The sequence below is a fragment of the Vanessa tameamea genome, chromosome 9, assembly GCF_037043105.1.
Source record: "Vanessa tameamea isolate UH-Manoa-2023 chromosome 9, ilVanTame1 primary haplotype, whole genome shotgun sequence".
NCBI lineage: Eukaryota > Metazoa > Arthropoda > Insecta > Lepidoptera > Nymphalidae > Vanessa > Vanessa tameamea.
This window is the reverse complement of record NC_087317.1, coordinates 8,790,086-8,862,174: the sequence shown is the minus strand read 5'-3', so window position 1 is coordinate 8,862,174 and position 72,089 is coordinate 8,790,086. Positions and strand designations below refer to the sequence as shown.

The 72,089-nt window shown below is 30.9% G+C and overlaps 1 protein-coding gene across 1 annotated transcript; it reads right to left on the bottom strand.

The window, feature by feature from the left end:
• Window positions 1–36,334: 36,334 nt before the first annotated feature.
• On the bottom strand, window positions 36,335–64,508 carry LOC113395063 (chaoptin-like). Its single transcript, XM_026632607.2, has 6 exons — window positions 64,289–64,508; window positions 42,461–42,631; window positions 40,622–40,766; window positions 40,429–40,539; window positions 37,358–40,350; window positions 36,335–36,907 (listed from the first exon to the last, which is right to left on the bottom strand). The coding sequence occupies exons 2-6, from the start codon at window positions 42,627–42,629 to the stop codon at window positions 36,621–36,623; spliced, it is 3,705 nt and encodes a 1,234-aa protein (XP_026488392.1). The 5' UTR covers window positions 42,630–42,631; window positions 64,289–64,508; the 3' UTR covers window positions 36,335–36,620.
• Between the last annotated feature and the right edge of the window lie 7,581 nt (window positions 64,509–72,089).

Sequence of the window (72,089 nt, the reverse complement as noted above, 5' to 3'; positions counted from 1 at the left end):
TATTCATAGTTTTTTTAAATTTCTTTTCTTTAAATTTCTTTGTATAAAATCTTAAATCCAATTAATGTAAACGTACAATATCTTTATATTAATAATGTAATAGTAAAAATCTATTAAATTAAATATATTTTTTTAGTAAACAAAGTTTTGTGTCTATGCTGAAAATTTTCCTGAACATTGAAGAGTTTCTTCGTCTGGAGCCACTCCAGGTTGAGGAATCAAGTTACCCTTAGCTTAAAAATGCATTGTCATCGTTAATCACCGTAGAACAAAAGGAAGTAATTCCGCTACCAAGATTTGATCTAAATAGACAAATATTGCAAGTTCAATAAACGATTGTAATAAAGTATGATCCTCTTCAAAAACTCCATAAATTGACATACCCGGTTATTCTTGATAGGTAACAAGTATGCTGAATTCTAAAATTAAACATTAAATGCATACCAAAAGCAAATTCAAGACTTAACGTGCCTGTCACATGGCTCTTATATACCATTTGTCTTGTAAGATTAATACAACGCTGGTAAGTCTTTGTCTTTATGATGTAGATAATTTGAATAGTCATTTAAACTCTCTCTCTCGTGTGCATTTATTAATCCCATCTGATGGTGGGGTCTGCTTTCCTAGTATTTTGCTTCCACTTCGTTCTATTTGAGGTATCGTTTTCAGTAACATTGCAGGAACTAAGATCTTTTCTGACCACATCTATCCATTTGGTTCTAGGTCGCCCTCTGGGTCTTGACCCTGTAACGTTAAGATTGGTTACTAAATTTCCTATTTACTCTGGAGATCTTCTGATGTGCCCAAACCAACGCAGCCTGCTTTCTTGGAGCTTGTCGGCGATGTCACGTACTCCCAGGCTACCGCGAACGTACTCGTTCCGAATTTTATCATTTAAACTATTTCAAAATCTACTTACTAATTTATTGGGCTCAATAATATTTCTGTCAATTTTGTTTAAAATCAACTCGCCTTGGCATTGCGAGGACAGTACTCAATTGTTAGACATATTAGCTAAATTAACAATTCTTAGAACCGTTTGAGGGAATTGGTTCAACCATTTTTTATTTCCATATAACTTTGTGAATTTACTTTGATCACGCTATGGAAGCTAATGCGGTGCTCGTTAATTCCTACTTAATACACAAATATCATAATATGTAAGATTAGATTAACATACATGCAGGTTTCCTCCCTATGTTTTTCTTCGCCGCCGAGCATGAGATTATTTATAAACACAAATTAAGCACATTGAAATTCATCGAAATCATCTATTAAGATGCACGTGTTCTTACCACTGAGCCATCTCAGCTCCAATGTTAGATTACTTGTAAAAAAACATATTTTAAATAACTCAATTATATCTCAGATAAGCGTACATAGATAAAGACAGACGCGGCTTGCGACTTAAAACTATAACAAACTAGCAAGCGTTGGCCTGCCTGAGTATATCAATTGTTATGGCAATCGGTTGAACGAAATAGAAGTTTATTTGCTGCAGTGCTATCTAGTTGCGAGTTCCAGGAAAAAATGTATTTCAGTCACATTTTATAGCAATCGTTTAAGGTGTTCAAGGTATTAACCCCAAACAAATTTACCAAAATACCTATAAGATATTATATGAATATATTATATAATGGAACGTTATTGAAGTATGCATTTTATTAAAGATTTCAATGATGATTTTATTTTATCATTGTATGTATTATTAATTGAGAGTTGTTATAACGTTTGACATCGAGAGCGGATAATTCCGAATGGATTTATGTGTGACCTAGCAACAGTCGTGATGACATGCCATTAAAATAGAGGCTCTAAATTTAATTATATTAATATAATTTTGTATTTGTTATCTTAAAATATATGTTTTCAGTACTTTTAACAATATATTAAATGTAGAATATTCTAAGGTATTTTTTTCAAGATGACCAAGAGATTGACTTGATTATTATTATAAGAAACGTTAATTTGAAATTGAAATATTATTAATAGTTTAAGTAAAGCTTTAAGAGAATGTCTTGGAAAGTTTTATTGAAGACTTTTAGATCATGAACCAAATAATTAGTTATACTTTTTGAACTATATTTAGTATTTAGAAAGCTATTTGCTCTAGAATCGGATAAAAGGAATAAACGATTACACGAAATTATCTAAGTAATAATTTTAACTAGACTCTTCTAACTATTTACATTTTTCCTTAGTTTCGTGCTGTTTTTGCGAATTTTTTGCCAAACATATTTCTGATTAAATTCTCAGTTAGTAGAATGGTAAAAAAAGTAGTTTGTGGCTTCCGTCGATTATTTCCGAGCGCGCGCTCAATAGAGCTATTTCGTCTTTCCCTACGTGAAGTAATTACATCACTGATATTTTAAAATTCGTCCAATATGAAATATTTTTTAAGCCGTTACTTATCTTTTTAATTAACATTAATTTGTAGCTGTGTAAATTATGAAGTGTGAACTCAGTGGCGTACTGCTGGAGATGCCTACGTCCAGCAGTGGACATACACCATAGGATGATAATGATAATGATGAATATTGGGCCTCCTCTTCTGCAATATTATAATATTCTTTATATAGGTTAGCAGAATGAAAAATTGGTCACCTGATGTTAAGTAATCATCACTGCCCATCGACATTTGTACTGTAAAAAATATGAATCACTCCTCACATTTTTATCGTTATTACAACATTATGATTCTGAGTGGAGTACTAGTGGTAGTGGATGCTCAAATATACGTTGGTGATATTGAGCAATGTGTCACAATATCATTGGATCCAAGCAGATTTCCACCACGATGTTTTTCTTCACCATTAAGAATTATTAAAATAAACACATGAAAATTTAATTTCACTTGCTTAACTACCTAATTTTGGTTCTATGTTCTGATGTTCTATCCACTTGGTCATATTCACTCCTTAATTTATATTCTGTTCCTTAACGATCACTTTGTACTATGTTTTGAGAACTAATCAATTACTGCTTTGTTATTGTACATTTCGATCGGATTTCTGAACGAAGAATTTCTTTAATCTCTAAGATAACGTTTGAATAGTTCACTTTGTCAAAGTAGACTTGGTGACCCGGTATCGAAGACAATAACCTCGAAATACTGACATGAGAATTTAATTAACCTAATTTCTTCCATTTAACTTAACAGTGTCGAATCGTTTACCATAGCATTTCCAACAATAAAATGTTTACTGGCGTTTTAAATAAAACGTAGTGAGATTGCATTAGCCTCATTATCGAATTCTTTTTTTTTAAATGTTTTAGAAGTTATTTTATTAAGATTGGGTATATAGACAATATTAAGCTGTATTCTTTTTGTCAAGTTTTTGGGCATTGTTCAAATTTTAAACCTAGATAAATAAACAAAAAGTATCGGTGTACCTTTTAAGGTAGTGTAGTAATATATTCGAAACAAAAAAATATGCTCTCATTACATGACACTAATTTATAAATATTTTAGATATATATATATATCATGTAAAAGATTTCAGCAAAAATCAGAGACACCACTAATTAAATTTACATTACCCGGAATTAAATAACACTATAAGTCCATTGGCAGATATCCACAAAAGCCTTGGCACACAGTGGACGCCATACCAGATTTGGCACAGCCGAGTCGACGAGTGTATTTAATAGACAAAAGTTTTAGCGGAAAATTAAGCAATATAATACGAATGTAATTGAAATAAAGTTTTGACGTAATCTTTCAGAATAAAATAATGATACCGATAGTACAGTTTGTTAACTATATCATAGAAATTCAATTGAAGTAGACTAAACAATAGCAAATTATAGTTTTTTTTTCCTTTATTCTATGTAGAAACTTTACACATACGGTTTCGTGTTTAATGCCTAATTAAATTTTTAATGTTTAATTAAATTTTTAATGTTACATGTATGATAAATATTATGTACCTTCTATATAAAATCATTGATTATTTATTTAAATTTTTCTAGGCCAAAAATGTAAGCCTACAATAACGGGCCTTAACAAGGAATCAGGTGCGTAATCAAATCAAAAATAATAATATCTACAATAAAATAAATAATTTTAATATTAATGAAACATATTTCTTATGACATTTTATATTTTATAAAACGCTAAGAATTCAGAATACAAAAAGTATATTGTTTGTTTAAATAAAAATCCAACTCTTTATTTAATGTCATGTATTTCTTTGTTGAGACGGAACAATAAACTTCCAAACAATAAGTCGCGATCAAACCGGAGTGTGAAGGTCACTATTGAATGTTATTTTTATATGAAATAATATTAAAAAGAAATAACAAAATGGTTTGAAAACATATTTGTACCATTTATATTTATTTTTTATTTCGTTTCGGAATAAAAGGCGCCGTATGTGTTAAAATCAATTATCAGACGTGTTTATATCAGCATTTGAATAGTGTCAGAATGACTTAAGAGTTATTTTCCTAGTCTTTTTTTATATGAGGTTGACGATCTGACAAAAGTGCCGCTCGATCATGAATGGTTACCATGGCTCATAGACATTGGTGCTATATTAAACATGAGGAATGTTATGGACTATAAGTGGTATACAATTTTAAATTGTTTCAAACAAATTTTTACTTTAATGTTTTTCAAGATCATCTTTAAAATATTCAAGGTCAAACTGAGATATTACAACATACTGAATTTATAATAATAAAAGCAACTATGTAGTCACGCAGATGGCAGGTCTCAGTGGTTATGCATATTACATTGAACAAATTTATTTGTGCGGCCATCTTGAATATTACTTAAACACAACTTTATAGTAAACTGATACACTTTGTCTATCAAGTTTGTTAGCAGGATATTATCGAAATAATATATTATTTAAGTTATTAAATTATATTCGAAATATTAGTTTATATGTATTTCTAAATTTGAAAATAAGGAGTGATTTTGAATATTAAAAAAAAAAACATGGCTCAATTACCTTACACAAAAACATATTTTATATTCGTACTAAAATTAGTGCTTTAAGTGGATAATTTTTCATAGGGTTAGGTCCAAAATTATTATAATATTTTCACAGTCGAGCATACGTAACAATGTATATGTATACACATATATTGTTGTGGGATCTATTTATTTTTATTCGACGTAATGTGAGTATTCCGGAAGAAAGACGGTTAAGAAAATAAATGTTACATTGTTATCCTTATTATCCGAGGAGAAAGTGTCGGAATATTTTTTATTAAGTTGACTCACAAGGCCACTTAGAATTCAATTATGTCGGCAAGTCTTATTATGGAACGCAAAACAGAGTCTACTACGCAATTGAACTTATCAATCTCCCAAACATAAAACATAAACTATTCTCTTTGATCAATTCTATAATGCTGAAAGGTGGCGCTGACTTCACGAATCAACTAATCAGAATAAACACCCGTCTAAAATTAATCGACAATGCTCTCGATTACGAGTATTCCGACAAATTTAGCTTAATTGTTGGACAAAGTTATTTAAATATATTTATTATAACGATATTATATAAACTCTCTTTATTGCAAAACTCAGGCGACAATTTTTTTTTTCTAATTGCTTGTTAAAATCTTTCGCTTGACAATAAATAAGATATGATTGTCAACAATTATTTACATTTAAACGTAGAAAAATATTGAAGATTTTTGTCCTTATTTTTTTTTAGATTTAGATTTAATGTTATTATAAATTAAATTATATACTAAATTGAATTCACGTTGTAGGCATAATTACTGTTATTCATTTAGTCAATAATGAAAACTAGGCCACATTTTCGAAATAATTCTATCCTATTTCATTCTATTTCATCAACATCCGTTTTGCGGTTAAATCGTGAAAATATAACAGACACATTGTCAGGGGTACGTAAAAGGACATTGGGTAACTAACACCTGATCACCCCTTATGCGTGGGCGAAACGATTGGCGGAAACTAAAACTATTTATATAAAATACTGCATTTACTGTTTTACAGGAATTAGTAATATTACTATTCTGTAACTATTAAACATAATCTTTATATTAAGAGTGTGGAAAACGACATACTAGACAATATGATCAACTATAATGTTGCAGATTTTTAATACTTCTCTTTATTCAAAATATTTAAAAAAAACGTTTGTATTTGATGCCGTATTTTGTATTTATTGTTGTACGTGATTTGAAATGAGTAACATCTGAGTTTTTTTCCGCTTCCTGGTATAATCTACTTTCTTTCCGTACCGGTGGTAGCTTTACATTCTGCGTTCAAATTTCAGATCAGGCCGATAAAAAAAATTTAGTTTTTCTGTCGAAAAGTTCTCAGTAGCCGCCCGGAGTCTGGACGTTGAAACACTTTCCTGCCTCGGAAAGTATGTAAATACGTTGGTCCTGTCTAAAATTTCTCAGGCCGTATTAGATTTGGCATCCTATCGGATTATGAGAGTGTACCTGTATTTGCACACACACTTGTGCATTATTATGTGTCCTGCTGTTGGCTTGGCTCCACTTAGTTTTGCCACCTGACCGAAATCGGTCAGGATGACATACTTAGACTACATATTTATTTATAATCTCTTGTATCTGAACCATTCCAAGTAACGTGTTATTAATTTAATGCAAATACATTACGGTCTTTGAGCCATTTCACTATATCTACTTAAATAGTCACATTATCGTGAGTGTCGTCGATTTATGAAGCGGTTCATTTTTGCTCTCACTTATGTCCAAGACTAATGTACGCTTGTGAATCAGACTTTTGATAAATTAAGCGTTAGTAATAGGTAAGTTCTTTAACTCGCAAGCGTTATGAATTAGCTCAGCTTTGAATTTTTTAATTTGTATACGATTTTCATAAATACTTTATATTGATCAATAATAATGTTATACCCTGTATCAACTTCCGATTGCCTTATTAGATTTATTTGGCATCGACGCCGATATCATAAAGAAATATATTTGAATGTCTGATCCCCTGTCTCCCTCTTAGATAATGTTTTTGGCGGTGGGTGGACCACCACACACCTACCTGAATCTACCAAGATTAATATTAATTTTATAAAAAAAAATATTGGACAACATCACGTACATTACTCTAATCCCAATGTAAGTAGCTAAAGCCCTTGTGTTATGGAAAATCAGAAGTAACGACGGAACCACAAACACCCAAATCCAAGACAACATAGAAATTTTTTTTTACATCGACTCGGCCGAGAATCGTACTCGAGACCTCGGAGTGGCATACCCATGAAAACCGGTGTACACACTAGTCGACCACGGAGATCGTCAATAATAATATTCATACTGGTAATTGTGTTTACAAAATTTATTGATACGAGTAGATGATCAAGACGAATTTTCTTTGTTCGCTCGTACGACACCTGGATCAATTATATTATTAATCACAAATGATGTTCTAATAATATTTTTAAATTTATATTCATGGTAACAATCATTCTCAAAGGAGACTAGAAATCTGCACGAGATTATAGTGCAAAAATATAGTTCACTCTTTATTTCGACACGATAGTTCTCTCTGACGATACCCGAAGTTATTTTTTAATTAATGGCAAACAGTATTATTTGAATATATGAAATCATGATATAATGATTAAGTACACTCTGTAACTGACACAAGCAAGCCCCCCGGTGCAGATGTCCATGGGCGGTGGTAGTCACTTTCCATCAGGTGAGCTTCCTGCTCGTTTGCCACACATAATATATTAAAAAAAAAAATGACTCTTAGGAAATCGCTATTAAACAAAGTCATTTTTTTTTACTTAATATAGAAATGTTACACTTGCTTATTGATAGTCAAAAATCCACCAATCCAAATCCGGAAATTAATACCTCGGATTTTCTTTTATTTATTTTTTTTAAATTTCATCTTTTACAACTATTGATTTCACGTGTAACCGATTCGGCGGTATCATTATTCAAACGTGTGCAATGTGTATTGTGATAAGTTGTTATTTATAATAAATTTTATGTGTATCGTGTACAATATAAGGACATCTATCTATCCATCCCTAGGTTTATAATCTAATATATTAATGAAATAATATTTAATGTACCTATATGATGGTTCATTCATCTCTTTTGTAACGGCTGTGAATATCTGCATTTAGCGGATATACAAATGGCTTTCTAATGAATGCACTGTCAGATAGAAACTTAGTTAGTCTGTTGGATAACAGATCACTTTACAAAATTTTGCTTGGATGAATCGGTTCTAACCTACTAGAATTATATTTTCGTATAGATTTTTTTCAGTCATTTATAATTCGTAGTATAATACCATAAAATCAATGTTTTTTAAGTATTTCTAGCGGAATTGATTTGAAATTCGAATAAGATGACAAAGCAATGTATATATAACATTGAAGGTAAAGCCAGCGACGTTATTCAGACTGTAATTTACTCAAAGTAACATAACGTGTACACACCGAGTGCTATGTGACAGAAGTAAAATGCTGATTCGGGAACGTTACTTATAAAAATATTGTAAGCAAATTATACCTTTATATCTCATTGCGCCCAGAATAGTTTAAAAAGGTTTATTCTTTTTAAAAGTACAATCTATATTATTTAATAACAGTGCACTTCGAATAACATCGAATTCTTATTCACATTTGGAGATAGTATCATTTAATTCAATCCTATATAACATTAAATAGCGATACAAATGTCTTGGCTTAAATCCATAAAAGTTTTTGGCACAAAAGCGCTACCAGACTTGGCTGAGCTTAGTGTGCTTAATGGAAGCCAAAGGTTTCACGGTACATTATGAAATATATTTAAGATATGAGAAATGATACGAAATAATCCTCCAAGAATTTAATATATCATGAGCAATAAGTAGCGTATTATCTTTTAGGCATGTGTCGCTCGCGTCGGTCGCGTAAATTCATATCTGTGGTTGGGCCAGCCAGGTGTTCGTAAACGACGCGTCTAATCCGCCTCTGACGCGTGCGTATGAACAGACGTTGAATAATACAACACTCATGTTTTCAACACGAGCCTTATTTGCACTTTTATTTCAGAACAGCCCCGCGTACTGTATCATGATTTATGTTACTTTTGAAATTGTATTCAAGTTGGAAAATTCTAATTAATTATTAGGAGTCTTGGATTCATTTCTCAAAATTTATTTTCTTTCTCTAATATACAACTCAGATCCTATAACTCGATAGTAACATTATGATTAAGAGAAATCGATTCAAGAAGGTGTGATTCGCAGAATTGTGAACGTTTTCTGAAACGATACATTCAAATTATGGTATGTTAAATTAATAATGGTAATTACATCGACGCTCTAAGCGCGTTTAGAAAATATTTGATAAACACATTCCTTGTTAAAGCAGTAATACATATAAATACAAATTTGACATTTATGTCATCCTAATAAAAAGTTTGAAAAAAGTGATATATTTGTATTTCATGATTCTAAAGAATGGCTGGTGAATATTTTATTGCATGGCAACGACCAATAAAAAGAAGTTTTGGAGCTTACTCTACTGTGCTGATTCACTGCGGGTTGGTGGACACGCGTGTTTAAAATATATCACGCAGGCTTCCGCGCAATATTTTCCTTTACCGTTGAGCAAAAGAGAGCAATTCAGTGGCACTAGCTTGATACGTCTGCCTTAACAAAATATTATATTATATTATAACGAAATTAATTAATTATTGTAAAAAGAATAAATGACTTTTCATTTGCATAAATAATAATTTGAGTTTATAATTAGTCGTGAATACAGTTGTTTTAGTTTTAGGTAGGTATTATATACATTTTATTTCAACTTATTATCGATAAAATAATCATTCTGTCACCATTTGCATAAATTTAGGCTATCTACGTCAAAGAGAAAACCACGCGTGTAGGTGGTCTGAAGTTTGCTAATTAAGCTTTGTAAAACACACCGACTGCATGTTATAATAATATTATTTTAGAGTCATAGTTTCAGAAGTACACTTACATAAGGTACGCTTGCGGTTTCGCGCGTTAGATTGGTTTATACAAGTCTGTTAAGAAATTGTTATATTGGTTGACGTTTAAGATAATATTTCTCAGTAAATGTTATGTGGTTGGTTCTTCTGTGCCGTCTTGGTATTTGCCCGGCTCGGTACCACCCACTTATCATGTATTCTACCGCTAAGCAGTATTGTTGTGTTCCGGTTTGAAGGGTTAGTGAGCCAGTGTACTTCAGGCACAAGGGACATAACATCTAAGCTTGCAAGACTGGTGGCGATGTAAGGAAAAGTTAATATTTCATACAGCGCTTACGTCTATGGGCGGTTGTGACGATATAAACCGCCTTCCTATATCATACAAAAAATCCAGACAAAAATATTTATTAAAATCAAACTATCATTGAGGTCTGAGCAAAGTGCATTGACCCTTATAGATTCTTCAGTTTTATATGTGTAATATGAACTATAGCTGTTCACCGCAGCTCCATACACGTCAAATTTGTTTTCCTGGCTCCCATTGGCTTATTTATGATAACCAATCTAACATAAATAATTAGCCTTATTAAACACGTATGAAGTCGGAAAATTATATCAAACTATCAAAGACAGCATACAAAGCGTTATTGTGATCACTCTTTATAATAAAGTGATCACAAAAGACCTACAATAATTCGGATAATAAATCCTATCAGAAACAGGTTACACTTGGAAAAAAATATTGAAGTGGTTGATATATGTCAATTTATTTGTTACAAACAAAACAAAAACCGCCGATAACATACCTGGAGAGCGCGGTATCGTGGCAGTGACAGATGAGGATCATTTGTCTGATGCTGATCAATGTGTGCGTTTATCAATCAGCCAGTGACGACATACGAATTCCGAATGCCGTGTCAATAAGGGGGAGAATTGAAATCAAATTGAATGTCATTTTTATAAAGATTTTTTTACATAATATCATAACGTGTTCGTTTTTTATTAAAGTGAAAACAAAATTAGTTTTATGTAAAAAATCTATGGGCGCGCTTTGGGTGTAAGGCCGACTTGTATGCCGTGATAGCAGACGGCATGTTCCTCTCTTATGCCGTCATGTCTCCTTTGCACTGCCGTTCTCTTGTGTGTGCGTGCCCCGTAACCTACATACTTCATTGTAGTTTTTTATGGTAAAGGTAGGCGGTTGACCAAGGGGTGCATGTCAGTCACCTTCTCGTGGTATACCCTGGGCATCGGGGCCGGCTTGAGCTTGCTCGTCGGCCACGACTAAGACTGACGCGGAGGGATGCCACGGGGCCACTCCTGGTACGGCTTTGGTGGAGCAGAATGGACCGTGTGATTGGCCTCGTTGGCGAGAAGGGGGGAGGGTTCATTAAGAGCATCCGAGGTGTGATTACACCGGTGGTCAGCGGCGGAGCTAGTCATCTTACCCGCCGCAGGGCCCTTGACGTCCGGCCTCCAGTGGTGGACTCGGGGGAGTTCGTCACATTGTGACACGGAGGCAGAGGAGGAAGGCGCGCCCTAGGCGCGCTCTCATGTATTCAGTCGCCTTATGGCAGCTGCCGCTGGTGTGGCCACGGTTGTAAGCCACGAGCGTTCCCGTAGCCCCACCGTAAGGCGGCGTGGTGCAAACTATTAATTCTTTCCATGGCCAGAAATTTCGATATTTCTCATATTTCTCTTCTAATAAACAAAACAAAGTTAGCTGATATTGCGATTAATGTTTTATGTAACTAAATCCTGTATAAAAAGTTTGTTGAAATAATTAAACGTGACGTAATTTAGTATTCATTTATTAGCATTTAATTTTAAAACAAAGGAAACGAAATCATTCCCTAAAATAATTGAATATTCAACGAAATGTTTACCTTTCATTATTTTTTCATGTAATTTATTGAAACAAATATACATATTTGTTGTGATTGTGAAAATAATGTATTCAATTCGTTCTAATTAATCTTTTGTCAAAGTTATTTTGTCTCTGTTTAATATTATTAATATGATATTACAATGAGATTCCACACTGATCAAAGTTTCATATTTAAGTATTTGTAAAGCCTTATATTGTAAAATTACTATATCAAAAGTGACACGTAGTAGTTCAATCATCACGTATATTATTTTAATTCGTTTTTGAACAATAAATATTCATATCATATCATAATATGATAACAATAGGTAAATTATCATTACTCTTATAATCTCAAATGGGCAAATTTTGTATATCTACGTATTCATTTTGTGTATCTCGTAAACGGCTCCAATGATTTAGCTCAAACGATGTATTTAGTAAAGTTTTTTCATTTCATGAAGAAACGTAATGTTTTACAATAATAAATATATATATATATACCTAATTACTAGAAACTAGCGGAGCTTGTCAGCTCGCGTAATATATTATTATACAATATCGATTACTACTACAATATATATTCCATCATAACATCTGAAAACCAAGTTTTGAATCTAATCAACACAAAATTATTGTTCGCTGAACTCTATCAATCGTATTGAAACTTAATATAACAGTATAATAATCCATTGATTCGGATCCAATTTGTCATTGTTATGGTTCACGCGTTCATCATCTCAAGAGGGATATTACGTTAGTTCTGTTATGATACCTAATGGGATTCAACTGACAGATCCCATTCATGGAAACTGTGCGTGTATTACCTAATAGCACGTTTCAATGACTAACAATACAGTACTAATGTATCATTTGATGAGTTTAATAAATTATTGTTTGGTGAAAGTACTAATATCACATTAATGTTTAAATGCTGTTTGTTTTCCAGTGTATACCAGTGTGAAAGGTGTGTTTGCCAGTGTAGGTACAAAGAACTTAACATTTTATTTGTCGTCTTGTAAAAATTTGAGTTAGTTTTCAAATAGTTTTGGTATCCGCTTCAGGATATATTATACTATATACATATATATATATATATATATATATATTATTGTATTAGCTAAACCTGCGGGTTTTCCCGCACCAAATTTATGCAACTTTACCATATAGCACACAAATCGTCACCCCTCATTTACCCCCTTAGAGGGTTAATTAAAAAAAAAAATAGTCTATGTCCTTTCCTGGGTCTCAAACTACTTTATAACGGTATAAGCATGAAGAGGTAACAGACAGAGTTACTTTCGCATAATAAACTATTCCTAAACTATATAATAATATATAATATTCCTATACTAATATAATAATATTAGTTTAGGAATATTCTATTGTTATAATATCCTTTTGTTTAAATCCAAAATTGTACGTCAGATTAAATTACGTACGGACTTTGAAGAACGTCATGAAAACTTTAATTTTGAGTTAGGATCAGTGGTCATGTATGATGTATTTACGCTATTCTGATAATTTGATTGTCCTACCTAAGAGCCTTATCAATCTTGGATTGTAACGTGAGTGTTTAATGTAATTATGACCTAATAATAGCTTAATGGACATCGACTTTAATATTTCGTTTTATCTGAAACATGGGAAAAAATATATACACATAATTAAATAGATATCAATCAATATTTTGACATTTAATATTGATTTATATAATTTGATCGATACTAAACAAGAACCAGCAACGGATATATAGTTACAAAATAATATGTATTCTTCTATCGAATGTCGTATTGCTGATGTTAGAAAGAGATAAATCGATTTTTATTTGTTCACCCGCTAGATAATAGATATATTTGTATAGCTATAAATATATTTTGTATGCATAAATAATAATAGCGTAAGATATCGAATGATTTAATTATCAATATAAAATATTCGTCGTTATACTAAGGTTGTATTGTTTTGGGTAGCTTAGCAATTATGTGTTAGAATATATTTTTACTTATAAACCTTCTTTTTCTGTAGAATTAATGTAGTTTGTTAAAATATATATTCTATATTATTTAGCGATTCAAGATCAATTATAACCCATATAATTCCTCGATTTTACATTCAATTTAATACATTATGATTTAAAAATGATTATAAATGTTTACTGAATAATTATTATTTTGGCTATATTATTTTGTTAAATTCGTTTATTTTTTTGAGAACTTAATAGAAGATGTTTACTGTTGTTAAGGTGTCTTCTCTTTTCTTTTCTTTTTAGGTCTTAGAAAAAAAATACTATGTGTATGGATACATTTCGAAAGCGAATATTTTTTATTTATTTACCCAGCATTGGTTTTAAAACCAAAATTTATCAATGAAATTTCTTAGTGTGTATTTAACACACACATAATAACATTAATAAAATAAGGAATCATCTATATCTTGTAGTTTAAACTGCGCGTTGATTTAGGTAAGTCTGGGTATGTCTAGATAGTCTGTCAAAGCGATGAACACCTCGACAAAAATACATGCAGTTACGTAAACTTAGTTTGACGTTTGGCGAGTGTCAAGTACACCCACACTACTACTAAATAGTAAAATTGGATTGCTTGTTTTACTTATTTTGTTAGTGCGACATTTACATACGTACCTATTATTCAAAAGTTTGCGTATTTATTTAGTAATTTTTTTGAATTAAATTTGCATTCTATTATTTTTATTCGTTTTTACGAACGAAGTGGTACTCGTGTGTTAGTACGCATTTATAAATAGTTCTTATACCTAATCAAACAATACGTTGATTGAAAAATGTATTGTGTACGAATTGATTGATTACATTTCAAAAACGTGAATTTTTATACCTAAACGTTTTTTTGATAGATTTATCGAAATACGGCTCTTTGACGAAGTGAATGATGCGTATGTTTAAACTACCTATTTGAAGCATGGCAATTTTGCAGACACAAAATAAATTTGTAAAATGTTTTATATAAATTTATTTCTGTTTGTTAAAATTCACATGTTTTGCGTTAAATTATTTTCTTTATAAATACAATAAATATTAAAGATCTGTATTTCACGAACGAACAGACATATTTGGTGTTGATGATGTCGTCCTGATCGATGTTGGCCACGGCAACCAATCCGGAGACTAGCCAACTACATAGAATATGTTGTAGTGGATGAGCGTGTGCTGTACAGTCTCTATTTCCCCACTCTATAAACCGATGGGAAGGAATAACTGACACGGACGGAAAAGGTTCAAACGCTTCTCTTCTCACTTCCATACTCCGGACAATTGATAATTTCTTGACAGAAAACTTCATTAACTTTATATCGGCCAAACCTGGGTTTTGAACCTATGATGTGATAAAATGGCACGGGGGTACTGGCTCGTTATATTAGAGTAATGTGTTGAAACGATACGAGCAGATAAATAGTTGTTAAGAAAAAGATTAATCCGAATATAACTAGTTTGATGTAATATCATGAAATACAAAAGCAACATTAACAGGTATCCAGTTAAATGGTTTTGCTGTTTTTCCTTACAAAGAAATATAAGAAAACAAAAGTCATTGGACGTTCATTTCGCTACGTTTCTGCGCCATCAACTACGCTGCCGTAAGCGAAAATTACAGCTATTACATGGATGATATTACCGACAAGTACCTAATTGCTAACGATTCCGTGATAACATCTCGTGATATATTACGAACTATTTTATTATATAATATTCATTTATATTTTTTTATATATTATTTTTACTTTATAAAAAATAACAGGGTATTTTAAATCGTATTTTTATTTAATTACTTGGCTATGTGCGACCTTGTCTGGGTAAATGCCACCCATTTATCGCGTGAGTTAGACACTGTAACTACAGACACAAGGGCTAAAATATCTGAATTCCTGTTAGTGCATCGATAATGTAAGGATGATTACTCTCCTTAGAGTACCAATGAAAGACAGTATTAATATATGCGGTACTTATAAGGTTGTGAGCACATATTATCAGATGACCTATTGATCAGTTAGTCTACCTATTCAATGAGAAAAAATACCTAATATTTTAAATGTATAATACTACATTCACTGCACGGGCAACACGTGTGTACAGAATTGTTAACTTAAAGAACAAAAACAACAAACGCTTTAATTCTTGGGACAAAACTGATATATATTTGCGTTAGAACCTTTTCACATACTCAAACATCGTCCGCAAGTTAATCTAAAGAAGAAATTCACTGAAATAATTCCTTTCTTCGTATCCTTATTTTTATATAAATGATAAGAAGTTTAATGTTAATAGTAATTTATTTATAAAATCTAGATTCTATTTATCTAGATTAAATTATCTCAATTATTTTCATATTATAATTTAAACCCGTTATGAAATTTCTTATGTAAATATGTGTGTGAACTTGTCGCATGTTCAAAACACCCTCAACGAATCTTGTCACTCACAAATATTCTTAATTTTAAAGACTACACAAAAACACCAGTACACTTTTTACAAAATTTCCATACCAAGTATCCTTTGAGTGCATAACGCAGGTATGAGTAGACTTCGGTCTTATACTTACAAAATAAATGAAAAATAGACAGAAACAAAAACATAACTACTTTATTGACATATTCTTAATTAATAAACTAAATTAATAATGTCAATACTTTGTTTGTATGAGTGCGTGTGTACACTATCATCGTCCAATAGGATTAGTGCCATTACGTGCTTTCTGAGACGCAGGAGTGTAAAAGCCATCTTCTTAATTCCTTTCCTTACGTTGGAACGTAATTTGGTAGACTTAGAATTTGAAATAGAGAATCACGAACTGCAGTCTTACAAGCTGACCCCAAATGAACACGGCGATCAAGAATAGATTTGTATATGCATATTTTAATATATTTTTTTAATAATACTATCTCGTGCGTCATTTTCAGTAAATCAGACAGCCTGTTACTATGTATCAACTGGTTGGTTCAATGAATAAATCTATTCGTTAATATAGTATTAAATACAATTTACCTACCATAAAGTTTCTACGTCGCACTGTATCAATTTTCATAAAATCCGCGACTCATGCAAATAAATGAATACCGTTTGTCATTATCATTTTCGATACCCAAGGCAATATAACTGTCAGAATGCTTGATAATTGTTATCTGACCCAGCGTATAAATTTATAAATACCGATCGGTTTTGTATGTGAAAACTGTAAAAATAACAATTGTTTATGGTACTGGTGACGCAAGTATTTATAATTTTTTTGTCGTTGAGTGAAACGTAACTATGTTAATCTTTTACTTTAACGATAAAAACAATCATTTTTTTATACGTATTATTTATGGTTGGCGATGCCGCAGGGTCGTTAATGAAGTACCAAAGCCAATTATAAAAAAAAAAAAAAACATATGTCAATTTTACTTCTGGCCCTCGCATAAATGTGGGGTAGGCCTAATATTAATTATTAGGGAAAAAAATGATAGTTTAATTTTAGTAGTAATATCGAAATTAACATGTACTTTTATAACTGGGTTAATTAAAGTTTTGTTGAAACATTAATTAATATCAATAGTGGCTTTCAATGGAAACTAATTAGGATATATAACTGTAATGGTAAAATATTTTCACACAGTTAAATATTAATTATAATTATGAAATCGTCACGGGCATTCAATTATGAGTACACTTTAATTTATAAGAATCTATTGTCGAATTTGTTATTTGTTTTAAATATTGCATTTTACATTTTATTTTAACTCCAATAATATACAGACCTTTCTTCTTCTAGGAAGCTTATAAGCTTAGTCCATTATGATTTATTAATAGTGTTAATGAATTTTTCTTTATATTTTTTATATAAATAGATCTTATTTGTTCTGTAATTATATTAAAATTACATTTTTATTTTATATTACATGTGATCAAGTATACAAGCGCTATATATACGAGTATATTGTATGTATGTGTATGCTGGTACATAAAAGTAAACACGAATTCTACAAAATCGTTTATTTTAAAAATTTATTCAATGTACATGCTTGGAAGATTCTCTGCGAGCTAGTGTTCTTCAAGGCAGCCTTACATCTCCTCTTTTATTCTTTATCGATACCCTGAATAGAATTATTTTACTTCCTTTTGTACGTATGTCCTATGATGACCTAAAGATTTATATTACTTTCGAAAACAATTATCGATATAGAATCTTCTTCATTCCATGTAATCTTATATATCTTAAAGCGATGGGTGTCGTGCTACATACTATTGCAAGTTAGATTGTTTCACTATACATTAGGTAATGAAAGACAACGTAAAATAAATTAACAACGTTTGAGAATAATTAAATGACAATGAATGTTTGAATTATATTATATTATATTAAACGGTATATAATAGAAAGAGGCAGAGAAAAAGAGAAAGAGAGGGAAAGGTAGTCCGGAGTGGAGAAAATGTTCGTTCCTTACTTGTCAGTTTAAGACAGTTCACTCCACTGTACGTAGCATAAAAGCAGTTCATTCCAAAAACGGTTTTCTTATCTTTTTCTAATTTTTATTTACTTTAAATACTATGGCAATCATTAACTCACGTTTTAGTTTTCTCCAGCGGCTTCGCCCTCGTATAAGGAGGCAGTAGGGTTAGTAGGTGTTAGGTTTTAGGTATACAAAAGTAGCCTAGGCATACAAAAGCTTCCTTCATACAAAGTTTAAGTTGGTTTATTTTTATTTGTTAATAATTTTATTGTGTCGTGTTGTTCCAATTATGAACGTATAATTTTACAAGCATTAAATGTTATGTTAGTTTAATGTAAATAAATAAATAATTAGTTATTGTTTAAATATGCACGATTCTATTTTTAATATTTATGAAATCATTTTAACATTAATGTCTGTGACAAATGTTGCCTAGAAGCGATCGCTGTACCTTCTCTTCGAAGGGAGAGGAGGCCTTAGCCCAGCAGTGGGAAATTTACAGGCTGTTAATGTAATGTAATATAATGATCGCTGTAATCATAATGTCGGTTTTGCAAGCTCTTAACGTTTCGTGTGTGCTATTAATATAAACATTAAAAATAATCAAAATTAGTGGTTTTTTGTAACATTTAATTATTGTATTTTAATAACTAAAATCTTCAATTGTCAATTGTATGAGCCATAAAATTAGTTAAAAAATAATATATAATTTAAAAAATAATATCTTTAGAAGCTTAGCTATATAACATTGAATAATATTGATTTAAATTATACATAAAAATATAAGATAGGCAATACAATTATAAAGCAACATTCACACTTGTTTTCAGAAACATTCATATAACTCGGTCATAGCTTTAATGACGTCGCGATTCATTATTTTGGCTGTAAACGCAAATATTACAAAATAGCTTTCAAAGTATGCAGGTTTTATTTCTAGATTTCAACTGGCTAATATATCTTATGTTTATAATTATGAAATATCCACTGAACCAGCATATACTTTAAATAAATCAGTATCTTAAAACAAAATACTATTGATTTCACTTATAATAGGACCCTAGCTTAATAGATATTTTGTTAAATATAACAAACACGGTGTAAAAGACTCGTTAGTTCATGGAAAATGGTAATTTTTGTGTGAATATTAGCTTTCTGTTAGGATGGGCCTGTTTGCCTTGAGCTTCCGGGGGTCGGGCGTCCTAAGTCAACACTCTAATGACGTCTGTTCACCAAGTACCTTTGGCCTTCAAACAAACCTATTAAATACAATGACTTGTTTACAATTATTTTCTTAAACAGGTGTCAATAATAATTGGCTGGATTAAATATTCTTTAGCGTCCTATCACAATCACTTTCAACTGAAATTGAATGAAACTTATTCAATAAGGCTTCTTTAACTGGAGTTATTCGGATTCTTGAGGGAAAACAATTAACATACGAACAGAAGGCCACGATAACTTGGTTGCTGGGCTTTGTACAAGTTCTTCTGGGTTGGTTGCACCCATACCACTTATTAGTGTCCAAGGTTGGTGCCATGTTGGCGATATAAAGATTTTCTTTCAGCGCCAATGTCCAGGTAGTGACTTTTCATTGAGTGGCCAAGTTAGTCCGACTATTATAATAAAATTGACGAATGATGTGAATAACTTATTGTTATATATTTTAGCGAAGATCACACATTAATTGAAAGCGTTTGAAGGGTTTATTATTTGTGTATGTCCTGTTTTTATTGTTTTTTTTTCGAAATAATATAAATTTTTAAGTAAACATAGTAAGTATTTGAAAATAGTCAAATGCTTGCAAAATAAGTCAGTTCTGTTAGTTGAATTAATCATTTTCCCTAACAGCACAAATAATATAAAAAAAGGAAAGTCATCGGACGTTCATTTCCCTTTATTTCCGCACCATTAGTGTCAATAGAAACCAAAAATAAGGCCATAATATCGCTAATATAAAAAACATTTTCTATTCAATATTATTTTTATGAAGTAAAATATAATATTCTTTACGCCTAATGCATCAATACCTTGTAGTGTAATATATTTAAAAAAAAAAGCGCAATCACCTGTCACACGGGTTTGGGTTTACTTTATGGCGCGAAGTTTGGGTGCTTTGGGCATACTATTTTTGAGTGATAGAAAATTTGTCGTTAAAATTGATTTTTGTTATTAATTATTATTGATTTAAAGTTATAATTGTTATTTGTTATGATAAAATCAGATAGCTATTAGAGTATTCTTTTTGAAAAGTCAATTTCACTTCTCTTCGGTAAGAATATAAATAAATAAATATATATGACTAACACTAGCAAAGGTAAAATATTTATTACTGTGATTTAGCGTTAGATATTGATGTTATCTTAAAAATATATGACTTTATTTATTTTTCTTGTTGAGGTAAGAATAATTACATTTTATATGGATAGATTGGATGAAGTTGTAAATTGAGGTAGAATGCGCTTTTTTTTTTTAGTGCGCTTCTATATTCCAAAGCAAAGATCCTCTTCATATTTTTGGTAGTGACTATGATTATAGTTTTATCTGTGCCTTTACATTCAATAAGCTAAGGATATTTTTAAAGTATTGAATATTTTATATTATACATAAGGTGGGTTAAATGCTGAAAGCATTCTATTACGTTTGTAAGTGTACAAAAGAAAAATAAATTATTTAAGAGAAGCTACCTAAAATACTTACATAAAATCACTTGATATAGCGTAGAATTTATTACCTTTTTATATTACTTAGATATTTTTTTATAATACATATCATTGTTATTAAACACAAATATTTGTAGTGTTTTGTGATAATGTAGTAGAAATATCGATTCCTTAAAAAATATGTATATTTTATACGTTATAATTTCAGGTATTTCTTAAAGAGCATGTTTTCCTCTTAGTACTTGCTTGCCTAGCATAAAGAACACGTTCCCATTTCCTGAGAAATTAGTATCTATTCGATTCCCTACTGACGCGTGGGAGTCAAGTAACCTAAGATGCAATTTCAAATATTATTACTTATAATGATAATCTTTTTCATACAAAATCTAGGTAAACGTACAGGCAAATGGGCCACCTAATGTTAAGTGGTACCACCAAACCCTAAACCCTACCACCAAAAAAATCTGAGTCCGCAATAAACTTAATTTACTGTACTAGGTAAACATAAAATGCAAGAAATTAAATGGTATAGATAAATTACATACGGTTAGAAAAGAAAAACGACGTAACTACAGTTGATTTAGGGCAATGAATGAGATTACATTACAGTGATTTTAGTGGGTAAGACGCCACATATGTCGGTTTTCCCCCAGGGGAGCCTGCTACCTTTTTAGGGTTTCCTCTTTGTTATAAAAAATAGAACGCTTTATTAAAATCGATCGAATGTTTGGTATAATTATTTATCTTTTGCCAATGCTTGATTATACAAATTGAAGATATAACACTGAATACTAAATATAAGATTATTTATAGAATACAATATTGAACATTTTGGTCTGCCTTGAATTTCAATTTTGGTCTTTAATTAAATTTTCGTTACGAATTGAGGTTGAATTTTTCAAAAACTCTTTCTTAGTGTGCGTCTTGAGAAACTGTGTTAAAGTTCAAATCAATCGTACCTATAGTTTAGAAGATCTCAGTATTTCACGAATGTAATGTATATACATATTTAAATATATAAGTATATTTAAATATTTAAGTATTATTTATAATAATTTCATCTTACAATATGATAACTTATTATAATTTTGGAAAAACCCTCACACTTTACCATAATATTTCCGTTGAACGGAAAACCTAAGATTTATGCGTTTTAAGCTGTTTAAGTACACATTGCGGACGCAAAATCAACAACGTGCTAAATTGTTGTTTATTTATCACATCTGTATCAAATAAACAAGATTATTTCTAAACTTGTCCCAATACAAACTTAACATTAAAGTTTCGTTAAATAACGTAAAATATTCCGGGTTTGATAAACTTATAAAACTATAATGAAGAGTTTAGTTTTGTTGCTTATTTTACGAGTTCGCGTCGTAAATATTTAAATTCTGATTGATATGAACTTTAACTTTTTTTGTTTCTTTTTGTTTTTTTTTTTAGATATTTTATGAGTTGTTATATAGTAGTCAGGACCACTATTATACGATGCCTTCACAGTATTATACAATATATATCAAAAATCAAAGAATTCTAAGTTTCTACAAAACAATGTTGTATATTTTATTAAAAAAATAAATAAAAATTATACATTAAAATGCCGTACCTCGTTTATCTGGACTTCTTATTTGTGCCGGCAGAAATCCCTTTAAGGGATAAGCATACCTTTTATACTTTTTACTTTATACCATACTTTTTCTACTTTTAATTATTTTTGACATTTTTTAATGTGTTTAACTCGGGATCGTTTATTACAAAAAAAATAACACTAACTAGAATTTAATGTGTTTGTTGCATAGTACGATATACATCAAAATAAATCAAAATAAAATCTTAATTGTGTGTATTACAATTTAACTACTACAAGCACACACACTACAAGGACATGACATCTTAGTTCCCAGGGTTAGTGGCGCATTAGTGTCGTTAAGAAAATAATATCTATAGACCATGGTGACCACTTACAATCAGGTAGCTAATTTTTTTTTAAATGGGCAGGCGGACGTATCTCTTCCTCGGTGTATCCTCAGGCATTTCATATACTGAATTACTTAGTACTATGAGAATTAATCAGTCGACGAAATTAAAAACAATCATTTAAAACAAAAAAAAAAATCAGATATAATTTATTAAAGCATGTAAAAGGATTAATAAGAATATAATATATTTTATCTTAATTACTTATAACAGTAACGACAGTGTAAGCCGTGTATGTAAAGATTATTTTCTTTGAAATTCAAAGATTATCTTGTATCTAGACAGGTTTTTATAGTTCAATAACGACTATTTAAGCAAGTTTTAATTTATGTCAAAAGTAAATAAAAATAATCGAATTAAAGTAATACCAGTAAAAGAATAATAACATTTTATATAATCAACCGTTGCATTAATAATAAAAAATAATTTTTGAAAGAATGAAAAGTTTTCATTATTGAAATATTATATTAAGTAGTCAATTGAAAGACAATTAAAGTTAAATATTAGAAAACACGACAAGACAAATATTATACCATTAAAATGCTGCATTTTGTAAAGAAACAATCATAGCGCCCGTCGTTTATATTTCATTAAAGCTTATCAACTTAAATAGATTAAAACCAGACACTAACAACTTTTTAAAACAATTTTTAATTTCAATTAAAACTTATACAAATTATCCAGTAACAAAATTCATAAAACTTAATTTCTATTTGCAAATAAAAATAAAATAAACGAATCATGAAAATAAATGAGATACTATCATTTTAGCCAATTCCAATAGATTTGACACTGAGTGTCACTCAAAGTTGAGCAGTGCCTTTGTTGTCGATTCAGGTAACGTATGTGGAATGTAATTGCTGCATACCAGTCCACCTCCAATCCCACGGGACCTCTACCTCTATACACGCAAGCGCAAAGGCTTGTACCACACATTGCCACAAAGGTATGCCAATTATGCTAACATCGTACAAACGATACAAACCCTTATTGTCTGCATTTAGATATTATTATCGCAGCAAATTTTCACGTATAACGAGCATAGCTTTGTGAATAGAGCTACCTACAATTATCCCATAACAACGTATTTTCGGTCATAAAATAATTATACTTTTACAACAGGGCGAGTTATATTACGGTTATCAGTCGTTCTTTGTGTCGGTTTGGTGGTTTCTGTGGTAAATTAAAGATGAAATGACATTATTGTCCCTCATTCAACGACCTGCGTCATAAACGTAATTCGTTTATTTTATTGTATTTTTTTCATTATCCTCTAATAAAAAATTATGTAGTTTCATTTACAATCATAATATACTTTATTCGAGGTTTGATAAGAAATTTTGAATCGTCATCTTATAAGATAATACTCCATCATTGCGTTGTCCTTCTCTCTATTAAGAAAAAACTGTTGCAACGAATTCTACAACGCTGCTACACAGCGAGTTTGTAGATAAATATGCAGACGCATGAAATTAATTATAAACACAACCACATAAAAACTGAGTGGTGCTTGCCTGAATTTAAAACCGCGACTTTCAATTAAAATCCGAGTGTGTTTTTAACGTGTTCTAAAGAATTCTTTTTTCAGACATTGTGATAAAGAGTCGTACGTACATATGTTACATTTTACTATTTTTAATCGCTATCATGATTGAACGTCAAAATAAGTTGTTCATTTGAATAGTGTTCAGATTAATTAGACCGAATTTTAAAGGAGAATAATTTTGTAAAATGTTATATAATAATAATATTACTGCGACTTTAAACTCGAAAAATATATAAAGCTTTTGGTCTTCACCAAAGCTCTTTTTGATCGTAGTGGATTTGCTGTGCTAATGGAAAAAAAGTATAACTAAATGGATAATAAATACGGATAGTCGTGCACTAAAATATTTCCTGTTCAATTGGCTTGTCTCTTCTAATAGTTGCTGTAACCGATCAGCATGACTAAACGTACAGAGTGATATTTTATATTAACAATAAGACTTAAAGAGTCAATAGCGCACTGGTTTACGAGCCGCCTAATGATGTAAAAAGTCGCAGGATCGATTCCAACCCCTTGGGCTATTGTCGTCCCCACTCCTAACGCAAGTGATAAGTTTCAAGCGAGGGATAAATAGAACTATTAGTAATTCCTTAATTAATTTGGGACAATGCTACTACTCTTTAAAAAAAGACATCCATTTACTTAAAATATCATATAATAAATTAAAAATGTGAAGTAACCTACGTATTCCAAGTATATTTGAATAAAAGACGTTTAAAAGTAAATCAAAATATTCTCTTTCGAAAGTTCCAGTTGTCGCAATGAAGGCGTGCGCGTTGACCCATAAAAACTTGCTTCCTCTGCAAATACGTATACATTTAAAATTCGTACTACGTGTTTTTATCATAACTGTATTTAGTAAGTAGTTGAATTGTTTACTAGAAGTCGTACTACAATTTATTTTTGACTTATAATCGTAATTTAAATAAATTACTCATTCCATTGAGGCAGGTTTATTTATGAATTTATATAGGTTCAGATTTATATACTCACGAAGACACGCCTCTCCACCTTAAACTATTTTTTTTTAATAAAATAAACTTAAAAATTATTATCTAATTTGTATTTTTTTCTATCTTTACACATAGATGACTCACGCACATTATGACATCTTATAAGCACGAACGTCTCTCACTCAAATTAATGTACGCCGATATTTAACATGGGGGGGCGCGCCTTTCTGAGTGTATAGATCTATAGTGTTTATACGCATTCATATATGTTTATTACCCAAATTGGTTAACAAATAAACTTAGTATTTATTATAAAAATAATTTGTAGACATAAAATTGGTTAATTATCTCGTGTTAATTCATTTAAGAGAGTTGTAAACGCCTGGATGTCGGAAAGGTTACGCTGGAGCCAGAGTCAGCTGAGTGATGCAATTGTACCCCAAGAGTACCGATAGCTTAGTTTATAATTTTAATATTAAAAATAAATTCATAAAATGTAATAATAAATATAAACATTCTCAATAAAATAAAATATTTATTGACCCTAAAATGGACGACCTTATATCAATAAATTATATTAAAATATTCAGCTATGAGCTTGTAGGTAATAAAATGCTGTACGCAAAATGGAGTTAGTCGATATACCAAAATCGGTTTGTAGTTTACTGAGTCTTCGGTAAGCCACGAGAAGTAGCCAAATATAACAGGTCGACCACAGCGCCATCTATTGAGTCCAGTCGTTAAAATTTAATTTTTTTACTAACATTTGTTCATTTAGATTATTTTGGTCTATCAATATTAAAAATTAAAGCATTTAGAAATATTTGTCTATTTCACATTAGCAAATACAGATTTTAGAGTAAAGAGTTTGTTTGGGGAAAAACGCTGGTGGAAAATCGACATATTATGTAATGTCTTATCCACCAATGGTCTCATTCTTTATCCTAAATCAACAATAGTGACGTAATTTATCTACACTATTTAATTCCTTGCAATTGTATGTTTACTTCGTAGATAAAATTGAGTTTATTGTAAATTAGCTATTGCAGACCCAGTTTTACTTGGTACCTACCTGCCCATCAGATATTCAACTGCCTAGCTCTCAGTATTATTGTGTTATGATTTATGGGGTGAGTGTGGCAGTGTAATTACAGGCATAAGGGACATAAAATCTTAGTTTCCAAGTTGGTGGCGCAATGACGACGTAAGAAATGGTTAATATTTCTTACAGCGCCATCCTATAGGTGGCTATATTTTTGACTATCAATAAGCAAGTGTAATCACTTCTACATTGAATGAAGATTTTTGACTTTGACTATATGGGTGATGGTGACCGCTTTATTAATAAAAATATGTATTCAGCGATTCACTTGACAGTTGTTCAATCATTATTTAAATTTAAATTGAATTTACCTAATATATGCTGTTTTTTCTGTGATTTTATAGACAAGAAATGGCATCATAATTAATATTATTACTTATTTTGTGACCATAAAGATTTAACATTCTAAAAAAATCAAATTTACAAAATTCCTATTCACAACGCAATTCAAAATGAATTCTCAATTAAGAGCGTTTTACTTCAAACTTATTCCATATTCAAAAAACTTTTGACAGTTTTAGTTTTATAAATTGTGATTCATAATTTATAGATGCAAGACTACGAAATTCAAAGAACAAATAATATTGCTTGTTTGAGTATTCGTTTGGCAAAATCCTTTCCAAGAAAAACTTTTTTTTTAAATTTTAATACGATGCGATAAATCTACAAGTATGAAACAAAAACAAACTGTCATCTAACTTCTTACCCCGAAAATATTTTGTTGTTTATTTGTTATAAAAGAACTGACATGTTTCGAATCAAAACACGAATAGGACGAACATATGTCCTTGCTATGATGAAATATAATGTGAATTATAACTAACGTATTTTAAACCTCATTTTCGAATGTATCATAATGGCACTTAAGCCTTTCTTACTTTCCGCTGTCGTTATGATATCCTCCAGGTCGATTTGGTCGATCTCCACGTTTATTCTCAAAGGAGCCTAGTCATAAATATAAATATAGTGCACAAGTGTGTGCGTAAACACGGGTAACGCTCTAATCCCTTATTCTAGTAATCCAATAAGAAGCCAAATCTGATGTGACCAAAAACAGTTTAAGCATATGACCAACAGCATTGGACCATTTTAAGCTACGTTAATAACCTTTTACTGGCAAGACGCGGAGATAAAATCCAGGACCTCAGTATCAGCAAGCTTCGAAACTGATTATTAGAAAAATCTATCATAGTTTGTGAAATATACACACATGCATATTACATAAATTGTACGGTAAATGAATAAATATTATTTTATAACTGTGTGAAATTTATTGTGTAGAAATATTTTCAACCATTCGTTATTATTTTTAACATTTGTACTATATAATAGTAATAGCTTGTTAACGTTAAGTCTTTTCTGCTATTGAATGGTCTATTTCAATGAACAAACTATTTAACGAAATTATTAAGATTCTGAGAATTCATTCGTCTCTTACTGCCTCTCAAGAATTCTAAAATGGACGCTAATTGTGACTGAACTTTGCTTTTAATGAGAAATTCCATTACTACATAAGTAATTAGCGTTGAGGTAACGTCTGAACATTCTCTTCGTGTTTCTAGCGATAAATGTAGTGTTTATATCTTTGTAGATAATCTACGAAATGCGTGCGGCGAAAATGTTTTGATATTTATAGTAGTAGCCGAAGCATTTGAACATTTTCAAAGCTCCACGGCTGCTAATTATTATATAACGAGTTGTTGTTAATTTTAGAACAGTTTATCATCTTTAGTTCAATGATTATGTGTATTATTAAATCCTTGTTTGACATACTTCGAGATTTTTTTTTATATAAGTACAATGTACATACATAATAATGCTGAATGAATTATAATAGCTTAGTAGATTGTGCCACACATTAAATGAAATTGATTTAAAGTTAAATGAGATTCAGTTTTTTTTGAATAAGACTAGGATAATTTCAAAAATAGTACTTTAGCTGTAACATACAAAATTTGACTCATAATAAATAAAATGTGAATGACGTATGCGTTGTACAAAAACACTCTATTAGAGATTTTGATAATTAATATGCAATATGATTTGATGTTTGTTACAATCACACCATCAAGCCAGATAATAATAATTGGGTAGACGAAATATAAAATGTAATCTAAATGACGTCATACGTGTGTCTATAGAAATCAGGCGGCCCTGAAGAGGATCACGATTGGGATGGCATCGTGCTGCCAATATATCCTAGCGAGGAGTGCGGATTACGCCGAAGAGAGTTTGGTAAGGGAATCGAATGCATATATAAAAACAAATCCGCTTTTTCCAATCCAAGACACGGACAATCCAATCCTAGAGTTTTAGTGGCCAAGAATCCCAAACAACCTGGTTCCTCCCCAATCCCGTATCCCTTGGACGAAACCGCGTCCACAGCGAAGATAATAATGTTTCTATATAAAATAAATAACCTTCTCCATCCTACGTCACATTGGCTATTTAGCCAATTTTTGTTCCCTTAACAAACTTAAAGCCATTAAGAATTGAATTGAAAATGACTTTATAGTATATTCTCTTGCGAAGTTACAGTAACGACTAGTATGGTAAGCTATTTTATAATTCTTGTCTTGTCTTCAAATGTGATCTCATTCTGTTCGTGATTCACTTAAAAGCGATCGCGACGTCAGGGAATTACTTTATTTTCTACGTGACGGAATAGCATTTTTACCCCATAATCACTTTAATATTTCATAGTTTAAATATATTAGTTGTATAATATATCACATTATATTTAGTTTATAAATATTAATTTAAAAATAGTTATTGCGCAAATCATGAACGCGCAAGCGTTTTTCCGTTTTCGATCCTCTGGACAAAATATAAAACAAATAGGAGGGCTCCTATCACCAGTGGAGTATCATCAGAGCAGTATAATTTGCACTACTACTTCAAGGCCCAAGTTTTTCAATTTAATGGAACAAAGACATCATTTGGGAACTTATACACACTATAAATACATAACGTCACTATAATGGCGTCATATTTTTTTGCGAATACGATAAACACTTTCTACAATAATTAGATACAAAGTGAACTAATATCAATTATAACAGCTGATTACACCACTGCCGTGAGCACCAGCGAATACGATCATAAGTATCACCGTAACCAAAGCTTAAAAGACCTAAACAAATAACTAAAGTTTGTCTTCAGGCATCATCTGAAGGCTGCTTCTTTGATACTATTATAAGCCACAAGCATTATATCTTCATCTTGATTGAATACTCTTAAATACAAATTTTCCGAGAATGTCAGCTACCTTCTGAGCTATTAATCTTTGAAGGTAGCTTACCTTCAAAGATTAGCAATAGGAATAGCGAACGAACGCTGTTCCTTCGCCATTGACCGAACATACATACTATAATATAATATAAACTATAATATAATCGGAGGTGATATAATACAATCTAGGTTTACTATAAAAGGATATGTATTAAAAGGGATATTTAGTTAATTTTCATTACTTTCAATGGTAAAAAAGTATTTTTCGTGTTTTTATTGTTATTTTTTTTTTATTACAATAAAAAACAATTATGTACCTAACATCTGGGAAGGAACTAACTAAAAGGTACTAACTAACTGACATCCAAAACACAGTGAAAGCTAGTTTGGAATTCAGGGTTGGTTTAAATTAAAAATATAAACGAAACTTGTGTGTAAAATAAATAAATTTAATTTACATTTTGTATAGTCAAACACCATACTTTGCAAGTAAGGACCAGTTACCGTTTTATCTTAACTGAACAGCGCCGGTGAATCGCAACTACCTTTACGCAAAGGACGCTCCCTAATTTAATAGACAATTTTTTTTTCGAAACCATAGTCATTTTCTTGCGAAAAATTTAAATAAAGTGACTAAATAAAAACCACATTTATTTAAATATTAAAATATGTATCATACAACATTGTGTTGCCAGTAGCATCAACAGTTAGTGCAAAGTTTTATCGTTTGGATGGAACTAGTTTAATATACAAATGCAGGTTTTGACCCAAACACACAATTGCCTTATTTGGATTGTCATATTAGACTTGTATGACGATTTTAAATTGACTTTTATTAACCATTATAGAATTAAATATGGAGCTCCCAATTGTTACCTTCTTAATTACGTCCGGATAAACATCGGCTCATACTGTTCTAATCCACGAGACAAATAATAGGAATTTGATTTCGTCTTACAACCATAGCTTAACAACCTACTAACAAATAACTATTACTGGCGTCTTATTTAATTGGAATACATTAATTATATATGATCAATACATGTACTGGTGAAAAAGAGCAACTACTGAATTTTTTAACATTTATTTTTGATAGAACACATTCTCATTTGAAGAACATACTTGAATTAATATTCACAATGTAATCCTTTGATGTCTGATTTGTTATATACAAATGTTTTTTGTATATAAATATATACTAATTGTACGATGTTCATGGATTGATATTGTTGTCATGTATCTGTTTTTTTAATTGACTAAATTATAATTAACTATATCTGAAAAACTATTCAACGTTTAAACATTCAACATGCCTCAGTCCGTCTCTATACTATAAATTACCATATGAAAAATGCAGTCCATTTAAAGTTTTTATTTATTAATACATAATTTACAAAATAAAGACTTTTTCATTTATCTGCAAAGATCAAACAATCAAATAAAAGATTTTTTGAATAATGGTAGCTATGACGGATATTCGGCATTAATTTCAGGCATTCCTTAGTCAGATAGTATTATTATCATAGCATAGCATCATTATCATCTTCCCTTGGTTACTCACAGCTGGAGGTCAGAGGTCACTGCTTCTCCTAAAGCTCGCCACTGATCCCAATTTCAGTCCTTTTATTTTTAAATAATTGTATTCCATTAATTTTTCTCAGTTCAAAATATATTTAGATATAGCATTTTGTTTAAATAGAACGCGTGCATCTTAACCAACGATTGCGGATTCAAAGCGTACTTAATTTATATGTGCTTCATTTGTGCTTATAATTTATTTGGTGCTCGTTGGTGAAGGAAAACATTGTGACAAAACCCGCTTTAAAGTGACGTTGTGGAATTCGCACCAAACCTTCTCCTCAAAGGGAGTGGAATAATAAGCCCAGCAATGGGACGGTTACAGTCTAGTCCTTTACTTTACTTTAACGTATTTTATTACGATTTTAAAGTTTGACAAATAATTTATTCTTAATATAATTATGGTCACCACGTGCTAGATTTTTTTATGAATCATTAATTAATTGCATGATATCAAGCCATATGAAAATACAAAATAATTTCCCTAAAATGTTTCTCACAACGAGGGAGGTTAAGCTTAACATTTGGCGATTCATTCTCCTAAATCATTTCGACACTATTTGACTTAAACATGCTTTTTAGCTTTATTTTTCATTTATTACATTAAAGTGTAACCTACTGAAATAATTTCAGTTTATCACTTTTAGGAATTTAATAATATGTATGTTTTATTTTGAAAAGACAAATCTTATTTTTTACATAAAATGGATGTTGGTGAAACAGTACTTGGTACCATGTGAGCCAATGTATTTACAGTTTCAAGGAATATAACATCTTAGCTCCCAAGTTGGTGGTGCATTGGTGATGTAGGGAATGGTTAATATTTCTTACAGGACTTACCCCTTACTCAGTTGGCCTACTTGCCCGTCTGCCAACCTATATAAGAAAACAGTTTGAAATTGATAGATTGCGATCGATGTTTGAATGATATTCGAACGATCACGATGAAAGTTGATTTTTTTTTTATCGTATTATATTTTGTACTATACATTTATTTGTAATCTGCCAATAGATAGTGCTGCATGTTATAGATAAGTTAGAGTGCGTAGAAATTTAAGCGCGAGTCAAATTTGATTTAAATTATTTATCAAATTTAACAAACTAAAAGAGGCATTGTATTCTGACAATTATTAAAATGTAACATAAATGTATTTTATAATACATATATACAATTAATTCTAAAGAATGATTACTATTGGACTTAAAGAAAAATAAAAGAATGGGTCGCACGATATTATGTGTAATCATTTTGAATATTATTTAGTTCAAATAAAAATATAAATGATTCAACAATCCGTCATATTATTGCTTTCAATAGTGACAAGGGATTGTTTTCATGACAAGATAGGAAGTGGTTCAATTTTTCGTCCTCTTTGGGCGTTGGATTTTATCGGAATTGCTATTCAATGGAGAAATCGTCCTAACATTCTTGTCACGTTTATACGGGCGGTATTTTTAATTTCGTTTTATGTACATTTTGTTATGTATTTAATATAAATAAATACTTACGTTCCGTTGCACTTATTATATTATTTTCATTTATTATTCTATAGTAAAATTTAATACATTTTCATGCATATTATTATATGTATATATATATATATTATATATTAGCAACCCTTGCTCTTGTGTATTTTAATTATTTTCATAGTTTTGAAGACAGCGTAACCTTAGGTACAAGGTAGGTACATAACATCTCAGTTCCCAAGGTTGGTGGCGGATTGGTTATGTTGGAAATGTTTAAAATATCATACGGCGCCAATGTCTATGGGTAGTGATGACTACTTAGCATCAAGTGGCCTCTTTGACTGCCATAAATAAGATAAAGATTTTGACCCGTTTAACACTCTGATTAGATAAAAAGATAATATTATAAGCACATTTATGTTATAAAAAAATCTTCTTTAGTGACAGACATGCTCCTTTGCAGATCATTAAAGACAAAAACTGTGTGTGCTTAGATTATAAAACACGAGGCAGATGGCGCGCATAAGATTATAGCGGAGCAATAAAAGGAAATAGAAAATTATAAGCAAATGCCGGTAGTTGGAAACGATGCGTTTTTTTATAATAGTAGTATAAAATAAAGGGACAGCTCTTTTAACGCATTAAAAAATCTGGAAACGGTAATGCATTACTGGGTAAATTGCATTTGCTTTTGATTTTGTATTCGCTTTTGTTGCTTCACTATAATGTCTCGAGCGCTCCATCTGCTTTTTGTTTTATAAGCTGAGTGTGCGTGTTTCTCTTATATGACTGAAATACAATAAAGACAGTAATAAAATGTAAATGTTTTACTGTTATTACGTATTGGTACTAAGTTATCACAGTTCACAGTCGTAGTCGCTTAACTACCCAGTAGTGCATGAAATTAAAAATTAATAAGGTTACATTGATACATTTAAATTCCAAAAACTCACGAAATTTTACTCTGTGCAAAAATTTGTACTGACTGCGACTTGGAGACAGTAGTCAATCTGGTAGTAATCTGGTAGGAAATATAGGCCACTAGGAACTTATCACCATTGCTACGACAATACTATTGACGTTATAGTAACATAACTTCGTGTGACATTCGGTTTAGGAGATTAATGGAAGGTAGACTAATGCCACACATGCTAAAAACAAACTATCGAAGAAACTGACTTAACACGAACGTTGAACTTAAATTGATCGTGCAAGTACTTTATGGTGTTCCAAGTTTTTCTGATTGCTGTTTTTTCCGACCAATGTCAAATTATAAACGTCGCAAATAAGATACGGGACGGCGTAAACAGTTCTTCATTGTTAAAAGAGTTGAGGAAGATAAAGTCTTTAAATAGCTTTTGTGATTTAATTAACATATATTATTATTATTATTATTTTCTGATATAAGTAAGTGAATCGGTAAATGGGCCACCTGATGGTTAATGGTCATCACCGCCTATAGTCATTAACGCTGTAGAAAATATTCATCTCCCTTTACATTTTTGACGACCTCCGTGGTCGAGTAGTGTGTACACCGGTTTTCATGGGTACGCCACTCCGAGGTCCCGGGTTCGATTCCCGGCCGAGTCGACGTAGAAAAAGTTCATTAGTTTTCTATGTTGTCTTGGGTCTGGGTGTATGTGGTACCGTCGTTACTTCAGATTTTCCATAACACAAGTGCTTTAGCTACTTACATTGGGATCAGAGTAATGTATGTGATGTTGTCCAATATATTTTTTTTACATCGCCAATTCGCCACCCATCTTGGAAACTAAGATGTCCTTTGTCTAGTTACACTGGTTCACTCACCCTTTCAAACCGGAACACTAATACTAACGATTGCTGTTTTGCGACAGAATATCTGATGAGTGGATGGTCCCGGTAAGACGGGCTTGCACAAAACACTACCGCTAAGTAAATCTAGACATTTTTATTTACTTTTTACGTATATTCTGTTCATTACTCAGAGTAGCGTCTTTTAGAGATGTTTGTCTCTTTACTTGAATATTTTCATATTATTTTCATTAATAAATATAACATGATATTATAAATAAACATTATTTTGTTCAAGAACAATATTCGCAGAGGTTAAAGTTCAAGAACAATGTTTAGATACCTTAAATATTTGACTACAACAATATTGAATTTCTCATTTCTTACGTAACAACTTTACATGAATACAACGAAATAATTTTGGAAATCTGACTACTGAGTCCAAATAAATACTTAGAGCCCATTTGGCCCTGGGTTTTATTTCTGAAAACCACACAGAATTTAACGTTAGCTTGAATACCTTATTATAGTTTTACATATCCTGACAATATATAATTTATTCGGCTGCAAATTCCAAGTCACGCTAGTAAAAAGTATTAGGTTTCTGGTCAAGAGTTTCTCAGAGAATTATCTCGGGTCGTGTAAGATTGCCGTGCGATCGGACGATGAAAGTGAGGAAATATAACATACTCTAAAACTACAAATATCACCTACACAGTTGGATAGTTATTGAAAATTTCTACCGTGGTATAAGTGAGAATATCATTATTCTTAAATTTGAAAATTACTGCCACTTATCGTATAAGGCATAAAACGTCGCCAATGTTTTTAAGCCTTCTTCTTACCAAAAGAGCAACAGACAGATAGACAGAATTACTTTCGCATTTATAATATTAGTATAGATGAGTTTTCTTGCTATTTTGTTAATGAAACAAAGAAAGATGTTTAGAATTTATTTACTTAAATAAAATAAACGTTATGTAAGATTTAAATTTCCAATCATAAGATTAATCTATTTTTTTTTTTAATACTTTTTTGACCACCACAAACTGGGACAAACCTTTCAACCTTTAGGTCAAACAGAAAACCATGAGTGCATTAATTAAAAATGATTTATTTATTTATTTTAATTTATTATATTAAATGTATTATTTTTGTTATTTATTTTAGTTCATATTGGTATTTAAATAGCTCATCGGTAATATTTAGCACAATAAATAAAAGTACATACACATCAACTTTAATAAAGGTACATTAAATATTCATATTCATTAAAATGGTTAATATAATGCTTCGGCGTTAAATAAAATGCATTAGTCAAAGCTTGTTAATTAAGCCTGAGGGAGGATAACATCAAAACATTCAGGTCGGAAATTTAATTCGCGACATTTTGATTTATTATTAGTAATACATTCATTCATTCATTCATTCCTAGTGGGGTTTTATCAAATCGAAATTACCTCAGTATAGCTTTTTGGGGTACCTAACAAAAGCATTGCCTGTAACCTACTTTTCTGTGCCAGTGGCGTAATAATGAATTACATATTCAATCTTTTCTGTATTTAAAAACAATGCGTGTTTAGTGAAACGAATTTTATTATGAAAATATTTATTTTATACATATTTACATTGTTATTTAAATAATTTATATTACATTTTTATTTAGTTAGCATTAGAGTTAACGTAACTTTTCGTTGAATAGAAATTATTACATTTATTTTTGCTAAATAATTAACTAAATTTTGTAGAACATTTGCAATTACATTTTAATGTATACATTTTAAAGTATTAGAACTATAAATAAGTCTCTTATTATAAAGGATTTTTCTAATTTGATACATTTAATATTGCGACGTATAAAAACTGTATTATACCCTACTTAGTCCATTCAAGTATCTACTTTTCTCATAGATATACGTAAATATGCCCTAAATAAATAAATTGCACCTGTCTCAAGAATATTCCAGAATTCCTTCATGCAAAGACTTACATTCGTCTATTTTTTTTAATATTGACAAAATTTACACTTTATATTTAACGACTATTGACTTATAGAGTAGTATTATCATCTAAGAACTAATGTCCACAATGTCAACGTAACCGTATAAACGATATTTGTATAGTTTGGTTGCGCGTCACTGGAAAGAGCACTAGCGTGGCACTCAGCTTCGTCTGCCCGAAGTTGCAGGAGCGGTATGCGCCTTCCGTGCTGATCCTTACAAGTGGCACTACGAACAGCCCTCCTTAGTTCAGCTCCAGCCTCGTTCTCTTGCAACCATCGCCTCATCCAGGCGCCTAGCCAGGCTAGCTCGCATTCACATCGCAACGGATTTCCGGTTAGAATTAATCCGCCTAAATAATGACAACATTACAATATATATTATTCAAACGCAATTTAGCAAGCGGAAAATTTGGTAGGCTATTAAGAATTAAAACTCATTACAAAGATGAGACTAAAGTAGAAGGTTGTTACATGCTCATAAAGTATGTATAAAGTATAATGCCCGCGTGAGCTTAAGCTCTGACTGAGACATTATTTTTTTATGCCGAACGACTTCCTGCTTCTAACGAGACAAAGCGACGTACTAGTTTATTAAAAGAGTTATTTAATTACATACTGTACAAATATATATTTATTCTTAATTTAATTCGAATCAAAATTAAAAAATAAAACAAACACCTATAATGGTACATCCTTTAAAGCGTATTTTTATAAATAAAAATGAGAATATACAATATTAATAATTAAAATAAGTATTTCATTATATACTAGGAAAAAGTTAAATAGAATTTAAAGTTTACCTGAAAGTAATTTAGTTGCTACGTGACTCCAGCTCGTGAAATTGGGATAGAATATAGCCGGATCTATTCTCGATATTTGATTGTAGCTAACGTCGATACCTAATTGAGGGACTTGCGAGAGATGCTTCATAAATGCTGCCGGTAGTTTGGTTATTGACGTCTCGCTTATTCTAATAAATATCTCTTGGCTATTTGCGAACGACTCAAATGCATCGTTAGATATTCTCTGCAAATTTAATCCTCTGATTTCTAAATATCGTATTCTCTTTGCATCTATTCCGTGCAGTTGTTTATCCATAATTTCGTCTGAACAGTGTATTACCAACTTATACAAGGATGGAAGACAGGAAGTGATATTAGAGAGTCGAAAACTTGAATGATTTATGGTAGACCAAGTTTGAACGTGTAAGGATCGCAAGGATATTAAGGGACGGAAAGAATCTTGGTCAACTATATCTAAATATTTAAGCCCATTTAAATTTAAATATGACAAATTATTTAAAGATTTAAAACTATTTGGCGTTATTCTTACTATAGGATTGTATGAAATATCTAGTACGTTTAAATTCTTGAGATGAACCCACATTTTTGGCACTATAGAGGTAAGTCGATTCTGGCTTAAGTCTAAGTGGCGAAGATTCAATAATCGCCTAACATCAATCTCCTTAAAACTGGTTATGTAATTCGAAGTTAAATTGAGACTCGTTAAATTAGTCAAAGGTAGATAAGGCACTGATTTCAAACTTAAATTTGCAAGATTCAAATGCCTGAGGTTAGGAAGGTTGTGAAACAGCTCCTTAAAGTTTGCTTTGATGGAGTTAAAACTAAGGTCCAATCGTCGTAAGGCTCCAAGACAAGAAAACGTATTATCAGATAAGACCGTCAACAAGTTGTGTGCCAAGTTAAGGTTTGATAAGAACTGTGTATTCCGAAATATATTACTGTCTAGATATTCTAATCTGTTATTCGATAGGTCTAAGTAGCGTAATGTGAATCCAATTTGAGAGAGTGCCGTGACGGGGAATAAAGATATTTCGTTAAAACTTAAATCCAAATGTTCTATAACTGTATTTTTAAATACATCTCTTGGAAGTAGTCTTATATTATTATGGTCCATTTTTAAATATCTTAATTTGTGTAAATTATAAAACTGTTCCACTGAGAGCTGATATATTGAATTAAAAGAAATGTCTAATATTTGCAAAGATATAAGATCCGTGAAGGATTTCCTTTTTATAATACTTATACTATTTTTATGTAGGTCTAATATTTCTAAGTATACAGATTGTCCAAAAGCTTCGCTTGATATATGAGTTATTTTATTATGTGACAGGATAATCTGCCTGATCGTAGAATCAATGGCTAGAAAAAACATATTTGGCACATCATGAAAATCGTTATAGGAACCATCAAATATACTAATGGAGACTTCAGTATCCCCTTCGATATGCTTGACATTATTTTTACTGATATTGAGTGTAAGTGTCGTATACTGATTAGAAACATTATATAAAGAGTAAAGAGATAGATATGTTAAGTTGTTTCCTTGGAGTTCCAAAACCTCTAATTTTGGTAAATTAACAAATGTTTCCACTTCTATGTAATCGATTAAGTTACCCGCAAGAGATAAATATCTCAAGTTAGGCAAGTTCGTAAAACTGTTCTTAGTCAAGTTATTGATACGGTTATAAGATAAATCTAAGTTTCTTAACTCGGGTATACGTGAAAATGTTTTCGTCGGAATAATGTTCAAAAAGTTGTACGATATCCGTATGTTATTTAATGATAATGAAACATTAAAATTTTCTTCATCAACATTAATTTCAACTATTCGATTGTAATCTAAATTTAAATATTTCAAATTTGGAAATAATGAAATATCTGACAATTTTAATATATGAAAATCATTATTATCAAACGATAACCAACTAAGATTTTCGAGTCCATCATCAATTTCAAAAGGAAAGTACCCACTGAATATAGTCGCGGAAGCTTCTAGAACGTGCAAAGAGCCAGTTAAGTTAGAAAAAGATTGCGGGTGTATGTAGTATAGGTCGTTAAAGCTCAAGTTAATCTCTTTCACTGGCATACTTGCCGGAAAAACGTTTTTATAAATTTGCGCTATCCTGTTTCCTTTTAGGTTTAGAGTCCCAAGAGAAAAAGACCATTCTCGGAATTCATTCGGCAATAAATTAGATATTCTGTTATAGCTTAAGTCGAGATATCTAATGGAGCCGGTTTCAAGCGTCTGAAGTGCAGAAGGTATGGAAGTTAAAAAGTTTCCAGCTAGTGACAGAGTTTGGATACGGCTCGGAAGTAAAGGAGATTCCTCTAATTGATTGTAGGCTAACGATAAATGTCTAAGTCGCACGACCTGCGCTAAATTATCCGGCAAATGAGATAATTTGTTGTGCTCCACTTCTAAATGTTCAAGTGAATTTTTAAGTGATACAAATACATCTCGATGAATAAAAGTGAGCTTGTTGTATGATATGGACAATCTTTCTATACGATTATTAGTAAATAGTAATTTTGGAACTACTGTTAGTTCATTGAGATCTAAAATTATTTGCCTTATTTGTATTTCACGAAATATAAGTATCTCGGATGTGTCATTTATGTTGTTGTTACTTAAGTCTAATTTTTCTAATTTCTTAGTTTTATTATTAAGGCTATTAGAATTAATATCAATTGTAATTGAATTGTGGCGCATATGTAACATTTGTAACCTAGGAAGATTATACAATAAATCACAGGATATTTCATGCAGGAAATTGTTTGACAGCTTCAATACGGTGAGGGAGGTTGGTAAGGAGTCAGGGCTGATTGTACGAAGATAATTTCCTTCCAAATCTAGCTGTAATAGATGATTCAAAGATGTAAGAGCTTGGGACATCAATTGAGTTATTTGGTTACTGCTCAGAGATAAACTCGTAAGTGTATTTTCCAAGTGATGCCACTTAACCTCTGGACTGACCTCTGCTATAAAGTTGCTAAAATAGTGAACAAATGTTAGTAAGGAAATATAACGTGAAATTATATTAGATATTTTACTCAAAAAAAAAACTTACTTTTGCAAATTCAACCAATTAAGTACTTTCAAATCTTTCAAGCCTTGCTCAGGGATATCTGTAAATTCGTTGTAACCAAGATCTAACGAAGCCAGAGAATTAGACATCGTGCTGAAAAAAAATAAAATTAAAATTACCTGTAATCTTATTATCTTATACTAAACACTTGATTAAAAACGTAACAAAGTGTTACCTAAGTGCATGCGATTCGATGTAGTGAAACCTGTTAGCGACTAAAACTAAGGTCTGCAGGCGTAGTCCGTCCAATGCACTTTCTGATATTACTTCAAGATTGGACATACTTATGTCCAGGTGTTGCAGTTCTATTCGTGGCCATTCTGAAAAATAAATTTCTATCTGATAAAATATGAAACGAATTCAATATTTGTTGAATGTAACTTGACAGCTTAAAGGAATATTTCTTCGCCTTTTTCGTTTTCGATTCTTTATTTGACTGTATGTCTATTACCTTGACAAATTGAGGAGTCATGTGGTGTAATAAATTTATTATAATATAGAACACATTCAAAAAGTTTAATATGTAAACATTCGTATATTCAATGTTATGATAATAGATGACTCAGTATCCGTGCAATTGAGACTGCCTTGAAATAATCTTTAGACTTTATCTTTATTTGTACAATAACAGTGAAACTTAACGATTATTGTCTTGTTAATAGTTCCACAAGGATTTTATTGTACAAAACTTTCACAAAGAAGACATGAATCATTTTTATGACCTATATTATGGCACAAAAGTATCTAAATAGGATTTCTATGATATTATAGAAATATATCTTTTACCGCCTTTAATATCGAAAATTGTTTAAAAATATAGATTTTAAGATATAGTCGCAAAAAGTTTGTTATCCTCAAATATTTCTACTATTTTTTAAATATAAAACAGATTTAGATCTGTTAAGCTAAAAATAGCGATATAATGAAAATAAATATACCTAAATTTTTTTTATTCAAGTTTAAATGGAATCGAGGTAGGAGATGAGATATAACTGATCGAATCAACAAATAATAACCAATTTTTTTCAGTAATTGGTAAAGCTATTAGGGAACAAACAAGCAGACAAATAACGCTGAATCGATAAAACATTTGGAATCGGCTAAAAAGTAGAATATATTCATTTTATTTTTTAATCAAAGGCCTTTTTTATTTCTTACAAAGAGACAATTTCAAGTTATATTAAGGATAAAATCTTAACAGAAGTATTTTCATTATCTACTCATATACAAGAATAATGAACATGTATTTTAAAAAAAAATATTTATTTTATTACAGGTTTTATGCATATCTAGATAGATAGATACATAGATAGATAGATATATAGGATACAGAGAACATAAATTTGCAAACTGAAAATAAGAAGTCAACCCGAGACACGATTGTATTTTATATCTTGTTAATATTTAATTTCAACGCCATTATTTTATTTAGTTTTCTGTACTTACTTCCAAAGTAGCACTGACAATAAAATAAAAATGATATTGTATGATATCTAAATACAATATATCTTCTGGTAAAAGTTTACCTTTGTCCAAATACTCTGACTTGTAAGAAGTATCAGCCCCTCTGTAGCAGGGTTTAATAGGTGATTTTTTTTAAATCATTGTTTGCGTTATTGTATATTTCAAATAAAAGAAAAGGAGCGTTATTGAAATTGTGATAGCCTATAATGTCTTTTTAATATTTTTCAATATTTTTGATGGGAGGGAACAATCTTAACCAAACGTAAACATTTTGCGCGTCATTTTCGGCGTCGTTGATTGGCTGCCCGTCACAACATTTCACAGATCGAATTGGCATAGGCCGTCCACAGACTATACAGGAGTTGTCCGGAACACACTCCTTACATCATGAATACATATTAACCATGGAATCTAGTTTGTTATATTACTTGTGTGTGCCTTAATATAATTATATTTATGTATATTATATAATCTTATTTTCGTATTGGGAAGGTCCCAATAATAAAATATATTAAAGATATATCCACTATTGAATATCATATTATTTTACCTGGAAACCTATGTAATGGTACAGCAGTACAGGACATATGTGCTGCGCGACAGGAGCACAGGGGACTGCCCTCACAGGGCTCGAGGCGTTCCGGGGCGAGAGCACTGACGAACAAGCATGCCAGCGCTGTACGCAGCGCTCGCCGCGCACTACCATCGCCCAACACCATCACTGAAACAAATCTATATTCAGTATTTAAAACAAAAAAACTAATACTTTATAATGGTAACCTTTCTGGTCTGAGCAGATGATTAATCTTTGATTTAAAGATATATATATATACAACTAGTAATGCGACCCAGCTTCGCACGCAATTTATTAATAATGAAAATAATATCAGATAAATATAATTTATGACCTATATCATTCAGGAATAATGAAGCTTACTACCGGTGTTAAAAATATAGTATAAACCAATAAAAATAACAATCTTTGATACAGATAAAAAAAGTGAAGTGTCTTGGGACACCCATTTGGAACGAAGTTGCTTTCGCTACATACATTACACGGACAGACAAAAAGGAAAGGGAGGGAAAGGACGCCTGGAGGACAGTCTGTAAGCCGCGTAAAAGAACTTCGTTCTAATATTAAACGTATTTGTCCATTTATTTATACGGTATTCTAATATTCACATACAATATAGAAATTATAACAATATCTCTCAACGAGAAAAATTAGTGGATGGATTGGTAGGTTCTAACTAAAGGTTTACACCCAGATGACATTATTTTCATGTGCTTAATTTGTGTTTATAATTCATATTGTCCTCATTGAAACAAAAGAGCTGTAGAACGGAAATGAACCAGTTGATAGAAAAAGTAGATTTGAAAATTAGAAAGAATAACTGAGTCATCATGCATTAATTGGAGTGGTAAAGAAAAACGTCGTTAGTAAACCTCCATATTATGTCAGTGAAATTCAGCCACGTACGTATTCGCCAACCCGAATCGGTAAAGCGTAGTAGAATGGTTCAATACTTTCTCCTAAGTGACATTTGTGGTCTGTTTGGTTAAAATATAATAAAGAATTTGTTTTTTAAAATGTTTCAATCTAAATAAACTTTTAGACTTATGTCAAGTTATTCATATTCCAGGGTACGGAATCCTAAAGTTTCCATGGTATAAATTATTTGATTATTGAGAAGTTGTAATATCAAAAGACGACGAAAAATTTTTTAGTGTGCCTTGAATACGTAATAAGCATTTGCACGGATTGTATTTATAATATGATATATTTTATATACAATAATTCCAGCTCATTGAGCCATCCATGATAATATAATAATTGATATTTTATGGTAAGTATATACAGAAAATATTATTTAATTTAAAAAAAATTTAATCAGTTGTAATTGCCAGATATAACATTTGGAATATAAAGAAAAATAAGGGTCTAATTTGCTTTAATTTCACGATAAAATTTAAACGATTTTGTTAAATCGTATACGATGCACGTTATCTTGTTATTATGGTAAGTTTTACTGTAAACTTTATGTGCTATTTATTGCATAAATTGTGCATTTTCCGAATGTGTGAAAAACCATTAATTTGATATTGTCTAATATATTTTCCATTTTGTTTTACCTACCATATTTGATGTGATGTATTATGGTTTTATATAACATATTAAATACCCAAAACTAAAACTAAGCTAGTGATAAAAATAAGATTTATAGCTTAGGAGCTACACGGGAACAGATTTACATACATATAGAGTACTAAAATTACTTTTTGCTTTATACACCCATACTGTAGACGCAACGATGTGTTTCAGAATACGTTGGTTAGATGTTACATTTCACGAACTTAATGCTATTAATTAAAGAGACATGAAATTCCGTGTACAATGGCAACTTGGAAATAGTGTTTTCTGTAAGCGTTTTCCCGCAGATTAAATTCATAAAAATGTTTAAATATCTTTATCGTGTAGCTCTGTTATATTTTATACGTTAGCGCTATTGTCTGTTGAGGGGAGATAACTCGTCGGCGTGCTCAGACAAAATTCCATGTCTTCTTTTCGAAATCTACTCAAACAATAATTTGTTTGAGTAGATTTCGAAATTGTTTGGAAATCACATATGTTTAAGGGTCACTTCACCTTAAGTCTTCGCACTCGCCCATATTGGCAATATACGTAATTTTAACCATTCTTTACAACGCCAATGTTCCAACCACCAACCTGCCAACCGAACCCAACGATATAAAGTATTGATGATTGGCGGTAGAATATCTGGGTCCAATCCAGGCGGTCTTATATAAAGCCATACCACCAAGGAAATTTCGAAACGAAAATGTATTTGACATTGTCTTTCAACCGATAGACGACTAAATTGGACGAAAGCATAATTCATAATTACTCGTCGAATTGTTAAATGCACTTTATCTAGCACCTCTGAGAACGAATCAAAGCCAAATTTAAATCATTTTAGAATTAAAACGTTCTTAAAAAAAGATCTAGTCACTGAAACTCAAATGTCAGAACTACAGTTTAAGTAGAGTAACGCTTATTTTTAAGAATGAAGTTGTTCACAAAAATACTAAAGCACCTTGTTACTTAAAAACTAGAACAAGAGTATACGCCAGGAATTAAGAGAGGTTAAAATTAGCAAGTTGAAATGTCGACCTGCTTGCATTCTTTGTAAAGACTGGATTTTTTTTTGACTCCTAGTGCAAACTAGATGATGAAAAATGTTATAATAAAAACACATACATATTTTATATACAAATATTAGAATTAAATATGATTTATATATACGCTATCAATTTTTTTTTCTTTTATGTTTTCGTGTCTTTACATAAGAATATTTAATTCAAATTTATTCATTAAATAAAGAAGACTATCTCTCATACAATCGTAAATATTAATTAATACAAAATATTTTTTCAATTCTACACGACATTTGAAAATACTCTCTCACTTCAAATTATATAAGATGAATCTAGCCGCTGGCAATCGCTGCTTCAATATGAAATGGTTTCTAGACTCTACATCAATAGCATTCGCTACCCAATATTGGATATTAGCTTCAGTATTCAAGACCAAGTATTAGGTATTTTTGCTTTTAATGTGAAAATTTTGGAGCATCGGATAATATTACGTAGTATTTTTATAAAGAATCTTTTATTTTTGAAATGTTAACAAAAACTGAAATCATTATTAATAATAAATTATGACTATGCTTCTTTTGTAAATCTTAAATAAAGTTTACAGAAGTTAATGATGAACTCTACCTGATCTCTCTCCAATTGTCTCGAATTGCCTTCCTATCGATATATGAGAATGAGAATATTTATACTTATGACATTTATTTTAAAAAAGAAGTAGCAATAATTAAAATTATACAAATAGAGCAGCATATTATTTAAAGCATACTATCAAATAATGACATATTGTGTAGAGTTTTTCTATAAGAAAAAAAAACTACGTTACGAATAGTACTACGAGTAGCACAATGTGAGTGAAGTGATATGCTAAATCAACTGTTATTATTATAATATTCAAATCCTATAAATATAGGCAAAAAGTAATATCACCGCAAGTCGATTTCAAATTTCACGCCTCACTCGTGTTACAAATGCATTAGTAAGTTCTTACAGCATCTCTCTACATAAATCTATGAATTGTTACAAAGCTATAAATAAACATCACGGTTCTTATGATGTTTTAAAATAATTAATTATCGATAGATATTTTCATATCAATTTTGAGGCTTTATTACACATGTGTTGGATGAAAGCAATTTGCTACTATTCCAATCTAACGTAACTATTCCAGATTGGTTGCAATGTAGTGTTGGAATTGTAAAATTATGATAATATATTCATGACTTTGAGCGTGTATGGCTAGTTCATTATAAGGTAATGTATACTCATCATTCAAGTATTGTAAGTTGTTAATATTTTCTATATTCATTGCGTATTTATTAATTTACAAATACGCCACTATATCGATTTAACGCGTAGTTGAAAGAAACTATAATAATGTCGTCAAAATTAAAAATCAATATGTACTTTATTCAAATAGGCTTTTACAAGCACATTTGAATCGTCATTTTACAAAACTATGTTATGTGAATTTATTGTCGGTTCGGAATGTAAATAATACCAAGAAGAATCGGCAAGACACCCAGTAGTTACTCTTTTACAACAAGTAAAATACAAAGTTATGTTAGTTAAATACAATCATATATATAATTCATCCTGCCTAAAAGTCATCAAGTATCAGCTCTGCGGTTTAATATCATCTATATAATTTTGTGTTGAATAATATGCTTCATTTATTAATGTATTTTTTACAAATTCATGAATCGGTAAAGTTAAAAATATCTGCGGAATTTTATCATAGAAAGGAATATCTTGGTGAAGTCCAGTTTTGTGTCTTAAAACAGATTCTGTTTTCTGTTCAGATTCTGAACGAATATTTATTAAATTTTTAAAAGCAATAGATAATAATAAACTACAATTTCCCGTTGCGGTTTCGTATGCGGGAATTATGGTTAGTTTAATTTGAGAATAAATCACACTTCGACCGAATCGAATAGTTGGATTGAAGTTGATGATTTACATAGACGTTCAAAAAGTAATATGAGATATAAAACCGTTTCTATTTATGTGATTGCTGTGACGTATACAGTAACTTTATGAATGCATTGATTGAATAAAGGTGTAATCAATTATAAGGAAATTTTCACAAATCCTGAACGTCAATCATTTATATTATTGACTTTATATTATAAAAAGAAAGGTTAACCTGACAATTAAAATATAATTACTACAGTATTAAAGGTTATGCATTATTTCTTAGAATAAAAAAATAAAACTAATAATACAGTAAAAAATTTGATTAAATACAAAAGCAGCCTTATGTGTGTAATTGACACTTACATCTGGTAATTATTATATATATTTTGTTAAAAATAACATCAACATTAAAATACATAAACATACATTTAATATTTAACATATTAAACAATTAAATTGATAAATAATAATTATTTATTAATCGCGTATTTTTTCAGGGTTCCGTTTTTTTAGCGAACTTAAAAGGAAAAAAGGAATCCTTATCAGATCACTTCCGTCTGTTTGTATATCTGTTTGATTTACGTGAAGACCCTTTTTCTCAGAAAGAAACGCAACGTCTACGCAACCAAAAGATTTGGCCGTTTGTATTGTATTTCCCATACGTATGCAAAGAGAATCAAAACTTGTTGGGTATTTCGAGTCGACTTAGAATCATGAAATTTTGAAATAAGTAATACATTGTATCACAAGTATAATAAAAAAAAACGAAAACTGGTAAAAGTTTCACTGTGTGGCGGTACGGAACTCTCTTTGCGCGAGTCCGACTGACACTTGCCCGTTTTTTGTATGTAAGACAAAATAAATTATGCTTTAATAGTTAATATCTACTTTCTCATCAAGAAAATTACAGTATAACAATATTTGCTACCATTCGTCACCTATAATACATTAGTTATTTTAAATAAAATAAAATTTTCAAATATCTATTAAAGTTCCATTAAACTATTAAAATATTTTTATTGACGTAATATTTATTAAATTTAAATAAGTGTAATTAAAATTAGTATTTTAGAAGTTATTATTAAACTCTATCTCTAGTACGTATTGTGCGAGTCAATTCTTTTAATATGATTTTCATCCAGTTCCATCCAATCAAAGTAAAATTTTGCACGTATTTTTGGTACCAATAATAAAACAATTTAGCGTGCTTAAATTTCATTACTTCTAGTATATAAATTCTACATATATTTACGATAAAATCGTTATTATGTCATTGATAACAGATAATCTTGCGTTGCCTTGTTTTCACCGGAGATGAGCGAAATAGAATGGAATTAATACTCTAATACAAAAAAACTTCTAATTTTTTTCTTATAGTTTTTAATTGAAGCTTTATTTCAGCCATTGTTTAGTATAAAGGGGCAAACAATAGCTTAAGTTCTTATTCATCACTGCCAAGGTTTTAGCATTCTTTGTGCGGATCGCAAACCTTGAATTAAAGAGTAATGGTTTTGAAAACTCTGAGTTCTTAAATTATTTAATGATATATGTATTATATATGAAGTAACTGAGAAATGTAGTGTTTATTTACAAACGAATTATTTATGATATAGAAATGAAAATTAAAAATTGTTATTGAAAAACCCATAACTACGTGGAATGGTAGCAAGACTGCTAGAAGCATTTTCCCGTTGAATCGCAATCCTTTGGGCAAAGAATTAATCACAGGAGGACCTCTTCATCAGTAAAGACAATAAGGCAAGGTGTTTGAACTACTACGTTCTAAGTGTTATGGGGTTGGTAAATTTGTGTAACTTAGATTTATTAATACATTAAAAAATGTATCGATGTTTGTGAACCATTAATATTATAATAATAAATTTGTTTTTGATAATTTTTCTTTGAATCAAATAAGCACGAAATGGTTTCATTAAAAATTATCATTACTTTGTACTGATAAAGTATAATTATTACTTACGAAAAATAAAATAGTAATGTATAGCGATCGGCCCTGACTTCGCATGTGTATTTTACAATTCACTAACACAGAAAGTGATTATTGAGTATAATTTATACCACATAGCACTCAAGAATAATTATCCCTTCTACCAGTGAAAACATTTTTAAACTTCGAATAATGTTCCGGAGATTAGCCCCTACATATATACAAATAAATTTTACCTCTATAAAATTAAACATAAAAAAAAATATCTCAAAGGAATGTCCACGAATTTTCAATATTTCGATTAATTATCTTCAAGGAAAATTTTACGCGAGCAGATTCCGTCCAAATTGCCGTGTACCTTCTCCTCCTACAACATTATTTCATTTTATTTTTATAAAAAATAATACAATCAGGTTATGTCAATAAGGGACGGAAATAAAATATGAAAATGTTTACAAGCCTCAAAGAAGCGATCAATTAGCGTACCTAATAGAGTTATTTTATTTAATTGATAAAAATAAATATTCTAATTATTAAAAACATTATAGCCTTTATCAGTTTCAATATCCAACGCGTATAGTAATAGCTGTTTGATTTTCCTGGTATTTCTACTAGTCTAACCTTAGGTGGTCCCCTATATGTCATTATGAGAAACAAGTCCGAACGGCATTCAAAAAAGTTACACGAAATGTACCATTTTTCATGTTGACTGTACTATTTTGTCGAAATCTACGAATGTCAATCGAAATGTTTTGGAAATTTATAAGATATTAAAAGTTAATATTACTGTAACTATCGTTTAAAATTGTGAGCCTTTCAAAAATCCACCATGAATTCGAACTAACGAACGTAAAATATCAAACACCTAAACGCCTGAACACAAGCGGTCTCGTTAGCGCTGACAAAAAAGGTCAATTAGTTAAGTGGAATGGAATGTATGTAATTATTATTTAATTATTTTCAAACTAATCATCCTCAAAGTTTTCAAAGAAAGATTTGGTAAAATTTTCCTGCAAAGAATTTTAATCAGCGCTCGCTTATTCTTGTTTTTGGCAGGATAAAATAATTTGATTGGTTATGCCCAGAATTTGAGACGGTATTTATACCACAGCATACTTTTGCCACTTACAGAGTTCATCCGTTATATTTACTAAAATGTTTGCCTAATTATTATTATTCTTATTTTCGATTACATTTTGTATTCGATATTACGACAGAGGATAATATTCCAAGATCAATATTGCGTAAATATAAAACGAAACACGATCGTAATAACGAGACTTATTTTACGAGTATAACAATTTAATGACATTTACAATTCTATAGTGTCTTTTAACATTACACAATCAATTTGTTGTAGCTTTATACTATAATAGTTATATTTAATTTAGTATTTTAATATTAATAAAATATTTTATTTGAAATGATTTTCTAGTACCTAACATATAAAAAAAATATATATAAGAAAAATGCCCTGGAAATGCCTGTTTTGGCATAAATATGTCGTTGATATTTATATTTGTTAAGACCATTATCGTGCCAATATTATAAATGGTATAATATTCGATAGAGCTGATATGGCCCAGTGGTTAGAACGCGTGTATCATAACCGATGATTTCGGGTGCAAACCCAGGCAGGCACCACTGAATTTTCATGTGCTTAATTTGTGTTTATAGTTCGTCTCGTGCTCGGCGGTGAAGGAAAACACCGTGAAGAAACCTGCATGTGTCTAATTTCAACGAAATTCTGCCACATGTGTATTCCACCAACCCGCATTGGAGCAGCGTGGTGGAATATACTCCAAACCTTCTCCTCAATGGGAGAGGACGCCTTAGCCCAGCAGTGGGAAATTTACAGGCTGCTAATGTAAATTCGATAAATCTAACCATAGGTATCAACAAGAGGGAAAGTGCTGGAAGGCATACTTAAATTTCGACTAGATAGAAATTAGATGAACTAACACGATGCTCTATTAAGCTTTAGAATGGCCTTACTAACAGAAGCTTAATATGAACCTTTATACGGTGTAGTATTTCACTATGTATGTACATATGTAGATTTACTAGGCAACGCTTATTCATTATATTTCCTAGACCTCTCCAATGCAATTTGATTTATATTCCTTTTTTAAATTTTTAATTGCGATTGGAACGTTTTGTATTTATTTATTTTTTGCGCAATTTTTATAATTTATTTCATCTGGTAACACAAGTAGTATTTTAGATAAACCGAATTGTATTCTTCTTCTTATTATTCATTTTCGTATAATATTATGAACTCTGCTAAGAATATGTTCAGCAAAGGTCCTTACGTATGTGATGCATATATTATATTGTTTCGATTTTCCGCTTTGTTTATTTCAATAATGTTGAGTTTTTGTAGCAAGAATTTGAAATTTAACACTACCGCAACTCAGGAAGTACAAAAAGCTAATCTCAAGCTTAACTCTTCACCGGTCCGATAGTTATGTGTGTGTTAACTCGCATTATTACAATTCCGCATTTAGTGAACAGGGAGTGAGTATTTGCCTCTATTGTAATATCTTGGACGCAATTTTCTATTATCGCGATGAATGAATTTAAGACTGTCCTAGCCGAAATTAGGAGTCCTATAAATAAATTTTATGTACGGAAAATCTAATTGTAAAACTCAAAAGCAATCAAGTTTGAATTTATATTCTAGTAGATAACGTACGTGTTAATAGTATAAGCTAAGTTACAGGTAATAAAAGGCAGTTTCTTGCCGGTTCTTCTAGGTAGAATCTACATTCCGAACCGGTGGTAGCTTTACTTTAAATAGTTTGTTAAATGACGATTCAAAAGTGCTTGTAAAAGTCTATTTGAATAAAGTATATTTTGATTTGATTTGATTTGATTCTATTTCCTACTACTGAATCAAAGATCAAAGAGTCTACGATGTACATAGGTTAATATCATATTAACAACAGTAAATGCTTGATCTTTAGATCTGAAATGAAAAACCGGAACTAATTTCATGGTTATTATTAAAGCATGGTCTTAACGTAAAACTTTTAAATATCGAGAACATAATATTACTGACTAACCTTAGAGAAAATGATATTGGCTTTTGTGATGAGATAAAATATTTAAAATAACTCTTACTAGGGCTTTGGGCAAACAAATCTGGGTAGGTACAACCAATCACTTACCTTATTGCCGAACATACAAACTATAGAGGACGAGTGAGCCAGTGTGAAACAAGGGACATAACATCTTAGTTCCCAAGGTTGGCGGCGCATTGGTGATTTAAGGAACGGTTAATATTTATTGCAGCCCAATGTCTATGAGCAGTGGTAACCATTTACCAAGTGGTCCAACTGCTCATCCGTGTAACAATTTTATAAAATAAAAATATAAGAGGATAATTAAAATCCGTTAATTATACGAGGAGATCTATTAGTGATATACGTATTCGGCATAATAAGTTTAAATGCTTTTGAACCGACTGGTCTTGTTAACGTTCTGCAATCGCAGTAATAACTTGGATTACATGAAACCGTGCATCTAAACTTCGAAACAAAAGCGGCGTGCCATGAGTGTTTCGATTTAAACTTTAAAACGGTTGTAGGAGTTTTATAATGAGACAGTACTGTTATGGCTATCACTTCGATCTTTTTATTTCTATATAGATATACAACTGTTTATTGTCTTTTATTTAATATTTATATTAAATATATATTATTATATTTGGTGATAACAAGAGCCGAGATGGCCCAGTGGATAGAACGCGTGCCTCTTAACCGACGATTGCGAGTTCAAACTCAGGAAAGTACCACGGAATTTTCATGTGCATAATTTGTGTTTATAATTCATATCGTGCTCGCCGGTGAAAGGAAAACTCGTGAGGAAAACTGCATGTGTCTAATTTCAACAAAATTCTGCCACATGTATCCACATGTTTGTGGAGCAGCGTGGTGGAATATGCTCCTCAAAGAAGGCCTTAACCCAGCACTGGGAAATTTACAGGCTTGTACAGTTATCGATATAACATTTGATTGTGGGAGCTTTATTTATTAAGTACACTAATAGTACACAATACATGTTAACACAATTCAAAACAATTAAGGTGAACCATAGAAGATGCATATCAATTATAAGTGTACCCAACATTCATAATTATATGAATTACATAATATTACAGTTAGAAATTATATATTATAGTTGCTGAAAAATAGTACAAAAATAATATGATATAAATTAACATAATTTCATATAAAATAAAATAATAATAATTCAATTTTAGTTAATTAACAATTGTATAAAATTATTATATGTTAAAATCATGATAGGTCAAGTCAAAGCCTGTAAATGGGTTAAGGCCTCCTCACATTTTTGATAAGAATGCTTGGAGCTAATTCCACCTTGCCTTGATTCAAATTGGTTGTTGGCAGAATATACATGAATAAGATTTTCATTCCAACAAATGAAGTTTTCTCATGATGTTTTTCATAACACCCACCACAAGTTGCATTATAAAAAAATTCAGTAGTACTTACCTGGGTTTGAACCCGCAATCATCGGTTATTATATATCTAACCAGTGGTTAGAATCTTAACCGATAAAAAAGTTTCAGTCTCTATGAGTTTAATAAACTACATATACTATCATATTAAATTTGACAGTAACTCTGTCTGTCTGTCTGTTATGATTTCACGGACAAACCACTGAACTGATTTCAATGAAATCCACCCGTAAAACACTAGCGAACAAATTAAAAATATTTGATATTTTATTTGAATTCAAAATAGATATAAAAATTTCCTTCTAACCGACTTTCAGACATGGATAAATCCTTACAATGACCATCACGGTCATTGTAAGGCTTTAAGCATTGAAAAATAGAATAATTAATGAGAAATGATAATAAAAGAATAAATAATAATCCAAACGGGTTTTTATCATTCCAATGGATTTTGTAAAACCTAATTAAAAATAAATATTTTTTCTTATAAGCCAAACCACAAAGGTCTCAAGTAATATTTATTTTATTAAAGAAAATTTTATATTAAAAAATAACAATTCTTCTCTTTCGCTCTATTCGTTTAAGTATTGGGATTCATCTTCAAATCTCCACTCTACACAACTTAAAAGAAATAGACGAGCAGGATTAATGGATGTCAACTAGCTACGTGATTCGTAGTTTAATTTATTTCTACTATAAGGAAAGCTAGATCCGATTAAGTTTTTTGTTTTATTTGAGATCGTTTTAAACATTGTTGTAATAGTTTTATTATTTTACGTCTCATTTGTTTAATGATGCGACGTGATCCGATCGGATAATAATACCCGAAATTAAAGTCTATTAAATCATTCAAGTGTCAAATATTACAGTGAATATTGTTCGCTAACATTTATAACAAGCTGTATTTTTGTGGATAAGCGGTAGTCTTTATATTCAAATATTGCACATTATTAATTATGAAGATTGAATATAAGAGATATGTTTATGAAAATAGAACATACAAATTTGGAAAAAACTATTCTCAAATTATTAAAAATATTTTTATTTTATTGTTAGTTCAAATTTTTTGAAACCGATGCGACTTGGGAACCTCCAAGAAAAGAGCCTCTACATTTCTTAAAGGCCGGCAACGCACATTTGTTGCAGATGTCAATGGGCGCTGGTAGTTACTTTTCATTAAATGAGCCTTCTGTTCATATGCCATATATATCATACAAAAAAACAGCCCATTAAAGTCACTGCTGATCTGACCTACACATGAATATAAATTACACAATGTCTTGTCAGCATTGTACTTGACAAACTTCAACTTCATCTAATCGACTAATAAAACAACTAAATGTGTGTCTTGGGACGCCCTACAGAAGTGAACTTAACCTAATCTAAGTTGAACTATTTGATTTTGAAATTGTTTAACCTTGAGAAAAGCTTATGTTGTTATTTAAATTGTATGTATATTAATACAAAAATGTAAGGAAAGGTTCTTAAAAAAATATTGAGTATAAAATATGTACATTACAATTTTGTTTATGTACATTACTAGTATCATTATTGCCTGCCTTTTGTCGTGTGCCTAAGAGAAAGGGAAGCCAGACGGACTGGCACCGTAACGCGTTACGTAACGAAACGGTTTACCCTCCCACAAGAGGTTGGCACTTCAAAAGTACGGTCGTAGCATATTTTTTTTAAGATATGATGTTTTTACAGGAAGCAACAACCGTTACTAATATACATATTTAAAATTTACCTTACATAAATAAATCACGTAATGTTCCTTAAAATAACAAAGGCTCATTAAGACTTAATGTCAATATTCTAGAGACGTTGCGATAAAACAATACGTTCTGTTTCGGGAATAGTGAAATATGCCGGAAGCGAATTTCCTAAGTTTGCCTTTCGGTATTTTATCAAAGGCATAATGCCGCAGCATTAAAAGGTTACCTAATTATAAATTCATTATTAATAAAAGTTTTGCACTTTTTGTATTGCTACTTAACATATTTTCTACTTGAATGAAACTTAGTACCGGTAATTTACAACTTGAAGTCTTTCGGAAGAAACATTTAACATTAATTAAACTTCATTATTTATTAAAAGTACAAGCATTTACCTCTTAGTTGAAATTTAATTTTGTAAGTAATAATAATAATTGAAGCCGTTAATATAAAATGTTTATTAATACAAGCGGTATGCTCCATGGGATTTCTCATCGGGAGCATGTTAAACACTATCTAAATTTTCTCAGAGGTTTTAAACTACCTACTTAACATTTTTACTCTTTGGTCGCTAGGAGTTCGTTTTAAGTAAACAGATAAGGAGTAGAGAAGCTAAGAAGCCAAAATTCTACCTATCTCATAACAAAAATTACATAATTTCTACACGTAAGTTACTTTCTACGCCTTTAGTATAATTTATACAATAATTTTAATTTTAGTGCTAGCGTTACATGTGAGAAACTACGATGCATAATTATATCCATCTAGCTCCGTTTGTTGTACGTTGTCTGAACAGTCATCTTTTATTAGTTGATATTAGACATCAGTCAAAATAACAGACTTATTACAAATAATTCGAACTTAGAAGCAATAATTTTTTTAATCATTTATTAAATGAGACCGCTCGGTGGTAGAGCTTTGTGCAAGTCCTTCTGGTAGGTACCACCCACTCATCAGATATTCTACCGCCAAAACAAACAAAAGAAACTCAGTATTGTTGCGTTTCGGTTTGAAGGGTGAGTGAGCCAGTGTAATTACAGGCACAAGGGACATAACATCTTAGTTACCGAGGTTGGTGGCGCATTGGTGATGTACGGAATGGTTATTATATCTTACAGCGCCGTTGTCTATGCGGGCGGTGGTGACAACTTCCCACCCTGTGGCACATTTCAAAAAATCGCCTACTAAGTCAATAATTTTGAAATATGAACACGTTTTGATCTCGTCTTTTTTGATTTTTGATCGTTATTTATAAGCAGGATGAATATTTTCGTATAATTAATTATATTGTGGATGTGTGTGTGTGTGTTCGTCAATGTAATTTCTCTCATCTCTTATTATGAATACACCGACACAAAACCAATTTCATTAACCATTCATACGAATAATGTTTTTTTTTAAATTCTAAAACGGCAAACAGAATTATTAATTTTAGCTACAAACTTTTCAGGCATATTCAAGGTTTAAAATTGATTCTTATTATTTATTACTGGAATAAAAAACCAAAAATATCTGTTAATTAAAAATATGCATCCATATAATTGTGATAGAAAAACAAGTATTAAAATAAACAAGGCGGGAATAAATTAAAGGATGAATCCGACCGTAAACGGAGTGCTTACGATAAAAAAGTGAGAAATTATTTTAACGTACCTGGAGCGAAAACGAATTCAGCTTTATTTTTATTTGTCGTTAAATTTAGAGCAAAAGTAAAAAAAACCAAAACCGCCTAGACGTTACACGAATATGATGTTTATATAAATCATGTTATTAGTATAATAATTTTGATACTTTATAGTTTCAAGACTGGACAAGGTAGTACATTTAGCTATTAGTATAAAACAAAGTCGCTCTCTAATTATGACTATATCTACGCTAAATTCTTGTAAGCCACTCTGCGGATTTTGATACGATTTTAACACGCTTATATTAGCTTCACTTGTAACTACGTATGTAAGAAAATCTTGGAATCTTAATTTGACCCACTTCCCGGTCTTCGATTAGGATAAAATTTTGCACACGTTCTGAGTTCTGATGACAATACATGACTAGATAAGAAACGTCATTACGAATACCATATGGCGCCTCCCCAAGATGGCGGTCTGGCTGTTTGAAATCCACCTCCATGATATGGGTATCACTTGAAAGGGTTTCCTGTCTGGAATACGAAAAAAATAGTCACGTGACTCAAATCCAACGTGGCGGACATCCAAGATGGCGGATTGGCTTTTTGAAATGCACCCCCATGATATGGGTATTAAATGAAAGGGTTTGCTTTTATAATTTTTAGTGCGTGCTGAAAGCGTGTTTTTTAGTTTTTTAAACTATTATTCATTACTAGAAAGAATGTAATTACGATTAATTATCAAAAAAAAAAACAGTTTCCATGCAATAATGTGCCCAACGTTGGCTTAACCTACAGATATAAATCAAAACAATGTTCTAGAAATTAGGTTTTAAAAACGTTTACAGAAAAACCCACAATACGTATTTTCTAAAGTACACCCATTGTGACTTCCTACAACATATTAGTAAAAAAATACAAGTTATTTGCGAATCCATTTCTCCGATTAATTATGAATCCTTATTCAGATAAATATATAACTTTCCTTAGATATAGATTTAAATTGTCTTTCAAGATATAACATTCGAATCAATACTTTACAAGATATCATTGTTTCCAAATGATGGGTAGCGAAAACAAAATGTCCGCGTTGAAACGGATGCTCGGATAATTGTAGCAATGAGATTTTGACCTTGAAGTAAGAATCATACGAATTTATTATAAATCGTGAATAATTTTAATCAATATTTTACGATATTACGACTCAAACGAATATTTATATGATTTAAAATTCGAATTTATGTTATACTAATGACGACCTCCGTGGTCGAGTAGTGTGTACACCGGTTTTCATGGGTACGCTACTCTGAAGTCCCGGGTTCGATTCCCGGCCGAGTCGATGTAGAAAAAGTACATTAATTTTTTATGTTGTCTTGAATATAGGTGTTTGTGGTACCATCGTTACTTCTGATTTTCCATAACACAAGTGCTTTAGCTACTTACATCGGAATCAGAGTAAAGTATGTGATGTTGTCCAATATTTATTTATTTATTATTTATTACTTATATAAACTAATAAATAAAGTCATATTGTACCTACTTCATATTATCAAGACTAGATCATTTTGTTAAAAATCGGCTCTGGTTTTATCCCTAGTTATAGTAGATATATTTAATTCCGAATATTTTATGCGATTATAATATATTTCGCAATTGTAGTCAGCGGGATTGTCGGCAAAGTCGCTTTCCGAACGAAACTCCGAAACTATAACAGATATGTACATGAAAACTTAGTGTGAGAGATTTGTAGGTCTCTTAAATTTGAAAAGTTTGTGACAGCGTAATTTATCTACTATCAGTACAAATAATTTCTCACACAGTTATTAAAGATCTTTCAAATTTAGTATTTTCCTGTAAATATAAACTGTTGTTTGAATCAGTTATTTTATTGAATGCTTTTAAATAAAATAACTTTTTAACTTTTTCTTTTACCTAATCACATAAAAGTACATTAACTTAAAAAAAATAGTAATAATAAAATAACAATAATAAGAAAATGCGTCGAATTTTATATTACCATATATGTGTATTCTCATGTAAGCGACTTATGTCTTTTCGAGAATAAATGTCTATAAACCTAAACCTAAAAAATACATTATGTAGTAAGTATAGCAATGCTATTCTGTGAAAGAGAAATGAAAAAGAGTTTGCCGTATCTTTTTCAAGGAATTTTGAAATTAATTGTTTTTTTAACATAAGATCGTGTTCCGTGTTAAATTTGAGATGTTCTTATAGGATATATCTATAAATGAGCACATACATTAAAACAATAAATTTAAAAATAGAATAGTGTCTTTGTATTGTAATTAGATATTTTTTTTTTACATTAACAGCCTGTAAATTTTCCACTGCTGGGCTAAGGCCTCCTCTCCCTTTGAGGAGAAGGTTTTGGAACATATTCCACCATACTGCTCCAATGCGGGAATGGAATTACCAATTATGCACATGAAAATTCAGTGGTGCTTGCCTGGGTTTGAAACCGAAATCATCGGTTAAGATGCACGCGTTCTAACCACTGGGCCACGTCGGCCAAATCGATATTGTAATTGCTATCTTGTTATTAACTGTCTTGTCTAATAGATTATTTTATTAAGCTGTACATTTCTATGTTTTGGGTGAGAAATCTGCGCTAAAAAAAATGTAATTGGGATTTATATCAAAATATTTATAGTAACAGCTTGGAGCTAGGAAGCTGGCACACAAACCCATTCCTCGTAAAGCACTTAAAGCCGTTGATCCCGCGCCTGATCTCCCTCTTATCGTCTCAGATTGCTGTCTCATAGGAATTTGCGAGTGAGGGAACAAGAAATATGCCTATATATGCGCAAACAATTATTATTCATAGTTGCAGTATTATCAGCGTTGTGACGTATTCTATGCAATTGCAATAAGTGACTGAAAATCGTTCAGAACAACTGTATATATAATGGTAATATTTCCTAATAACCGTTAAGTATGCTTTTATTGTAATTGATAATAAGTAGACAGACTGGCAAATGGCCAGCTGTTGGTAAATAATCACCAACGACCATAACATTGGCATTGAAAGAAACATTAACCATTTCTTACATCGTCCCCAATGTTGGCGAGAGAATTTGTGCCAACATTGGAAACTAAGATGCTACGTCCCTTGTGACTGTACTAACACTAGCTTGCCAAGCCTTCGAACCGGAATAGAATAATACTAGGTATAGTTTTTATAATTAAATGATGAGTGTATGGTGTCATCACAAAATCCTGCCACGATATAAAAGGACTTATAAATATTTCAAATCATTATAATTATTTTTTTTCGATAATACAACTAAATGTTAGTAGTGCACAATTTAGAGCGTTAATTTATTTTAACGATATACTGTATTAATATTCATACAAATTTAAAAAAGGTTTTAAAAATAAATTGTTAATTAGAGACCGCATAATGTATAACAACTTATGTAAACGTTATACCACGGAAAAATAAAACAGAAACATAATGACGCTCGCAAGCTATAAAAATTCAAACTAAAAGCAGACGCGTACAGAGCTCTTTCATCAAAAAAAAAAAAGTACTAAAAATTACATAACATGTTCATGACACAACTTTTGTTTATAAAGGATGTCGCTGTCTTTGCCCAGCGATGCTCGTAATTACGACAATTTCAAACAAATAGCAGAACCTTTGCCGTTGCTCAATTAATATTGCAAAGATATTCGTGTTTGTTTTGTTCTTCTGTTGTAATTTGCGACGGCCGTACAAGTTTAAAGCGCCATCGCCGGAGGCGAGACGTGAAACAAAATGTAAAAAGCAAACATCCACCTAGCCTACTTACATACGTTGAATGTATTTATTTTACTTTATATTCTACGTTGAAAATATACTGAAAGTAAAGTAAATATCCCACTGCTGGACAAAGGCCTCAACTTATTTCGAGGAGGTTTTAGAGCTTATTCCGCTATCCTGGAACTATATTGCTGAATATAAATGTGATAGAATTTCATGGGTAGGTTATCTCATGATATTTTCCGACACCGCCGATGTAGATGTGAATTAAAAAGACAAAATAAGTTTGTAAAAACTCAGTTATGCTCCACCGGTTTCGAATCCGCAATGTGCCAAAAGAGTTAAGTATACTCTTTGATGTTAAAGTTGACTGTCTGAGAATGCCGAATAAGCCTATTCCAAGCATACAAGGAGCCGACAAAAACACTTATGACATTGAATTGAAATATCTTGAAAAATCGAAGGTATTGACTATGGATTCGTCGTAAAATCGCGTTTTAAATATCGGCGGTGATATTATCGGAACTATGGAAGGCAAATTAAAGTGAATATAAATAATTAAGTGTTGTAATATAAATAAAGATTTATCAATCAAAAACCGTCTGTAGTGCACAATATAGCATAGTTATTTGGAAATCGCGTGGAGTATGTAAATCTAGGGTTTGTTTATCTGTGCTTCTATTTCTATTGGAATAAGCTATAGGCCTTTAAGTCTGTATGTTGTACCATTATGTAATTTACCCGTAGTAAATAAATCTTGAACTAGTTAATTACATTTGATTTCTAAGAAAATAGCAATGTTTTTGTATATTCGACCATTATAAAGTTACTAAAACGTGCTAATTAATTTGTTTAATCTTTGTCTTGTTTCTTCTAATTCGTATTTCCATATATTCAATTTAATTAAAGAATATAATAAGTTCCTGTATAATGAAATTAAGTACAAACATATTATATATTTATAATATATAATTTAATTATAAATTTATCTGTTGAATATCCCATTCCTGTATTCGATCGTCTTGAAGCTATGAGTAGATGTTATAAAAAAACAGATTGACCATGTTCCAAGTTTGTTTTAATTTATATAATAGAAAACCAAATAATTATTATAATATTTACACTTGATAAAAATTATCACCTTTTTCGTTCATCGATCGTTGTACAGTTTTTAATCTTGAGTTTTCAACGTAGATTAAAAATCGTTTTTATTCAACAAATGGAATCAAAACAATGAACATCTTCAATCATTGAAAAGTAGACAATAGATGTTGTCGAGGCTAGATTGATGTACTTACTATTCCCACATACCTTGAAATACTGATTGCTTTCAAACAAATGTGTATTTTATTCCTAGAACGAATCAAGATAGTGTACGGATTTTAATCTGACGTTAGAACTTCGATTTATGGTAAGGTAACTTTCGAATAGTTTCTGTATTTCATTTGGTTTATCAATACAACTCTTTGATGGGAAAAAAAAACATATAACCAAATTGGTTTGATAGAAGTCATGATCAAATCTTTAAGGAGACCAGCCAGCGCAGGCTAGCCTGCACATTACATAGTATGCTCACTATCATAATTCGATTCTGAACAGAGGTCAGGCTTTACGTCATTTCTAAACAAAGGAATATCAGCACAGCAAACTCCTAGAGTTTGGGCTGCTGCAGATAATTTATCGACAACAAACGCAATATATTTTTACTGGTCCGACTTCAGTTTGAATCCAGGACTTCAGAGCGTAGAGCCGTATAAGCCACTAATTCAACGAGGTAGTGATTAGGACCAAGTTTGGACACATTTTTCTTCAAGTAACTTGAGTGGTAATCGAGATGGGATCAAATGCTGAATCATTACTTTTAATTTAGTAATTTATAATATTCAAGATATTTTAAACGAACTATGAACAAATTATATAAAAAATATGTTATATATATACGAGTATTTACATATAAAGTACAGCCTTTTGATATTCAATTTAATTAAGCGGTATTGAACACATATGTGAAAAAACGTTAAACGCTTTAAAAAGCACTTATTTCATATGACAATTTTAAAAAAAAAATATTTAGCTTTGATCGGATGAAGTATAAATAATTACAAAGTAAAATAAATTCAGACATTCAATATATAAAATAATACATATAATAAAAAAAATTATATCTTCAATATAAATAAAAAATAAATTTTGTATGTTAATTGTTCTCTCTGAAATTGTGCTGAAATTTTGTACTATATGCATTACATTACATTCAAAGCATACATAACTTAAAAGGGTTAAATTACGAATCGGTTGTGTGAAACTACGTCAAAATTATTCATTCATAAATTGTCATCAACTACAGGCCTAATAAAATAAAGGCTTGTAAAAGAGATGCAGCATAGATTATTTTTTTTGTAATGGCGATCTTAATTCAAATATATAGAGCATGTTATGTAGTTTATCAGATCGAGAATAATATTCTAAGTAATAATATAAAAATAATCATACATACAGTGGCTGCTTAAGTCAGTAAATTAACGACCTCAAATTTTTCAGACATGGATTTCCCAGATGTTTTTGTATTCGTACATAATTATCAATCGGTCAAGATCGAAGCCCTTCAAAACGAAACTAATATAATAATACCACAAGAGTTTGTTCTCTTTTAAGACATGGAAGTCTAAAAAACCAGGTCCTATGTCCGTTTACCGTTAAGCCTTCTACTGATTGCTTAGTAAAAATGTTATCCAACAACAGCATTTGGATAATTCCAATAATTAAGAAGCTTTTATAATAGTAAACACCTCTATTGCAACGTAATTCTTCTTACTGAGAAATCTTATTCTGCTTTAAAGTCCTGGATCAATTAGCATACCTACCTAACCACGTATTGTTTTATATTTGACGTATGGACGCACAATCATCATCTATTTAAAGGTCACTTTAAAGTTTCGGATAAATATCAACTACTACCCCATATGCAGTTAAAATTATTCATCTTAATATACGCATCTCCTGTACTTTTGTTGCTCATACATTCTGAAATGTCTATTAATTACATTATGAAATAAAAACTCCGAGCTGGATTTAGCATCGGTCGTTTATATCAATTTCGTTGAAAAACATTTCAGAGCCAAAGATAATTTGTTCATAATTTCAAAATGATGAAAATTTAATGAATTAATTCGACTAATGAAAAGATAACACTTCAACCTATTCATTGCTTATATATTAAAACTCCCCGAAATATTCAATTATTATAAAATCAGTCATATTAAAATAGTTGATCGATATTGACAAGAATACTGTATTGATTGCATTTAATATACATAAAATGATTAGACATATTTGTTTAATATAAAATATTGTTCGAAACGGTTACCGTTACGAAATAACGTCGGAAACTTAAATGAAAATTTATTTTGAACGAAGCGAAACATAATTAATTAACAGCTATTGCTCTTTTAATTAAAAAAAAAAAATACGACAAACGAACAAATGGGTCATTTAAATCACCATCGCCAAGAAATATTCGTTCTACGAGAAATATTAATAATTTCAAACATCGAACCATCTGTGAAGATAACTAAAATATTATGTACCTGTAATTCACTGGCTCACTTGTCCTGCAAACTAAAAAGTATTGCTATTTTGAATGATAGTGATAAGTATATCGTGTAACCCACCCAGACTGGTTTGCGCATAGCGTAGTAGGAACAGATAGAAGCATTGAAATAAACTCAAACTTAAAATTATTTATTTAATTGTATTTCTAATATAATGAAATACTTACGAAATGTTACTAATTAATCACATCTCATAATCACAATCAACAATACAAATCCACAACTTGTGAGATGAAAACTGTTTCGAATTTTTCTCTAAACTTCATTAGTCACTCTCCGTTATATACACTGACAAAAGTAACATACGAAGGATCATTTTAAAGTCGACCGTATATTCCCGATAGTTCTACGACGAAGAAGCTCACGACACAACCTCTCTCCTCAAGAGTCGGGATCGGACTGAATGGTGCCTCGCGCCGGTGGGCAGCCCACACGTTTTGAACTTACACCTTTGAGCTACCTGAAATGTTTCACTGGGCTTATATTTACATAGCCTTAAAGGGTTCTTTTTATACGAATACTTTTTTATTTATATTTATTTACTAAACCTATGAATATTTAACTATGTATTTTTTTAATGAGTACTGTAATTTACAGTCGTTGTATCGACATTTTACACCCTATTTTAGCTTTAGCCTTAGTGATTTCAGCTACCTTTTAATAAGTATCGATTGTTAATATATTTTTTATATTAAACCTTTTAATTATTTATTTTAAATAATTTCACAATCAGTCTTATTTGACTTTTTGTTTGTGTAATACAATAATTATTTTTTTATCGTTTTTTATCGTTTTCATATCGTTTTTGAAGCGTTTAAAAAAGTTTTATGAATACAAGTAAATAAAGATATGTTCGAAAATGTTTATTTTTTTTTCATGTATTACTTTAAAAAATAGAAGTTATTTAATATATTATATCTATTTATTTATATATCGGAATATATGTAATATCGGAATCTGTTAAGATTCCGAGTTTCATCCGCAACTACATTTAATATATATATATATAATATTTATCGAATGATATTTTAATTTTTATTTGAAAATTCAAATTTGGTTGACGATGAAAACCGCATAGTATCTTGCAAAGAAACTAATTTAATTTTGGATCTGATACAGTATCTTAGATTTTTTTTTTTCTAAAAATGTATGGAATGGGTATTTAGTTATTTCATCAAGTTAAAATAATCTCTTTAAAGCAAAGCGCTATAATATACGATAAACTTGCGCAGTGATGGGAATAAAGCTTTCATACTATTCCATAGCTCGACTGCCTCGTTGGTCTAAGCACGAGCTTAAATCTGTAGTGTCAAGAATGAAAGTGTAATAAATTTTATCAGTTTCTGCTAGTGGCTGAATCCGCATATGTGGGAAGGTCAGGTGTTAGATGTCCAATGACCTTTTCTGCACCCCTAACAACGTATATGTAAAGATTGAGTATTTAAGACGTGAATGACAATCAAATAAAATGACTTACTTTCGCGTTTATGATATTCATATATTTTTTTTTAGAAACCTAAACCAAACCAAATAATTTACATGTATATATCATAACTTATGAATAATATTACAATTTTTACGTACTTACTCCATGAGTACAAGCGCCTGAACTAGCCAGAGCCTGTGTCTCAGACGCTGATCTCTTCCGATGACGTTATACAAATTATTATACGAACATACAGTGACATGTATGTAGTAACATCTCAATATAAGCGAAATAGTCTGTTTACGGTACTTCTACCGTTAGAAGTTAATGATCGCAAAATAGTCGTAATTATTTTTCTCCTTCTACCGACATACTTGTAATTTGTTCGGTTTCACTACAGTAAATGGAAACTTCAACTAAAAATATAAATGTTTATACATATCATTTTATATATTGAATTGAAACTGGTCATAAATTAAAATGTATTTAATATTTGTTTTTTTTTAATAAATTAATGCACATTGTCATCATCATCTCTTATTTGGTATAACAATTTAACGAGATCGCGACTTGCGTTAAGTGTTTGTATGTTTTATTCACAAATGCCAGGTGACTAGATACAACATCACTGATATGTTTCGCTGACTATTTAAGGATCAGAAAATTGATATAAATCTAAAAATTACAGATATTAATGATTAAATAAACATTTTTAAATGACAATCAGAAAAATCTCCTATCTGACAGCTAAACGGATCGTTTTTGAATATACGAACTAACATTATTTGAGTTTTAGTTTTAAAAATATACAAAGTAAAACGACGTTCATGCTTTCGAATTAATACAACTTCTTTGCTAAGAGGTTTTAAGATTGGCGCGTCATTGGCTAAAAATAACGCCATATCTAATGATTTATATGTTCTGTTGTATATTTATTAACATAAAGACTCTATCAATCTACATTCAAATATAGGCAATATGTAAAATAGCGTAAATGTAATTCTTTATACGAGATCTCTTACTTAACATGGACAATAAATATTAACATTACAAAAGACTAGTTGGCGCACGCGACTGCGCTCGCGTTTTAGGGAATGGAAAGATCGACAGACAGACAGACAATTAGAACTTCTTTTGCAATTACAATATTAGTATAGATAATTATTCTTTAGAATTCATAGTTATAGTGACAGTCACGGCCAAACCACTGAACCGCATTGGATGTAATTTAGTATAAAACAAGCTTGAACTCCAAGGAAGGACATAGTTTATTATTCCTAATACCTGACGACTAATCCCTAAAATGCGAGTGAAGCTGCGGGCGGCTACTAGTATTTTATAAAATAGGAAAACTCGTTCGATTTTAATAAATATGAAGTTCCTTAATAAGCTGAAAAACTATCCTTTAATGAACAGAAGGTCTTATCCCAGTCGTGTATAAAAATATTCAGTTAAAATATGACTTGTTAAAGGCAATTGTTCTAACGAATAAAATGCAATAGAGTTCGACATCAATGGAGTAGCTTCGAATTAAACAGTCTTTTTCGGGTTACAATTTGCAGCGCTTTGCTAATCGATCGCCAAACCTATTTTTGCCGTGTCAGAAAGTTTTTCGCTCTTCGAAACTCGCTTATTTTAGCTTGTTTTTAGCTTTGATATTTTTAACTAGATTACACCTTCTGTAGGTGAAAATTTTTAAATTGTAAATTTATTCAGTGATGCTAGTTTAAATAACACGCAAAATTAAATAAATTAACAACGTATCAATGTAATATTAAAGTATTGGCAAATAAAAAGCCAATAAATATATATCTTTGAATTAATTTATTTACAAAAAATTACTACTTATAAAGTTAATCAGTACATTTAATGTTGGTATGTTGTAACTAAATTAGGTTGGTAAAGTAAATGGTCGAAGTCTTACTCTTATTTCTGCTCTCAAAATCCATAAGTATGCGTAGTGCGATAAAAACTTCGTTTAAAAAAAATAAAATTTATACGCACACATGACCACTTTAAGGATACAATTGACTGTATCTCAAATAAGAGTAAATCTTGGTATATGATTGACGTTGTGGAACTGAAACTGCTTGCAGAGCTTAGTATACTTGATAAACCAGGTACCTTCCTTAAGTGTTATAGAGGAAGCTAAAGGTGGGATGAGACAGTCAACGTGAAATAAAGTGAACGTAATTGTCAAGGCAAGTGGTGTGTGGTTCTTGCAATTATTTACCGGCGAGACATAGGGGGATGGAGAGGTTTTGAGACCCCGCCAAGTGGGCCTTCGTTCGTGTAGAGCGACTGTACTTGCGTAGCCGTGAACGCGTATTATGTTCCTGCCAACTTCTGCTCTCCAGGTGTATTCAATTTCGTGTTCCATATAAAATAAATTACGTACATAAATATGATTTTATATTAAAATAGGAACATATTTAATTAAATGCAATATAAAAAATGAATAAATGTATATGAAAATTAAAAGCAAATCGTCGTTTTGTATAATTTTCCTACCACCACTTAACCTGAAAAGCGTATATACATTTTAATATTTTATATTTTCTTTCTCATTATGAAACTAATTATGTTATACGTTAGATAATGCATAGGCTGTTCCATGTTTTTCCGTACGCATATTACGAACAATGATTAAAAGACTACTGCCGGCTGCCGGGATAGCCTACTATGAGCACAAAGAACTTAAATCTTCAAAGCCGGCGCTGCTGTTATTATCTCAGTCATGCATAAAATGTACCCACTGAATTGCGATCTGCAATGCTACGTCTATGCAGAAAAAAAGCCAAGTAACAACCTGCAAATGTCTAGAACTCTTCACTTAAGGAAATGGTTTCAAGAATATTCCATCATGATAACTCAATACGTTTGCGTACATATAAGTTCAGAATATTATCCGACACATCAAGCACGTGGAAACTCATTGACATTTGCTCAGAATTGAACCAGATTTTTTTTAAATATATTCAAAATAGTTTGAGAACGTTTTTCGGGAGAAAGAAAAAAAAATAAACCTTAACAGAAAATATGAACTTTGCTTGATACACGATAACGTGAAACATCGTTGTGCATAAATCAATTTTAACCTACTAGGAATACATAAAACTGTAGATTTATGCTATAAAAGAAAAACAAAACTCAACGGACAATACTACCGTGTAATGTCATAAGCGACATTAATTGTAATAATTATAACGTTTATAATGATGGCGTCCTGACTGATTTCGGTCTCGGCAGACAATCTAAAGAAAGACCAGCCAAGAACGCCGGACATATCATAGTGCATAACCTATGCAGTTCGCAAACACAGGTGCACTCTCATTATCCGATGGGATGGCGAATTCGACCCAACCGGAAAGAGTTTAGACGCAGGATCAATGGCTTTTCATCTCACACAGAATCAAGGCATGGGAGGGTACATACCTCAAACTTAAAGACTCTAGACTATTATTGAGACAGTTCGACAGAAAAACATGGGATTTGAACCCAAGACAAACAAAGCCAGTACACCAACGAGGTTGTTAGCCTCGTTTGTAATATACACGTATCAAAATAGCGTATCCGCGTTTTCAAAATGCTACGAATGATATAAGGAGTGAGTAAGTGAGTGAGTGAGTTCATGTTGTTATCTCAATTGCTAATTAATGCGAAATTAAGTATCTTGTTTTTTTATAATTTTGTGTGATAATTTTTGCATTATTCATTTCTGTTACGTCCCAAGACGGTCACGAATCAAGTGTTCTTAAAAACGTTCTCGAGCACTTTTGTTGATAAGGATATTTTTCCTGTAGGCTATTTTATATAAGGAAAAAGTGACTACTTTGAAAAGGAAAAATTAATTTAATATTTATTTTAGATAGAATTTCCCTCCAGGGATCATGAATGCCTGTTTTTTGGAATATTTAATTATGTTTTAAATACAACTTGTACAATATTATTGTCTTAAAATAATTCCTTATATGAATAAATTAAAAAATACTTAAAAACCCATCTAAGTAGAACTGCCGTTCTTTTTAGTAAACATATCTATATCGCTTCTCACTTGTTAATCCCCTGACGGTCCAAGGCTAGTGGTTGCGAGTATCCGTTAATATAATAATAATAAAATATAACAATATATTCGAGAATAGTTTCGTTTTGATTACGAGTAAAAATGCCTTCAAGACGTAGTTCAAAATCGGAATAAGTCAGCGAAAGTTTCAAAGCAACATGTATAGGAACATATTCTTTAACGCCTCATTACTCATAACTCATAAACGATGAGCTAAGTACTGTTGTACAATAAGGATATAATATTATAATTATTAATAATAAACGTTGCATATCACCTTCGGATATCACAGTCGTGTTCAACGAATAGAAAACGTTCAAAATTCATAATATTGATGATGACACGGATTATTACTGCATGTGAAAGAATTTATTGTCGTTAAATGAAAAAACATAGTTAATATTAAAAAAAAAAAAAACTTTGTCCTATTTGGGTAGTCATCAGATCTTCTATAACCAAACAGTAATACTCGGTATTTATGGTTGTATTGGTTTGAAGGGTGAATGAGCCAGTGTAACTATACAAGGGACATAACATCTTAGTTCCCAAGGTTGGTGGCGCATTGGTGATGTAAGAAATGATTAATATTTCTTACAGCGCCATTGTCTATTGGCAGTGGTGTCCACTTACCATCAGGTAGCCCATTTGCTCGTCTGTCTATCTATAAAATAAAAATAAAAAAAATATGGCACATAAAACCTTAGTTCTCAATGTTGGCGGCGCATTGGTACCATTGAGGAACGGTTAATATTTCTTAGAGCACCAATGTCCATGTCGATGGTGACCACTTACCATAAGGTGACTTATATGCTTGTCCTCCAGTATGGAAGAATCTGAATATAATTCAGCTTTAATAACCAAAATTAGATATCAAATGATTGAGAGATAAAATAAATTCCGTGAACAGCATCGGTACGACGATCACTGTGTATGAAGATATGATTTTCAAATATTTCTGAGAATAATAATAATAATCCAATATATGATAACTGTGTATATGTAAAGCGGTTAAATAGTTTCCCAGTAAACTTTCAATGTATAAATGTGTCTGTGTGAACACATACGCGTCGAACAAACAGTGAACAATATGACGTGATTTTGGGGTTGCAACGCGGTCTTAATAACGGATCCGGTTATTTAACCAATACGTATATTATCGAAATCCGACAAATGTAGCTATTCATCGAATATATTTTATATATTCATTAATGATCTACTTAATTTTAAACTAGTGACCTGCCCAGACTCGACCTCGACGCGTCGCCCGGGTGCAAGTAATTGTTATCGTTTAAATATAATTTAAACCCTGTTGTGAACAGGAATAATGTAGATTTTTAAATGTGATTTTTTTAGAAACGGCTCGTTAGCTTCGAGCTTACCTGGGGTTATATGTAGGGTACATATATAGAAACAAATTATACCTGTTTATAATATATACCTTGTATAGATATATATGAAATTGAATATCTAAACATATATGTAGATATGTTTTCTCATGTATTTGGCAATATCGATCTTTAATTCACGGTAACTGATTACGACGTAACGAGTATTACGTCCTACGGTATACTTCAACTTTAAGTTTAGTTTTCTTTATATTCTCAGTACTGCATCAATGATGAAACGTAACTAGATAAATGTTCTTAAGTCGAGGAAATTTATTTTTAATGATAACTATTAACCGCCCATAGAGGCCAATCAAGAGAGAGATAAGCCAACTGCACGGGACATATTACTGTGCGTCTATGTTTGCGCCAACACAAGTACACGCTTTATTTCTTCACTTTCAATATCCCATGGAACTGCAAATTTGACGTCTGAAAATAATTTAAGCATAGGACCGATGATTTTAGTTGTTTCCGTGGCACATGAATTATACACTGCAAATATCCAGATGGGCTGCTACTCAGAATTTCTCAGCGGATAAACCCATTAACTTTGAATGGCTCAGCCCGAAGTTTGAATCCAGGATCTGCCAGCTAGGTCACACCTAGCTGGCCAATAGTTTAACGAATTGGATATATAATTATGTAAATAACGTTTACGGCGCCATGTGATGTGAGGAATGATTATTATTTCTTACAGTTTCAACGTATATGGGTGGTGGTGACCACTTACCATCAGGTGGCCCATTTGCCACGTATAACATGAAAAAATTAACCATCTATAGGTTAACGATAGACCATTTTACATAACCTGATAATTTCATAATCGTGCTAAAATTCGCATTTTTTATCATAAAATACTTTGCTTCGCCCACGCTATTTATAAAAAAAGAAAAACAATACTAAAAACAGGTTCAGGGGAATTATTTTCAGAGGTATTTTTAATAAGACAATTATGTATTCAATTACATATGAATGTTGCTCATACGAGATATACTCGAAACAAGACCATAATATTTATGCTTGTGAAAGTAACTCTCTGTTTTGGTACCCCATCACGAATTAACTATTGAACGGATGATGATTGAAGTGAT

Bases quoted from the DNA above. Each gene is read 5' to 3' on its own strand.
- LOC113395063 (XM_026632607.2), bottom strand. From the start codon at position 42,629: ATGGTGTTGGGCGATGGTAGTGCGCGGCGAGCGCTGCGTACAGCGCTG. The intron at 40,351-40,428 runs GTAAGTTTTTTT...TCACTATTTTAG, and splicing joins AATTGGTTGAATTTGCAAAA to CAACTTTATAGCAGAGGTCA. The intron at 36,908-37,357 runs GTAAACTTTAAA...GTCATTATTTAG, and splicing joins AGCAACTAAATTACTTTCAG to GCGGATTAATTCTAACCGGA.